Raw genomic sequence first — 72,089 nt, forward strand, 5'->3', positions numbered from 1 at the left:
TTGAACCAGCGACCCTTCTTACTGCTAGGCGAGAGTGCTAACTACTACACCGCTGTGCCGTCTAAGGATGTAGACAAATTTAGAGAGATCTCACACGGTACCAGTATCTCGCAGTCGGTCCGGCGATACCGTATGAGTGTAGATTCACTTGGTATCTTTCAACTAAGCCTCCAGGCTCTTTCTGACAAGCCATCCTTATGCGTAGCCTTCTCGCGAAGAGTCCTCCCCTGGTTGCTTCCTCAGTTGCTGGGCCTCTCCATAGATGAGACGGCACCAGACCACCTTTGAATCCTCCTTCCAGTTACTTTGCCTCGGGCTAGCCAGCCCCGAGACTCAGAATTGGATGGATCCACACCCCAGGCCATGAGGGCCATGGGGGCTGGTCAGGAGGACCAGGACCAAACAGACAGAAAGATCTTCTGGACCGGAACACGTGATGTCAGTACCTTAAGTACCCTCTCCCAGAGTGCACAGCAGGATGACACTCCCACTGGGTGGGTTCCGAGAAAGAATGGCATTCAATACACCTAGCTAAACTGCGTTCTCGCACTTGCCAAAAGTGACAGCGACACCTGTGGTCAAGCAGAACCCAGTGCAACCATAATTTGGTCTAATTAAGTCTAAAACCAAACTGCAGTTTTATTAATGTTAAATAGAGAACAAAACATAGCGCGTGCTCTTCAGGAGCCGGCGCTACACATGATAATGAGAAAGATATTTTCCATTTCTTTTGTTTTTTTGGGGTATTTTTTTTCTTTTGCTATCATAAAATGGTAAAAAAAGAAGTTTAAACTATATTGATTAAAGTTGTAATCACTCCTGTCAGTATAATAGCTTGCACCAACTGTCCCTTTTGCTGGACAGCTAAATCTGCATGTAAGGCTGATGAAAAATATAAATAATGGCCTTTGCAGGTATTAAAAAAAAAAAGGAACAGAACATATAGCAAAATGGCTACTCACAAACGAGTATTGATAAAAGGCATAATCAATACAATTGGATCCATCACACCGAACATCAACACGTCCAGATCTGATGTCAGATGAATCGACTAATACACCAACACAATTGCAATTGCCTGTCGACATTAGATCTGGACGTGTTGATGTTCGGTGTGATGGATCCAATTGTATTGATTATGCCTTTTAGCAATACTCGTTTGTGAGTAGCCATGTTGCTATATGTTCTGTTTTTAATAAAGCTCTAGTTATGGTAATGCACTAGGTCAGTGCGCCTTCCTTTTTTTTTTTAATACCTGCAAAGGCCATTATTTATATTTTTCATCAGCCTTACATGCAGATTTAGCTGTCCAGCAAAAGGGACAGTTGGTGCAAGCTATTATACTGACAGGAGTGATTACAACTTTAATCCATATAGTTTAAACTTCTTTTCCAAATGAAAAACTGCTGCTGTGACTGCTTTATTGTTAGCTGTAAATCATTTATATATAAAAAAAGTGTTAGCTGAAGTTAGGCTTTAATTTGTTAAAGCCTAACTTCAGCTACACAACTATACACAATTTCAGTTACACAACTATATTACAAAAGATTGAACAAAAACAAAAACTGCTGTATTGAAGTGTATGTAAACTCTAACAATATATTTCTCTCATTTGATCCCTTTTGATCTGTTAAAAACACATTTGAAGGCTTTTTAGTATATCTGTTTGATAACTGCAAAAGAAAAACAAAAAGCCCATGTCTGGCCCTCCATAGCAAGCACCTTGCTATGTGGGCAGATGGAAAAGAAGAGGCATGGGCAGCATGGGCTGGAGATCCCAGAGAAGATCTGGGGGTCCTAGCAGAAGACAGACTGAGCAATAGCAAACAATGTCAATTAATTATTAAACTATCAATTTGCATAAAAAAGGGAATTTACTCCAGATATAAAACTATAATCCTGCCACTTTATAAAACTCTGGTTCAGCCTTATCTAGAGTATTGCATCCAGTTCTGATCACCAGTCCTCAGGAAGAATGTGCTGGAACTGGAGAGAGTATAGAGAAGGGCTACTAAATTAATGGACTGAAAGACCCAGGGTAGGACTTAGGGTGGTGGGGGCCCCTGGGCTTGAGTCACTTTTGGGCCCTACCTTCTATACATTACTATATTTATCAGCATATAACACGGACCGGCATATAACACGCACCCCAAGTTTAGGAGGGAATTTTAAGGAAAAAAACTTTTAGGAGGGAAGTGAAAAAACTTACATTTAAATGTCCATCAATGCAGCCTTATCAGTGTCTATCTGCAGCCTTGTTAGTGTCATTTGCAGCCTTGTCAGTGTAGCCTTGTCATTTGCAGCCTTGCCCCAGTGTCATTTGCAGCCTTGTCATTGCAGTGTTGACGTATAAAAATGGCGCTGCTGAGATACAGACTCCTCTGTATCTCGGCGGCTCTTGGGTCCTCTCGGCGGTTCTCAGGTCCTCTCGCAGTCCCAAGTGGAGCCAGGAGTAGCCGAGTGTACTCGGCTCGGCTCACATTCAGGCCCAGTCACTGTGTTATGTCCATCATAGGGCGGGACTGGGCGTGACTGTGAGCAATACAGAGCAGGTAAGTATAACATGTTTGTTTTTTTAGTAAAAAAAAGAAAAAACAACCTTTAGGTTCACTTTAATTCTGTTTATAAACTGTAACATATACTGTGTGTCATGTTTGTTGTTGCCCTGCCCATACAGTGCCTTGAAAAAGTATTCGTACCCATTTACATTATCCACATTTTGTCATGTTACAACCAAAAATGTGGGATTTTATGTGATAGACCATCACAAAGTGGCACATAATTGTGAAGTGGAAGGAAAATGATAAATGTTTTTCAAAAGTTAATAAAAATAAATCTGAAAAGTGTGGGGTGCATTTGTATTCAGCCCCCCTGAGTCAATACTTTGTAGAACCACAATTACAGTTGCAAGTCTTTTTGGGTATGTCTCTATCAGCTTTGCACATCTAGAGAGTGAAATTTGTGCCAATTCTTCTTTGCTAAATAACTCTGTCAGATTGGAAGGAGAGCATCTGTGAACAGCAATTTTCTTTTTTTATCACAGATTCTCGATTGGATTCAGGTCTGAACTTTGACTGGGTCATTCTAACATAGTTACATAGTTACATAGTTACATAGTAGGTGAGGTTGAAAAAAGACACAAGTCCATCAAGTCCAACCTATTTGTGTGATTATATGTCAGTATTACATTATATATCCCTGTATGTTGCGGTCGTTCAGGTACTTATCTAATAGTTTCTTGAAACTATTGATGCCCCCCGCTGAGACCACCGCCTGTGGAAAGGAATTCTACATCCTTGCCGCTCTTCTACATGGTTTAAGGTTAAACCTCTTTTCTTCTAATTTTAATGAGTGGCCACGAGTCTTGTTAAACTCCCTTCTGTGAAAAAGTTTTATCTCTATTGTGGGGTCACCAGTATGGTAGTTGTATATTGAAATCATATCCCCTATCAAGCGTCTCTTCTGTAGAGAGAATAAGTTCAGTGCTCGCAACCTTTCCTCATAACGAATATCCTCCAGACCCTTTATTAGCTTTGTTGCCCTTCTTTGTATTCGCTCAATTTCCAGTACATCCTTCCTGAGGACTGGTGCCCAGAACTGGACAGCATACTTTAGGTGCGGCCAGACCAGAGTCTTGTAGAGTGGGAGATGTATCGTTTTATCTCCGGAATTAATCCCCTTTTTAATACATGCCAATATTCTGTTTGCTTTGTTAGCAGCAGCTTGGCATTGCATGCCATTGCTGAGCCTATCATCTACCAGGTCCATTTCCATCCTAGATTTCCCCAGAGGTTCTCCCCTCGTATATAGATTGCATTCATATTTTTGCCACCCAAATGCAATATTTTACATTTTTCTACATTAAACCTCATTTGCCATGTAGTTGCCCAACCCATTAATTTGTTCAGATCTTTTTGTAAGGTTTCCACATCCTGCGGAGAAGTTATTGCCCTGCTTAGCTTAGTATTGTCCACAAATACAGAGATTGAACTGTTAACCCAATCCTCTAGGTCGTTTATGAACAAATTAAAAAAGATTGGTTCCATCACAGAACACTGGGGGACCCCACTACCCACCCCTGACAATTCCAAGTACTCCCCATTTATCCCCACCCTCTGAACTCACCTTGTAGCCAATTTTCAATCCATGTAATCACCGTATGGTCTATGCCAACGGATCTTATTTTGTACAGTAAACATTTATGGGGAACTGTGTCAAATGCTTTTGCAAATTCCAGATACACACATGAATGAATGAATGAACACATGAGTATGCTTTAATCTAAACTATTCCATTGTAGCTCTGGCTAGGTATTTAGGGTCATTGTTCTGCTGGAAGGCGAACCTCTGCCCCAGTCTCAAGTCTTTTTCAGACTTTAACAGGTTTTCTTCTAATATTGCCCTGTATTTGGCTCCATCCATCTTCCCATCAACCCTGACTAGCTTCCCTGCTTTAAAAAAGCATCCCCACAACATGATGCTGCCACCACCATGTTTCACAGCAGGGATGGTGTTTTCATGGTGATGTGTAGTTCGTTTTCCGCCACACATAGCGTTTTGCTTTTAGACCAAAAAGTTTGATTTTGATCTCATCTGACCAAAGTACCTTCTTCCACATGTTTGCTGTGTCCCCCACATGGCTTCTCGCAAACTGCAAATGGGACTTCTTATGGCTTTCTTTCAGCAATGGTTTTCTTCTTGCCACTCTTCCATAAAGGCCAGATTTGTGGAGTGCATGACTAATAGTTAACCTGTGGACAGATTGTCCCACCTGAGCTGTGGATCTCTGCAGCTCCTCCAGAGTTACCATGGGCCTCTTAGCTGCTTCTCTGATTAATGCTCTCCTTGCCTGGCCTGTTAGTTTAGGTGGATGTCTTGGTAGGTTTGCAGTTGTGCCATACTCTTTCCATTTTCGGAAGATATTTATTTGTAAAAAAATGTGAAATTAATTTATCATTTTCCTTCCACTTCACAATTATGTGCCACTTTGTGTTGGTATATCACATAAAATCCCAATAAAACACATTTAACGTGACAAAATGTACAACATTTCAAGGGGTATACATACTTTTTCAAGGCACTGAAGATCTTATTTAATAGAAGTTTGGTTTTATTAGGCTAACACTAATAAGCAGGTATACTAGCACAGTGGTCATCAACCCTGTCCTCAGGGCCCACTAACAGGTCAGGTTTGCAAGATAACTGAAATACATCACAGGTGATATCATTTGCTGCTCAGTGATTGCAGTATTCTAGTCTGCAACCCCCCCAAGGTAATACATAAAACCTGGCCTGTTAGTGGGCCCTGAGGACAGGGTTGATGACCACTGCACTAGCAGTTTTTTCTTTCCTGAAAAAAAGCCATTTTTTAAAGTGACTTATAAGGTTAAGGTGCAGAATAGATAACATATATATATATATATGAGTTGTTGGAGCTGCACACCCGGATTCGTTTAATTGAATAGGAAATCCCTCAAATGTTTTTTTTAGCAGCAAAGTGTTATTCAAGGCAAGTGACAAAAGTTTTCATAAGAATTAGTAGTTCTTTATTTATATCATAGTATCAAAAAGGGGATATATGGCATGAAAACATGGGAGTCGTAAAAAGCATTTCTGGTCTTAACATAAAAAGCATATCTCGTCAACATGGGAAAACCACACATGAACTAAATTTTATATTTAAAACCATAAAACTTGTGTAGAGTTTCACATGATATGAGATACCTATCATGTGAAACGCTACACATGTTTTATGGTTTTAAATATAAAATTTAGTTCATGTGTGGTTTTCCCTTGTTGACGAGATATGCTTTTTATGTTAAGACCAGAATTGCTTTTTACGACTCCCATGTATTCATGCCATTTATCCCCTTTTTGATAGTATGATATAAATAAAGAACTACAAATTTTTATGAAAACTTTTGTCACTTGCCTTGAATGTCACTTTGCTGCTAAAAAAACCCCTTGAGGGATTTCCTATTCAATATAACGTTAAGGTGTTAGCCACAAACCAGGATGTTCATTTTATGTTTCCAGGAAGAGAAAGACGTGGACAAACTTTTTTTTTATATATATTCAGAGAACAACATTAGTTATGTCAATTACAAAGAAACAGATTATATACAGTACATTATAAGGCTTAGGAAAACACCAGACTGTAATCTTTTACCCCTAAATGTAAAAGCCTGATTCCAGCCTAAACATTTCTAGTTTTAGCATGGAGATGGGTCAAGCCTTTGTCAAGTTTGATTGCTGCCTATGATTTTATTCTAGAGAATTCGACTGAAATATAAAAAAATATTTTTTATAAAAAATAAAAAGTTTGGAGTTGAGCTTTAGACCCCTTTCACACCGAGGGCGTTTTGCAGGCGCTGTAGCGTAAGAAATAGCGCCTGCAATCCGCCCTCAAACTGCTGCAATATTGTCTCCAGTGTGAAAACCCTCAGGCTTTCACACTGGAGCGGTGCGCTGGCAGGACGTCATGATAAGTCCTGCCAGCAGCTTCTTTTGGAGCGATGAAGGAGTGGTGTGTTCACTGCTCCTTCCCCGCTGCTCCCCATTGAAATCAATGGGGCAGTGCTGCAATACCACCGGCAAAACGCCGCTATTGCAGTGTATTGCGGGCTGTTTTAACCCTTTCTCGGCCGCTAGCAGGGGGTAAAAGCACCCCGCTAGCGGCCGAAATGTGCCAAAAATCCAACGGTAACACGCCACTGAAAATAGCGGCGTTTTACAACCGAAACTATGGGCGGCACAGTGTGAAAGACCTCTAAAAGTGAAACTGTGACATGACTTGGGGGGGGGGGTTGTGATGTCTCTGCTTCCCTGGGTTTTAGTGGCAGCTCAGGAAGAATAGGAGCTGCAAGGGAACGTAAGTGATCATGAGGGGGTTGGGGGAATGATCTTTGCAGAGACATTTGGGGTTATTTACGAAAGGCAAATCCACTTTGCACTGCAAGTGCATTTGGAAGTGCAGTCGCTCTAAAGCTAAGGGGTAGATCTGAAATGAGTGGATGCTATGCTAATTTTATCATCCAATCATGTGCAAGCTAAAATGCTGTTTTTTATTCTCCTTGCATGTCCCCCTCAGATCTACAGCGACTGCACTTCCAAGTGCACTTTTAGTGCACTTTCAAGTGTACCTGCAGTGCAAAGTGGATTTTCCTTTAGTAAATAACTCCATTGCCGTGTTGCCCTATGTAGACAACATTACAGTGTCTGTTTTTATCCATTCAAACTGTTTGGATGGAATAACAAGGTAAGTCATGCTTTAGCAGCTTAAGTAATTGAAATTGAAATGTGCAGGTTTTATAATGCATTGCAAGAAGTTCCTTTTTACTACCACAAGATGGAGCTCTATGGACTCCGATTCATTCTCAGTTAGAGCACTGAACCCTGGGAAATATAGTTTCAGTCAGAAGGGATGACATTATTTTTACAAACATAGGAGACTACAAAACCCAGAGTGCCTCCATTTAAGAGGGATCTGATTGAGCAGAGTCAGAGTCTCTGCTGGTCACAGTTTGGTGTTGCACAGAATATTGGAGAATCTGGAGCAACGCATCCAGCCCTACTGATAACTGTTGCAGCCTTACAGAGCTTAACTACCCTGTTTCCCCTAAAATAAGACCTCGTGTGATTGTCGGTGATAGCTGCAATAAAAGCCCTATCCCCCCAAATAAGCCCTAGTTAAAGTCCTTGTAGGTCTTCTTTTCAGGGTAGGGCTTATTTTTGAGGAAACAGAGTAGGGCTTATTTGGGTGGTAGGGCTTATATTGCAGCCAACACCGACAATCACGCTAGGTCTTATTTTAGGGGAAACAGGGTAGCAACTGCCTCTGCATTGTAGAACCTGTCTCCCAACTGATTATTGCAGAGGTACACCTAGAGTCACTTACAACTTAGACCCTAACCCTTAGACCCTAAGGTACTAACCAAAAATTATCAGTTTCTTTATCTATTAACATGTATATCCAAGGTGTCAGTGGTGCTGACATCAAGGTACGAACAGAAGGTCCAATACAACCAGTGGCTCTTGTGGGGGTAGCGCTACATTAGCAATGGCAAAACAGCTAGGTACATTTTCTATTGCACAGTGAGGCCTGCTAGTCTCTCAAACGCACCCTTTGGACAAACCCTCCTGTGCACTTAGTTACCAGCAACAGCCAAGTGTTAGCACTCTGTTTAGTTCAGGCTGGCTTCATGCTTACAGTATGTGTTACAATAATATGCTGAGTTGCATCGCCGTTCATATTGACTGTTACCCCAATGTGCACATGCAGTATATGTCAATGCAGGTGTGTTTTTTCATGTGTAAAGTGCGCTACCAACCCATGCAACACAAATGGTCTGCTGGCCAATAGTCTTAATACATTAAAAAATGTGTGCAAAAGCCAAAGCATTATGGGATGCAGAATTGTGAAGAGGCCCTTACACCTGCAATTTGTTACTGAATTTGACAAAAAAATGTTACAGATTCAAAATGGGCAATTAACAATTTATAAGTTAGCACTTAAAAACCAAATATATCTTTGGAATAATAACCGACAGCTTTTTATCTGAGATACAGTGCCTTGAAAAAGTATTCATACCACTTGAAATTTTCCACATTTTGTCATGTTAAAACCAAAACCGTAAATGTATTTGGGATTTTATGTGATAGACCAACACAAAGTGGCACATAATTGTGAAGTGGAAGGAAAATGATAAATGATTTTCAAAATATTTTACAAGTCGCGTCCCGTTGTGTACTATGGAACCATTCTAATAGGAGCAACTCGCTCCGACTTAGAAAAAGGTTCCTGTACTAATTTTGGGGCAACTTCAGGCGACTTGCATTGACTGCTATACAGAAGTCGTTTTGCAAGTCGCGGCTGAAGTCACGTGCAGGTCGTCTGAGGCAGTCGCGCTGCAAGTCGTGCTGCCTCAGTGTGAACCGGCTCTAACTCAAATCTAGTGGAACCAATTGCCTTCAGAAGTCACCTAATTAGTAATAGAGTCCACCTGTGTGTAATTTAATCTCAGTATAAATACAGCTGCTCTGTAAAGTCCTCAGGAGTTTGTTAGAGAACCTTAGTGAAAAAACAGCATCATGAAGTCCAAGGAACACACTAGACAGGTTAGGGATAAAATTGTGGAGAAGTTTAAAGTAGGGTTAGGGTATAAAATAATATCCTGAGCTTTTAACATCTCACAAAGCACTGTTCAATCTATCATTTGAAAATAGAAAGAGTATGGCACAACTGCAAACCTACCAAGACAAGGCTGTCTACCTAAACTGACAGGTCGGGCAAGGAGAGCATTATTCAAAGAAGCAACCAAGAGGCCCATGGTAACTCTGGAGGAACTGCAGAGATCCACAGCTCAGGTGGGAGAACCTGTCCACAGGACAACTATTAGTCCTGCACTCCACAAATCTGGCCTTTATGGAAGAGTGGCAAGAAGAAAGCCATTGTTTGTAGTTTTTTGAGAGAAGCCATGTAGGGGACACAGTAAACATGTGGAATAAGGTGCTCTGGTCAGATGAGACCAAAATCAAACTTTTTGGCCTAAAAGCAAAACGCTATCTGTGGCAAAAAACTAACACCGCCCATCACCCTGAACACACCATCCGTACCGTGAAACATGGTGGTGGCAGTATCATGTTGTGGGGATGCTTTTCTTCAGCAGGGACAGGGAAGCTGGTCAGAGTTGATGGGAAGATGGATGGAGACAAATACAGGAAAATCTTAGAAGAAAATCCAATAAGAATAATAGTGCGCTTGAACCTAACTATAAATAATAATAGTTTCATAGTTAGTTTCATAGTTAGTAAGGTTGAATAAAGACACCAGTCCATCCAGTTCAACCTGAGTGAGTGTCTACAATTGTCCCTATCCCTGTACATTGCACCCTCACATCGGTCCTACCATCAACAAGCCCACAATCCAAGGTCCCCATTCATATACTAGGGCCAATTTTGGACAGAAGCCAATTAACCTACCTGCATGTCTTTGGATTAGTAATAAGTATCGCACAACAATATATTATCCAATAATCCAAAATTGTACTTCATAAACAAACAGGCATACCCCACTTTTAAGTACGCAATGGGTTTTATTTACTAAAGCTGGAAAACCTTATTTTGCCTTTTCCAGCTTTAGTAAATAAACACCATTGTGTACTGAAAAGTGGGGTATGCCTGTACTAGTGCTCCTTCCTCTGTGAAAAATATATCTAATCCAAATATACACACAATATTGATAACAATACGATAAGGAGTATGGATAGAAAGTCCCAACAAAGATGAACCACCACCTGGAGGAAAAAAGAACCCGAGTCAATTAACACTCTCCAGATCATGGATCCTCACTCTGATGAGCTTATGGATTACCCGTGGTTCAAATGGTCTGTTTTTCTCCCAAGTTGATGATTTCTAAAACATTGCTCTCAGAAATAAAAATACATCATTGTGCAAGATTTCTGTGTATACATAAACCCCCTATCGTTTTCAGCCAAAGAAGCTGCCATCTTTGCCTCTGTTTAATCTTCAACTGCTATGGTGCTGCACATGTGATTCGTTATGACACCCGCCATTGGATGGTTTGATAGTTTGGCTGAGAGCACAGCCAATGTGCAGTTAGCATTCCCGGCATGCCTTTTTTTTTTTAAACTGTTTAAATCCATGGGTTTACTTCCACTTTAAACGATCAGCGGTGCACACAGCTTTCCTCCTACTAAAGTGCCCCTGCCCACTGAAATCAATGGCAGCGCCTCCAAAGTGCATGCAAAGTGCATCGGAAGTGGTGTTTTGCGGGCACTTTTAACCCTTTATTCAGCCGCTAGCGGGGGTTAAAAGGGCCCCGCTAGCGCCCAAAAAGCTATGCAAAAACTCAGAAAACTGACAACGCTTTTCCTGCCGATGCCCGGGCAGTGTAAAAGGGCTCTTACAGCCAAAGCTACAATGGAATGGTTTAGATCAAAGCATATTCATGTGTTAGAATGGCCCAGTCAAAGTCCAGACCTAAATCCAATTGAGAATCCGTGGCAAGACCTGAAAATTGCTGTTCACAGACGCTCTCCATCCAATCTGACAGAGCTTGAGCTATTTAGCAAAGAAGAAAGTGCAAAAATATCACTCTCTAGATGTGCAGAGCTGGTAGAGACATCCCTAAAAAGACTTGCAGCTGTAATTGCACTGAAAGGGGGTTCTACAAAGTATTGACTCAGGGGGGCTGAATACAAATGCACACCACACTTTTCAGATATTTATTTGTAAACAATTTTGAAAACCATTTATTATTTTCCTTCCACTTCACAACTATGTGACACTTTGTGTTGGTCTATCACATAAAATCCCAATAAAATATTTAAAGGCGTTGTAAAGGTAAACATTTTTTCACCTTAATGCATTCTATGCATTAAGGTGAAAAACATCTGACAGTGCCGGCGCCACCAGCCCCCCCCCCGTTTTACTTACCTCGCCCCTCGAAAGTCCTGCGCTCGCCTGCTGTATCACGTGAGCACGCCACGAAAGTACTTCTCACCATGTGAGGGAGCTCGCATGATCGTGAAAAGTACTTGCAGGGGGAAGCCGAGACAGCCGCCGGGGGACCCTAGAAGAGCAGGTTCGGGGCCACTCTGTACAAAACGAGCTGCACAGTGGAGGTAAGTATAACATGTTTGTTATTTATTTTTATTTTTTTTAAATTCCCTTTACAACCACAAGTTTTTGGTTGTAACATGACAAAATATTAAAAATTTCAAGGGATGTGAATACTTTTTCAAGGCACTGTAGATGTGGAGGTCATAATGACACTGGGCATATGTAACTATGTTTTTTCTTGTGTTAAAGTCTATTTTCTTTTTTTTTTTTTTCTTGTGCAGGGATAAAAAAAGAAGATAATAAAAGTGTCCTAAAAAAGGAATCTTGCAGAATGTAGGTAAATTACTGGTTTATTCCTCCCTAGTGAACAGAAAAGTTGGGCTGCTAGTTTTTTAAAAAAGGTGGCATCCCTGGCATCCCTTTACATGTGCATACCGGCCATTTGCCCCGTTGGCCAGTAGGTGGTGCAATACATTTGCCAATTAGTTTATAGTTACATTGTATCATCAGAGCACTCAGTGTAATAAATCTTCACTACCCAAACTTCAAACCCACAACAAAAAAAAGTCTTTATGTCTTTTCCTACTGATATAAATGTGGAGATCATTATTCCAGGGAATAGCAAGATTCACAGTCACATCTCAAAGGTAACATTCCCAGGACTGCCTAATCTAAAAGCTAACATTCCTTTGTTTCAGAAAATGAACTATTGATTTGTTTTTTAACATTCTTTTTTTCATGATGCATACTGTTCACAGCATAACTCTAGTAAAGTTACCTGTTATAAAATGAGGGAAATCTCTGCAGTTATGGATTAAAGTTTTTGTTACACCTGGAGATTAAAGTATCATCAGTTCTTTTTAAAAAATTTTTTACAAGATCAGTTCTCATAGGACAAAGTATTTGTAGTGACTTGTCCCATTTTTGCGCGCGCTCCCTACTCAGAAGAGATGGATTATCTATTAAATATGTGATTCAGCGCAGGAGAACAACTCTGCCGCTGTACTCCTACATGAGGCAAGTGGTTAAGGATCGGTTCACACCACAATTTCTGCATTTCAGATGCGTTTCTAAAGAGTTGGACAAACAGTTTAGGCTGAGCAAAAGCTTGGCCAGAACATCGCCTGTTCACCCATTTGGAGAACACACAAACTTGCAGGGCGTTCGGTGGGTGTTCGCACCGTGCTGTACATTGCATTCTGAGCCCTGATTGGAAGTGAATAGCTGTTTGCTACGGCAAGCTGGCCATTGCGTCCTTAACAACTCATGAGTCATCAACTGTCAATGGGCTCCCTTGTTGACAGGTGAAAAAAGAAAAAAAAAATGCCGGCAATAAAAAAAGAGAAAGAAATAGTGTGGGGGGGAATCCAGACCCTTATCCGAGCATGCAGCACGGCAGGGGTGGCTTCAGAGTTGGACAACTTTGAAGCTGCCCCTGTGTGAACCGGCACATAAGTGCTACTATTAATGAGTTAAAAAAAAAATTTTGGCTTGCCATACGCTTTAACTTGTGAAACGAACAGTCAGTAGTTATGGCAGTAGATGAAAACGAGAAATGCAGATGATATACTCAATTAGCCCTAAATACGAGATCCACCCAATAGACAAAGTTTACACTAGTGTCAAAAGCAATCGTTTCATCTGTGTTTTTGAAGCCTCATGAACACCTGTCAACCATAGCTCCCAACTGTCCCTGATTTGGAGGGACTGTCCCTGATTTGGAGCAATGTCCCTCTGTCCCTCTCCCCCCCTCATTTGTCCCTCATTTTGTACTGATCTATATAGATGTATATAAAATGCACTTTTTATCTATCAAAACGTGTTTTCCAGCGCTAAACCTTTCATCTTATTTCTAAATTGTCGCATTTGTAAATTCCAAAAGCCAATATAAAGGAATAGTGGTAAAAAAAGCACTTGTGGGTTTAACCAATCTTATTTTTTTGTACAGTTCTCCTTTAAGGGGGCGTGGCAAGGGGTGTGTGCTATGCCTGCATACATTTGCTGATAGGTGTCCCTCATTTCCATCTCAAAAAGTTGGGAGGTATGCTGTCAACGCTGTCACTTATGTGCTTTGCAACAGCCAGTGTTGCTCACATGGTCCTGTATGTGTTGCATTGCACCAAAATATCTGACATGTAACGTTCAGCTAGCTTTACGGCTCCCAAAATGCCTCCATTCATGTAAATGTGCTGTAAACACGCCACAGACGCCCCTATGACATTTACAGCGCATTTAAGATGTGTTTAAAAAGTGTTACTACCTGAGATGATAGTACAAAAATCCATACAATATTAACCCAACACGGAGGAAGGAAAGAGTTAATTGTGACACAGAGGTGTCAAAAACACGCACAAATGCATCAACAACACATCAACAACACATCTTAAAGTGATGTTCCAGCCTTAAAAATTTTGTTTTTAAAAGTCAGCAGCTACAAACACTGTAGCTGCTGACTTTTAATAAGGACACTTACCTGTCCAGGGTGCCCGCGATGTTGGCCCCCCCCCCCCCCCCGAGGCTGATACATCCCTCGTACCGGGTCCTGGCACCACTGTCCTCACTAAGGGTAACAGGCAGTGGAGCCTTGCGGCTTCACTGCCCGTTTCCTACTGCGCATGCGCGAGTCGTGCAACGCTTTGTGAATGGCCCCATTGTTTTCTGGGACACACACATGAAGAGGAGGAAGCACTGTGAAATAGGAAGAGGCAGATTAGGAAGACTGCCTAGGAACAGGGGTTTCTGGTAAGTAAAAAAAAAAAAATGTCAAATGTTTTTATTTTTATTTTTTTAAGAATATTAATACTATTTTTATTTTTAGGGTGGCCCTCTGCTTTAACATTATCAGCATGTTTATGGTTATCCATGGTATCTAAAATTTCAAAGCACATCTAAATGAGTCCCTAAAGATTTTTATAAACATTTAAAAAAAAATTTTTTTTAATAATGGGGATTTACTAACCCTAAGTAGCCACACAAGTCATGAGTAAACCAAATCTTATCAATACATACCCTGTTTCCCCGAAAATAAGACCTAGTGTGATTGTCTGTGATGGCTACAATATAAGCCCTACCCAGTTTCCCCTGAAAATATACCCTACCCTGAAAATAAGACTTACAAGGACTTTAACTAGGGCTTATTTGGGGGGGGGGGGTAGGGCTTACATTGCAGCCATCACCGACAATCACGCTAGGTCTTATTTTTGGGGAAACAGTATAATAAAACACATACACACACATATCAACAGTCAAAGAGATATCTTGGAGAGTACAAAGAATTACCACAATGGGAATTCTGTTGTTAATGATCAGTGGGCATACTACACAATCCAGTGACCCACGGAGCAAGTAATGAAATCATCTAAAGGAATGCAGGGGATGCCTTAGTTCATAAAACATTTGTAAAAACTTTCTGTGCCCTGTGTGATTGGTTGCTGCCAAGTCCATCCCACTGCAGGTAGTCTTTATCATTGCTAGAGCTAGCCACAACTGTGCTCATCTGGTGACAGCTGTGCGCCCTGCAGAAGTTGTGTAGTGGGTCTCCTCTGGAGAGCGGCGTGGGGATGAGCCCCGGCGGGTACCTGAGGGGGGCAGCGGCACTTGAGGGTCCCCCGGAGATTGCACGAACGCCAAACTATCAAAAATCTGTCTACGTAGCGCTGACCTTTCTGGCATTGCTGCAAGTTAGTTGTACTTTGGGGCTTTTTCTCTATGTTAAGGTGAGCAACATTGTCATATCTCCATTTACAAAGCTAACACACCAGGATAATGATCCTTATTTCCAAAAAAAGTGACAGTCAGATGGCATTGGAAAATGACAGTCACATGGCTGGAATAAAGATCTTCATAATGATGTCACATCTTTGAAAATGGGATTATTGTCATTGATAGCACTGCAAACTATTATTAATGATTTTAATTGAATGTTGGGTTTTACCTGTCGATGCCATTACATGGAGAAAGTATATCTGCCAGGTTTGTTTTCTGTAACATGTTTTATTGTAGCTTTTTTTATGGTGTGACTATAACACCTCCAAAAATCAAAGGATTACTATGGTGACACACAAAGTATGCCTTTTTTTTAGTGGGGGGGTTAGGTGGGGGTTTACATGGTAATTTTTTGCCCTTTTCCAAAAGGGAAGTGAATGTGACACTTTTTATTTATAGCATATATTAGACAAACATATATTGTGTATAGGATATATTATACAAACACGTACTACACACATATTATGCTATTGTTCCTTCGGTGTGACTAAGTACAATTCCGATTTAGCTGACTTAAAAGACTAAAGCAGTTGAATAAGAAAGTCATAGTGCAGATGTTCATAAAATCCTTTCTGAATTTCTTTGTAATATTTTGCATTTACAAACTTTGCTTTGAGTTATTGCACTTTTTAAATGACTGTTTGACTTATTAAATAATGTTTCAGTGATTCAACTTGGGTAATTGATAATAGATTGCTTTAGTGCAATATGTACTGTTGTGGGGAGAAAAAGAAACAAGGTGCTAAAAGTACAGCAATATTATTAAATGAGGAGTATTTTCTTTTTTTTTCTTTTTTCTTTTAAGTGCTAATAGCAACACATCAGAATTCAGTCTGTTGCAGTCAGGCCAATACAAAAAGCGTTTTGATTAGTTGGAATTGGTTACTACACTGTGCGCTATTTAAAAATGAGGCAGCCTCTATAACAAGGGGAAGGCACAATTATAATGAATGAAGATGGTTTGCTGTGTGCGTGTGTGTGTGTAATATATATATATATATATATATATATATATATATTACAATAACCTGACCTTAGCATTTTCTTACCAGTACTTTTACTTTTTTTTCCAAACATAATAATACCTGAATAAGTGCTGTACAGAGAGTGTCTTTGGCTGATTGAGATATATATATATATATATATATATATATATATATATATATATATATATATATATATATATATATATATCTCAATGTGTGTGTGTATGTATATATCATTTTTTTTTTGCTAAAGAAATTTCCTATGGCCCATCATTTTATTATAATGGCATCTGAGGTTAGGGGTCCTGAGCCGCAAATATCCCCCCACCCCACCCCCAAAATGCTGCATTGTCTGGCAATGAATGAAACTCTTGCTGATTGTCTTTTGCTTACAATAGTGTGTTGGTGATACTGTTTACATTTTACAAGAGATCTGACTCATACAGTTATTCTGCCTCACAGAAAGTCATCAGAAGCAAACTTGTTGTGGAAAATGATAAAAGATTGAATGTAAGTGCTTTGGAGTGATAAAGGCTGCATGAGATAGAATTATTTCCTTCTCTTTTCTGGGAATTTTATTCTTTTTTTGGAATGTTTGAAAAAGTATCATGCTTTCTTCTATAAAAATGTCAAGCCAGCGTGGTGTTTTTACTAGAATATTGTGACCTATTATATGAGTTTATGCAGGAAATATGCAGTAGATAAGAGGCTCTTTCTGTAGTAACTGGAATAAAGCAATACGATTTTACTATGGATCGTGATATCGTGATTTTACTATGGATCGTGATATTTCCTAAGTAGGAGCAGAGACGGTTCATTGGAGTCAGCACCTTAATAGCCCATGGATGGCAAGTGGATGAGGTTTGGAGTAGTTCTACACATCATGGGTATATTTTGACTGTATTGGTTTATTCTGATTTATAAGAACTTTTGCAAAGAAAGTAGAGTTGTTGCCTATATAAGCCAGTCAGAGTTTTTGATGTTATCAGTCAGATTAGAGATGAAACGGTAAGCAGTAGACCTATTCTTCCTTTAATACAGTTTTCATCCCAAATACCTGTGTGTTTAAAGTGGGCCTGTGTTTTTCTATAATGTTACCATACTGTAGGGACCCTTAGGAGGATTTATTTAACTTCCACCTGTACTTCTGTGGCCCCAAACTGCCCTCCACCAGGCCTGGATAAATATCCCCTACTTTTGAATAAGTTGGAACATCTGAATGGAGTTTTTTGATCCCAAGTGGTTAATCACCAGGCCTGAGTGCTGTCTCAGGCTTGGGCCACACTGGCTGACTTGGGATCCAACTTGTGAAACCCCAAGTCACATGACATGTGAAATCCCATGTTCGTCAATGAGAGCTGTCTTAATTAGCACTGCTAAAGTTGCTCCGACTCTAGAAAAGGTTCCTGTACTACTTTAAGGTGACTTCTATCCGACTCTTAAAGTGGTAGTAAACCCATTGATTTAAACAGTTAAAAAAAAAAAGGCATACCGGGAATGCTAACTGCACATTGGCTGTGCTCTCAGCCAAACTATCAAGCCATCCAATGGCTGGTGTCATAACGAATCACATGTGCAGCACCATAGCAGTTAAAGATTAAACAGAGGCAAAGATGGCAGCTTCCTTGGCTGAAAACGATAGGGGAGTTCACTTCCACTTTAAGCTATACTTCTATTAAAGTAGCACACAAGTCATCAGGAAGTCACCTGGCAAAGTTGCACCATATGCCATGGGACTTTTAGGTTGCGGTAGTGTGAACTGAGCTTTTTTAGGGGCAAGGGAAGTAAATAGAAATCTACACAGGACTTCAGGACAGCCTGGTAGGAAAAAAAAGGAAACCATTAAAAGGTAAGTAAATCCTCCTTTATCCTCTGTGGGAGAATTGCATTAATTTCCTGACCCATAGACACATTAGGAATCAAGAGGAAATCCCTGAAGAGTGAAGGAAATCCACTCTAAATTGTCTTTGTAACAAGTGTTCACATATAAAGATTTTCCTCTGTTCCTGTGCCAGTGACAACTCGAAATTTGTATTTTCTCTCATTTCCATTTCAGAGGACAGTGGTCACTAGGTCAAGTAGATAGGTTTAGGTGTTTTCCATGCTGTTATTATACTGTAGGAACCCTTAGGAGGATTGATTTTATTTCCACTTGTACTTCTATGGCCCCAAACTACCACCCAGGCCTGGAGAAATATCTGGGTGAAACATCTAGATGGTGTCTTCTGATCCTAAATGATTAATCACCAGGCCTGAGTGCTGTCTTATACGGAAAAATGGAAATAAAAAGAAACCTATAGTCCTAGGACTTCAGGGCGGCCTGGTACTAAAAAAGGAAGCCATTAAAATGGTAGTAAAGCCTCCATTGTTTACTTTTTCATACAGCTAAGCCTAAAATAAGGCTTTCCTGTAGGTACAGTAAATAATGCCTAAATGTTCACTGTTTAGGAAATATTTACTATAGTAGCAGCCTGGGGCAATACGCTTGTGCACTGTGCTCTCAATGGATGGCGTGCCATCCATTGAGAGAGCCGTGCCACGGCCATGACGTGACGTCATTGCAGCTCAGTCAGTCAAACAGCCGAAGCCGGGAACCCAGAAGGAAGATCCGGTGAAGATGGAAGCCATGTCAGTGGTGACAGCAGACTGCTTGAGGGCTTCATTCTAAGGTAAGTCTTTTATAATGTGCTAGTATGTGATGTATATTAGCACATTATGCTGTTATCCTGCAGGGGACCATTTTTTTTTGTGGTTTACTAATGCTTTAAAAGTAAATCCTCCTATATCCTCTGTGGGAGATTTTCGCTTATTAGACACATCAGTAAGCAAAAGGATATGAGTGAAGAGTGAAGGAAAACCTCTAAAAATTGTAATTTCAACAAGTGTCCGCATAGAAAGATTTTTCTCTATTCCTGTGCGAGTGACAACTCAGAATGTTTTATTTTCCCTTGTTTTTAATTCGGATTACTGATCACTAGGACAAGTAGACAGATTGAATCTCCCCAGCAGTAAATAAATTTACTTTATAGGATTTATAACCCTTCCCTACTCTATACAAAGTGAAATAAAGTTCTGTCTTTTAACTATAACAATTAGTCTCCAAGGACTCATTTACAGGGGCACAAAGCTCCCTAAAGTGTGATGAGCTGTTTGTTTATTGTTGTTTAGCATGTAGCTTCATGCCTGCAGCTTGTATAAGTGAATAGAGATGAACCCGTCTAAGGAAGAGGTCAGGCGTGTTCACATGTTCCACGTGCAGAGCCTGGCAGGAAGTCGGCGCATCGCTGCGCTAATCACAGGCAGTGAGACATTGCCTTGATGCGCGGCTGCAGAGATCAGGCAATGTCTCACTGCCTCTGATTAGCGCAGCGCTGCGCCTACTTCCTGGCGGGCTCATACATTTACATAATAAACATAATGAACTTTATTTAGCCCCCTTTCACACCGGTGAGACTTGTCCTGGGATTTGACAGATCCAAATCGCATGACAAGCCGCACCCCATTGCCGGCAATGGAACCCTTCATTTTGCTGCAACACCTGTAGCAACGATTATGAAAAAGGTTCCTTCACTACTTTTTGTCGATTTCATCGTGATTTGCATTGACTTCTGTTAAATGAAGTCGCAAGCCGAAATGAAATCAGCAGAAGTAGTATGATTTCAAAGCCGCACCAGTGTGAACAGGGGCTTAATGACAGGCGTGAAAACTAGAGGAAATACAGGTGCTTGTGTTGACCTTAGCAGATTGTCAGGTGTCTGTTTCACTTTCTGGCACAGTAGAGCAGTAGATTGGCTGGTGACCCTTTCACGCTGGTTTTGACATTTTCAGTTCACCCAGAGTTTTGAGGTTTCTGTTTTTTTTTACATGTATAGTAGGAAAGGTTTAGTCTGACTGTTTTTGTTATTTTCAGTCTGGGGAATTTTATTGTTGCACTTGGAGCCTGGAGGCTGTCTAGCCCGGGGAATTACAATCTATTAATGCTAATATTATGTATACAGATTGTAATTATATAAAAATAGTGAAAATATAAGAATTGCATTCCTATTATTAGATTTGTTCTATAGTGTATTTTGTCTGAATGGCCTAAAATTGGGCTTAAAGGGGGTTTCCAAGCTTTTTATGTTTATTAAAAGTCAGCAGCTACAAAAAGTGTAGTTGCTGACTATTAATAAACAGACATTTACCTGTTCCACGGTCCAGCAATGCGACCGAAACGGGGTGTCGTTCCTCTCCCCCTCCTCTCCGCCCGTGCTGCCATTGGCACTCTGGGCACCCGGCCATGACAGCTTTCGGCTTCACGGCTGGGCACACATGGCACATGCGCGAGTCGCGCTGTGCTCCCCGAGTGTACAGGCGATCTCCTGGGACCTGTCACGTGTCCCAGGAGATCACCTAGAGGGAGGGACCACCTAAGACGAAAGGAGGAGTCGCCTAGGCGGTCCCTGGATGGAAGCAGGAAGTGGGACATGAAGTCCCCCTCCTAATGAAGCCCCCACTCCCCCCCTCCAAAAAATGACATGCCAAATGTGGCATGTAAGGGGTCGAAGAGTGCTTAAAGTGGAAGTTCCATTTTTGAGTGGAACTCCGCTTTAAAGTGACCCTTTAAGTAGCCGATGCAAAATCGTCTGTGAACAGGCTTTTAAATATAGCACTACCCTCACAAGGGTCGCTGTTTTATCCAAGATGCCTCTCTCTGTACAGTGCTAAAGCAGCCAAGCACACAGCAGCATTTACTCCTTTTTCCTTTGTATTTCTTTCTGAGTAACCTAGGTAGGGTCAGGAGCTGTGGGATACTCCAGATTGTTGAACCGTAATAACAGGACACCTTTCTCTCTAAAGCTGCTTCTTAGAATAGTCCTCTCAATCAATTCTCAGGGAAATGGACAGCACTGAGGCACCACAGACAATTCCCCAGGCCAGGCAAGCCTTTTCAGCAATGCTCCTAAGAGGTTAACAGCAACACAGACACCCAAGGTTTATGTTCTCAGGGCTGTATTTACAAGTCCTTAAGCAATTGCATGTCTTCCTCCTTCATTAAGTAGGCAGATATTTGAAAAGTGGACCTTCAGGCTCATCCCTGGATGAGATTCCACCTTCTTCCCTTGCCTCAGAGATTTCTTGGAATGGAACAGCCCCTCAGCTTTGTCTCTGCTGGGACCTTGCAAAGCTTCTTGACAGGTGTCAGTTTTATAATGGCGGTGTTCTTTTACTTAGATCAACGTGAGGAAACAGATCTTTGGAATAGTAATTTGATTAATTGTAATACAGGCATACCCCACTTTTAAGTACACAATGGGGTTTATTTACTAAAGCTGGAAAGTGCAAACTCAGGCTCACTTCTGCATAGAAACCAATAAGTTTCCAGGTTTTATTACCAAAGCTTAGTTGAACAAGCTGGGATTAGAAGCTCATTGGTTTCTATGCAGAAGGGAGACTGATTTTGCACTTTCCAGCTTTAGTAAATAAACCCCATTGTGTACTTAACAGTGGGGTATTCCTGTAGATATTTTTTATTACGATGTTATCAGGGGACATCTTTTGTGAAATAGTTAAACTGTAATTTTTTATAGGGTTTATAGAGTTCATCAATTTATTCAGCTGATAATGTCTTTGCTCCGAAAAAGTGTGAAGGAATAATTAAGAAAAGTATTTTTAAAGGCTAATAGCTTGGTTTTTTTTTTTTGCTTATTCCATAGCAATCTGAGGAATGTCAGTAGTCCGTGGATCATTTATTTAGCAAGTCTTCCTTAAAGCCAAATACCTGGTGATCCTGGCATGGATGTCCCCTTTCAGGCACTTCCTGTTATGGAATGACAAAGCTATATTTCCTTCCTCTAAATTGTTCTTCTGAATTGTTATCCTGTTGTATGCACTTCTAGTGGAAACTAGGGGGCTGTGCCAATGCTTATGGTGCTGGCATGTTTCACCATGGTCATTATGAGGAAGCTCATCTTGAGAAATGATGTACAGCTGCTGTTTATGTGTTTGCATGTAGACAGAAACATACATAGAACATACACAGCACTTAAAGTGGTTGTAAACCCCATTCATGAAATCTGATCTACATATATCTGTAGTGTTTACTTATCTCTCTCAAAAGCTCTAAGTCATGTGTCGTTCTGCTGCTCCATTCCTCTGTTATCAGCATGATAACTTCTGACAAGCTCTTCGACACATGAGTTAAAAGCAGCTGGAAATTCATGTCGGGGAGGGAGCTCAGAGAACTTGTCTATTCAGACTGCATCTCAACAAGTTTCTTCATTCCTCTGCCTATGTGCAGGGGGGTATGTGTCTTTCCTCCAATCAGCTCTCACACAGCATATGCCCAGACTCCCCTCGCATTGCTGAATGAGGGAGAAAGATTTGTAACAAAATGTGTACCTTCTAAAGAATGTAGAAAGGGAAAGACTGCAGATATACATGTAAAACTTATGTAGGGAGATTTGTTCCATCTTTGTGCATCATCTGACACTATTCACTTCACTGGGTATAGGAGAGGGTTTACATCCACTTTAAATTGATTGTAAATCTCACACATGACATAGGAACAAAGCATATCCCTCTGTTGTGTGTACTTGTCTCAATCCAGAGCACTAAGTGTAATTTCTGTCTGCTGCTCCCTTCCTCTGCTATCAGCATTAATCACTTCTGATAAGTTTTCTTGACACCAAGAGAAAAAAGGTCACAGGGGAGGGATCTACTGCTGATTGACAGTCTCAGCTCTGTTTCTGTGTGCTGGGTGAAGGGGGGGGGTGTCATTCCCCCATCCCCTCTCTCTGATTGGCTAACTGACTTTGATTGACAGCAGCGGGAGCCAATGGCACCGCTGCTGTGTCTCAGCCAATCAGGAGGAGAGTCCCGGATGGCCAGGAAATTTCTGTCTGTGGCCCCACTAGGGAGATTCTTTGTAACTTCCTGTGCCAATGATGATCATACAAGAAATTAGGTATGCAATTGCCACAGGGTGTGTCCAAGTTTGACAGAAAGTGGAGTTAAATCTCACAAATGGGGAAAAATATGTCAATAAAAACCTTAAGAAAGGGTTCCCCCCCATCCAAAATGAAACACATTTTAGCTGGAGCTGGGCTTTAGATAAAATATTAAAACGATTTTGCAGGCACTTTTCATGGTACCTTCATTAAGAAAAATATAGAGGTTGCTATTGCTGTTTTTGGCTGCAGTACTTCAGTCATTGTTTAGGGATAAGCATAGCGATCAGATAATCAGAGCTACATCTTCTACATAATTGCCAAATTATGATTTCTGAATTTGTCATCAGAGACATAAAGCCAATTTACTTTAATGCATATGAAGTGGATTCCCACAGCTCTCAATAAAGCTTTGTTGGAGGTAGGTCAAATGCTGCCAACTTAACAACTCTTGAACATGATTGTTTGTTGGCTACAAAATATGCAGTTTAGCAGCACTGTTTCAAGTGTTTTCAAGATCATATTGTAATCCTCTCCTGTGTAGCGAAAACCTTTCATTTTTTGTAGAGTTGGGGAGGATTAGAACCTCTCTCATTGTGTTTATTCCTGTCTGTGTCCTCATTTAATAGTGTCTCCTCGCTATATGTCCTGGTAATCATCCATACTGGGACAGAAAGTGATGGGATATTTACAATAACCACCAGAACAAAGGTGAGGGGAAATTGTCCAATGGGGACACCTGTTCTGGTGACAACTGTCTGAGCAGACTTTCTCTCACTTCCTGTTGTCTCTCTAGGACAGGGAAAAACCCAACAGAGATTTTCAATTTCTCAAAAACTATTATCATTTCCTTGGAGTTCCACCCAAAAATGGAACATCCACTTTTCCAGTTCCTCCCCCTCCCCCTCACATTTGGCACCTTTTGGGGGGAGGGGGGAGCAAATACCTGTCTAAGACAGGTATTTTGCTCCCACTTCCGGGCATAGATAACTGAGCCACCCACGGGTATCTACATCATTTCCCGTCCCCTCCAGCTGTATTCTGGGAGACACACGGGTCCCAGAAAACAGTAGGGACCAGTGGGATAGCGCAGTGCAAGTCGTGCATGCGCAGTAGGGAATCAGCAAGTGAAGCCACAAGCCTTCACTTGCTGATTCCCTTACAGAGGATGGCGGCGGCAGTACCCGACAGCCAAGGGATAGATCGGCTTCGGGTGTCAACATCATGGGTGCCCTGGACATGTAAGTGTTCTTATTTTAAAAGTCAGCAGCTGCAGTATTTGTAACTGCTGACTTAAAAAATAAAAAAAACGGCAGAACTCCGCTTTAACTAATAGCCATATTTTTATATATAAAGCTATATCTTTATTTTTAGGTTTTGAATAGATTAATGAAGGGTCAACACATCTTTAGGCTTCTACTCCTGTCTTTGTCCTCTAAATATAATTTAAGAAATATTGAGAAAGCAACCAAAAGAGGACACCGGCAGCAATAACAACACAACATAGGTCCGAAATCTATACATTTCTGTGTTTTGGTTGGTTTTACTGTGAATATATTATGCATTATATTTGAAATTCAGGATCACCACCAAGGCTCATCACACATAGTTCTTCTCATGTTTACTTTTATGTAACCCTAGAAACCAAGTCTTATTTTTTCAAGCATGTTGGTAGAAGAATTACTGTAAAACCAGTTTACACAATACCACTGTAGACTAATTTGTGAAGGGGCACTCAGTGGCTTATTTATTTTTGCATCATAATAAGAATCAATGGCCTGATTAATCTAACTGTAAAAGCACCTAAAGTGGAAGTCCAGTTTTAAAAAAACTGAAAAGCAGCTGTAAAACTCACCTTTAGGCAGGAGGTATCCCCTACAGAACTTCCTTTCCCTGGATATTGCCATTCTCCCAGGTTGATTGATGGCAAGCATCATTCAAACCATTTCACGTGAGCCCAGGCTAGGGATTTTATCATCACACACCCACACTTTTATTTTGAAAAGTGCAGTGGATGGGGGTCTGTGGTTGGAAAAATCTAAAGTGTAACTATAACCAGGCTATGGTATGTACATTCAAATGATGAGGCTGAATTACTTCACAGTGCTTGCAGCTAAAGATGTCAGAAGAAGGCGCGTTTTATATAATCATTAACCTAAAATGGAAAATACTTGCTGTATAACTTTCTTGGTTCTACAGACATATTGACAAATTTCCTCTATCCGGATGTATACAAGCTCTGGATTTAGATTGTATGGTAACAATATAAGAAATGTGATGTTCACATACACAAACATATTTGGTAAATCAATAAGTGGAATTCATCCTTAACTTTAAAACAAACCCTACTCACCTCTTTAGCTACATGTAATGTGAACTAATTCCTTGTTAAAGATCCTCAAACATCACAACAAAGACTCAAGTCTGGTTCACACCAGCTGCAGTCCATTTATTCTGCATCAAAAATGCATGAACAGTGTTTAATAAGTATTCCAATAGCCTTAGTTCACACTAGTGCAGTGCGTTCCAGTGCAGTCAAAAGTAGAACATTCTGCATTTTTTTCTGTATGGAAGGCATCTGGAACGTGGCAAAATGCATGAAAAATGCACAGGGATGCACCAAAAAGCATTAAACATGCACATGTCCTTAATTAGGATGAAAACAGTCCGGAACGCATTAAAACTGCGCATGCAGAAATGCATGCAGAATGCAGAAATTGTGGTGTGAAACATCCCTCAGTTTCAGTTGGTTTCTTAGCTTAGAAACAACTGATGTGTGTTTACATTAGAGGGATGGCAAGCTACCAAGTTTCTGGTGCAATAGAATGTTGCATATGGCTACAAGTGTGAAAAGGGTTTGTTTTAAAATGGTTTCCTGCTTGTTTAGAATATGTAAACACTTTAGGCATCATTCACACGCCCATAAAAAAGATGCAGTGGCAAACATTTTTTATTTAAAGAGGAGCTCCAGGCCCCCCCCCCCCCAAAAAAAAATTTAAGTCAGCAGCTACAAATACTTAAGCTGCTAACTTTTTTAATATAAGGACACTTGCGTGTCCAGGGATCCAGCAATGTCCTCACCCGAGCCGATTCTTCAATCTGCTTTGTGAATGGTCCTGCAGTCTTCTGGGAAGTCTGCAGGGAAGAAGGAGCGGCCAAACTTTTGGCTTAGATCAATGCCACGCATTTGACCAGAAGTGGGAGCAGGTACCTGTCAAAATATGCACTGCGTTCAGATCCGTAAGCAAAAATCCCGAAATCTTCATGGTGCATGTATACCATTGATTAAAAGGAAAGGACAATTTTTACACATTCAAATATGGATCTATTTATTGATCATTCATGTTGGAACTTTTGTTCCTTGCCTAATGATCAGTAACATTTTTACAGCTGTATTGCCAACATGAGTCATCAGGGAGGTTTTCGGAAGAAATGATTGTGCATTATCATGCAGGATTGCACAATGAATATTGCTGGAAAGGGGAGGGGAGTAAGGTATGTATTTAACTGGGCATCCTGCACTCAGGACAGGGGGTGGGGGATTTGTTACATAGTTAGTAACGTTGAATAAAGACACCAGTCCATCCAGTTCAACCTGAGTGTCTACAATTGTCCCTATCCCTGTACATTGCACACTCACATCGGTCCCTACCCTCAAGGAGCCCACAATCCAAGGTCCCCATTCATATACTAGGGCCAATTTTGGACAGAAGCCAATTAGCCTACCCGCATGTCTTTGGAGTGTGGGAGGAAACCGGAGTACCCGGAGGAAACCCACACAGGCACAGGGAGAACATGCAAACTCCAAGCAGGTAGTGTACTGGTTGGGATTTGAACCAGTTACCCTTCTTACTGCTAGGTGAGAGTGCTACCCACTACACCACTGTGCAGCCCACAATGATCCTTCCTTGAATTAAATCCTTACTTTTACTAAACTCATCCTTTAAAGGTTTCTGAATAATCATTGTTGATAGATGAGGATTCTGATTAAGTCCCTGTTTAAAGCCTATAGTCAGGTCCAGATTTTCATCAATGCAGTTTGTAAGTTCACTTTGGTACCCAAATCAACACTGTTCTGCTAGAATCACCTCTTTTTATTATTATACAGGATTTACATAGGGCCAACAGTTTGAGCAGCGCTTTACAATGTAGGAAGAAACTACACCATCAGTACAATTCAAAACAAGAGGGTTAGAGAAGCCCTGCTCCTGCAAACTTACAATCTAAGAGGGAGGGGCTGTTGAAACAAAAGATAGGGACTGTGAGGCATGAACTGATGAGGGAAGTAGAAGATTCGGTTAGCTGGAGGCAGGATAGGCCACCCTGAAGAGATGAGTTTTCAGCGATCGCCTAAAAGTGGACAGAGTAGAGATAGTCAGACAGATTGGGGTAGTGCATTCCAGAGAATGGGAGAGGCTCTGGAGAAGTCCTGGAGACAAGCATGAGAGGAGGAGACAAGGGAGCTTGAGAGCAGAAGGTTTTGGGAGGAACGGAGAGGATGGTTTGAGTGATATTTGGAGATAAGATTGGTGATGTAGCTCGGGGGAGCATTGTGAATGGCTTTGTAAGTTGTTGTTAGTGTTTTGAATTGTATTATTTGGGCAATGGGAGGCTAGTGGAGGGATTGGCAGAGAGGAGTGGCGGACACTGAACGGTTGGTAAGGTGGTTGAGTATGGCAGCGGCATTCATGATAGACTGAAGATGAGATAGGTAGGCCAATGAGGAGGGAGTTACAACAGTCAAGGCGAGAGATAAGAAGGGAGTGAATAAGTTGCTTAGTGGTCTTGACGGTTAGAAAGGGGTGTATTTTGGAGATGTTTTGGAGATGTTTCTTATGCTTAGAACATGTTGTGTTTTCTGTGTCCTAACTTGGATTAGGATATTGTGACAATGTAAATCTGCTTATATGAAATAGTAGTATTTTTACTGGTGATGGGAAAAAATATGCAGCTAATAACTATACAATGATTTTGAATACGTTTCAGCTTCTGCAGTATAATTAAAAACTCATACTTTGCAGCAAAATACAAAGAATTTTAGATTTTGTTTTCAGATCTTTTGAAAAGAATGTATTGGAAAGCCACAAAGAAATGAAAGAAGAGTGAAAGTTTACAAGGTTTTGCAAGCTACTACTATACTTGCTTATTCTCTTAACCACAAAAATCCGTCACAGGATGTGTGGAGCAGAAAGACTCAATGTTAATCTCAGGTTTTCAAGCTTTATTATTCTTGCATTGCAAATACTATCATCTTGAGGAAATATTTCATTGTATTACATATGCTTTACAAATACGGTTACCCTTATTCAGTATGTAAGGAGTGTGCACTTTACTCTGTGAAGTCATGATCATGAAAGGCAGAATTTTGCTGATTCCTAACTACATTGTTTTTTTTTTTTGGTCCTACGGTCGATCCACTTACTGTTGTCCAATAGTAGTAATGTCAATGTGCCTCTACCTAAGAATTAATAAGGCCACTTACTGGATTCCCAGACTCCAATACCATGGAATACTAAGCAAGCTCTGTATTCCCCAGCTAAATCCTGGTGAACAAATGCAAGCTTTTATGCACTCAACACCTCCTCCGGCAATGGTTTCCAGCAACAACAGAATTGGCAACATTCTGAAAGAAAGCACATAAACTCCATAGTTAAACAAACTTTGTGACTCCTTTATTTTAAAAGCAGGGTAAAACTATTCACAAAACAGTATAGGTATGAAGGTTTTAAACAAACAACCACTCCTTTTACTCCGGCAGATGTGATGGTTCCTATGCCAGTGTAAGGCGCCCCTTAGGATGAAACGTGCATAGAGAGAATACCTAGCGGTGAGGCCATCATATCCACCAGACAAATCATTGGTAGTGGGATCCCTTCAACAACTAGTATGGTCAATGACAATTAGATTCCCTCTCCCAAAACATTAATGGTCAGTGGCAATTAGACCCCCCAAAGTATTAGTGATCAGTGGCAAATAGACCCCCAAAGCATAAGTGGTCAGTGGCAATTAGATTCTCCTCCCTCTCAAGTACTGAAGGTCAGTGGACCACTACCCCCAAAGCGATTAATAATCAGTGTATTCTTCCCTTGCCCAAGCATTAGTTGCTAGTGAAAACCCCTCCCCAAATTATCAGTAGCCAATGCTTACAGTACTTACCTGTGCTAGAGATTTGTGTCCCACCCTGTTGCCTGTTAATGCCACAGCTACTGCAGCTTCTGTCAGTCCGGACATTTCTACTCTCAGCAATGCTGCTATAAAGATCTAAAAACAGGTGCTGAAACAAGTGTTCCAGTATTCCAATCTGGAACATAGGCTGGGTCTACAGGACCCCATTATGCTTAAACCTGGGGCAGTGAAATTCTCCTCTGTTCCTTAAGCAGTCAATGAGTTAGTTCAAGAAAAATCCTACCTTACAAAAGAGTATTAATAAAGTAATACTTAGTAACCAGCCAATGTAGTATATGCAGCAGTTAGGAGAATGTAACATACAACATAGTGTATAGATTGAAGCAACCAGGATTGTGTAACAAAGAACTGAGCATAAAGTGCAGGTATCAGAAGTAAGTAACATAGCTCCTTTACACTACAAGTTAGCAACAGTAAAGAAAATAGCACACAAATCATTGGTAGTGAGATCCCCTCAACAACTAGTATGGTCATTGACAATTGGATTCCCTCTCCCAAAACATTAATGGTCAGTGGCAATTAGACCCCCCAAAGCATTAGTGGTCAGTGGAATATAGACCCCCAAAGCATAAGTTGTCAGTGTGGCAATTAGATTCTCCTCCCTCTCAAGTATTGAAGGTCAGTGTATCACCACTTTCAAAGCCATTAATAATCAGTGTATTCTTCCCTTGCCCAAGCATTAGTTGCTAGTGAATACCCCTCACCAAAGTATCAGTAGCAAATGCTTACAGTACTTACCTGTGCTAGAGATCCTTGTCCCACCCTGTTTCCTGTATGTTAATGCCACAGCTACTGCAGCTACTGTCAGGCTGGACATTTCTACTCTCAGCAGTGCTGTTATAAAGATCTAGATCTAGGTTCTGAAACAAGTATTCCAGCATTCCAATCTGAAACATGGGTCTTAGGGACCCCATTATGTTTAAACCCGGGGCAGTGAAATTCTCTCCTGTCCCTTAAGCAGTAAATGAGTTACCGTATATACTCGAGTATAGGCCGACCCGAATATAAGCCGAGGCCCCCAATTTACCCCCAAAAAACTGGAAAAAATTATTGACTCGTGTATAAGCCGAGGGTGAGACATGCCTGTCCATCCCTGTGTGTCCGTCCATCCCTGTGGGTCCATCCATCCCTGTGTGTGTGTCCATCCATCCGTGTGTGTGTGTGTGTGTGTGTGTGTCCATGCATCCGTGTGTGTGTGTGTGTGTGTGTCCATGCATCCGTGTGTGTGTGTGTCCATGCATCCGTGTGTGTGTGTGTGTGTGTGTGTGTGTGTGTGTGTGTCCGTGCAGCCTACCTGTGTCCAGCCTGCCTGTGTCCGTCCAGCCTGTGTCCGTCCAGCCTGCGTCCCGTCCAGCCTGCGTCCCGTCCAGCCTGCGTCCCGTCCCGGCCCGGCCCGTCCCGTCCCGAGCCGAGCCTCCGTCCTTCAGCTCTTCGTCGGCGGCCATTCTAGGATTCAAAAGCCGCGCCTCCGTCGGTGATAGGCGGAACACTCAATTTCCCACTGACTGCTGGGAAATTGAGTGTTCCGCCTATCGGATGTCCGTGATAGGCGGAACACTCAATTTCCCAGCAGCCTGTGTTCCGCCTATCACGGACATCGTCTCATCCTCGTCCGTAGTACGAGGATGAGACGATGTCCGTGATAGGCGGAACACAGGCTGCTGGGAAATTCAGTGTTCCGCCTATCACAGGCGAAGGCGGAGGCGGAGGCGCGGCGTTTGAATGTTAGAATGGCCGCTGTCTGTCTGCTCGATACGCTGATCGAGCAGGCAGACAGCGATGACTCGAGTATAAGCCGAGGGGGGCACTTTCAGTCTCAAAAAAGAGGCTGAAAATCTCGGCTTATACTCGAGTATATACGGTAGTTCAAGAAAAATCCTAAGCTAAAAGGCCCCATTTACTTACCTAAATCTGTGTTCACATGGCATGCTGGATCCCAAATCTTCTATCTTCTTCAATGCAGAATAGGAGGGTCCTCTTCAGGTGTTCACATCACTGCCTGGGTGACCTGGACACATCCTGTTGGCTGTCCAGTGGCAGGAATCTCTCAGGGTCCAGAAGACTTCACAGTGTTATGACATCATAAAGTAGCATCTGGTCAGAGTGGGCACAGACTGCAGCACTGGTTCAATGGTCATCATCTCTGGGACAGGTATTGGTGAAGGACATGGGCAGCATAGTTAAATGAGTATATTATTTTAAAAGGCCACTGAATGGGTGGGATGCATAAGGTGGGGGTTAAGTTTTGCCTGATGTGACAATACTCTGTTCTAGTGACTCATTCATGCCCTGCCACATGTGCCTCTGAAGGAGACTCTATGGGAGACATTTACTAAAACTGTAGCATGCAAAATCTGGTGCAGCTGTACATGGTAGCTAATCAGCATTCAACTTCGGCTTGTTCAATCAAGCGTTAACAATAAAACTTGGAAGCTGATTGGTTTTTATGCACAGGATTTTGCAAGCTCCAATTCAAGTGACTCTCCCCCTACATGTGGCAATTTAGCTATTTTCGTAGTCATTGTCTACTGTTGTCACCATGAGAAAAATGGATTTAAGAAATACTATATAGCCACCAATGGAGTGCATGCATGTAGACAGGAAGTAGCTCAAAGAGCTTGCATGACACCAGCAGCTCTGAAATGCAGCAATGAATTAAAATAGTGGTGTTTTATTTTGAAAAAGTTGTTTGTTTATTATACAAAGTCAATTAGCAAACTAAATGTAATTCTGGTAAAGATTTATCTACTATTACATCTTTTTTTTATTTTAAACTTGCCTTTTCTCTTTGGAAACCTGTGCAACGTGTGCAGCTCTTCAGTCCTCATTTCCTACTTCTGTTATGTGCATGTACAGTGCCTTGAAAAAGTATTCATACCTCTTGACATTTTCCATATTTTGTCATGTTGTAAACAAAAACGTAAATGTATTTTATTGGGATTTTATGTGATAGACCAACACAAAGTGGCACATAATTGTGAGGTGAAAGGAAAATGATAAATGGTTTTCAAAATTTTGTACAAAAAAAAATCAGAAAAGTGTGGCATGCATTTGTATTCAGCCCCCCTGAGTTAATACATTGTAGAACCCCCTTTCACTGCAATTACAGCTGCAAGTATTTTTGGGGATGTCTCTACCAGCTCTGCACATCTAGAGAGTGATATTTTTGCCCATTCCCCTTTGCAAAATAGCTGAAGCTCTGTCAGATTGGATGTGACAGATTCTCAATTGGATTTAGGTTTAGATCAAAGCATATTCTAACACATGAATATGCTTTGATCTACACCATTCCATTGTAGCTCGGGCTGTATATTTAGGGTCACTGTCCTGCTGGAAGGTGAACCTCCGCTCTATTCTCAAGTCTTTTGCAGACTTTAACAGGTTTTCTTCTAAGATTGCCCTGTATTTGGCTTCATCCATCTTCCCATCAACTCTGACCAGCTTCCCTGCTGTAGAAAAGCATCCCCACAACATGATGCTGCCAACACCATGTTTCACAGTAGGGATGGTGTGTTCAGGGTGATGTGCAGTGTTAGTTTTCTGCCACACACAGGGTTTTTGCTTTTAGGCCTAAAAGTTAAATTTTGATCTCATCTGACCAGAGCACCTTCTTCCACACGTTTGCTGTGTCACCCACATGACTTCTCGCAAACTGCAAACAGGATTTCTTATGGCTTTTTTTCAACAATTACTTTTTTCTTGCCATAAAGGCCAGATTTGTGGAGTGCACCACTAATAGTTTTCCTGTGGACAGATTCTCCCACCTGAGCTGTTCATCTCTGCAGAGTTACCACGGGCCTCTTGGTTGCTTCTCTGATTAATGTTCTCTTTGCCTGGCCTGTCAGTTTAGGTGGACGGCCATGTCTTGGTAGGTTTGCTGTTGTGCCATACTCTTTCCATTTTCGGATGATACCAGTGCTCTGGGATATTTTTTATAATTTAACCCTGCTTTAAACTTCTTCACAACTATATCTCTGACCTGTTCCTTGGCCTTTATGATGTTGTTTGTTCATTAATGTTCTCTAACAAACCTATGAGGGCTTCACAGAACAGCTGTATTTATACTGCAATTAAATTATACACAGGAGGACTCCATTTACTAATTAGGAGTCTTCTGAAGGCAATTGGTTTGACTAGATTTTAGTTAGGGGTATCAGAGTAAAGGGAGCTGAATACAAATGCATGCCACACTTTTTAGTTATTTATTTGTAAACAAAATTTGAAAACCATTTATCGTATACCTTCCACTTTTCAATTATGTGCTACTTTGTGTTGGTCTATCTCCTAACATCCCAATAAAATGCATTTAAAGCGGAGCTCTACCCTAAAGTGGAACTTCCGCTCATTGGAACCCTCCCCCCTCCGGCGCGACAGTTGGCACCTTTCAGGGGGGAGGGGGGGCAGATACCTGTACAGTACAGGTATTTGCACCCACTTCCGGCATATATATCCGCAGAATCTGCGGATATTTACGCCACTTCCTGCGGGTCCCCCGCTGTCTGCTGGGAAACACACGGATCCCAGAGACAGCGGGACCATCCATATTGCGCAGCGCGACTCACGCATGCACAGTAGGGAACCGGGAAGTGAAGCCGCAAGGCTCCACTTCCTGATTCCCATACCCAAGATGGCGGCGGCAGCACCCGAGAGCCGATCGAGAGATCGGCTTCGGGTGCCGACATCGCGGGCGCGCTGGGCGGGTAAGTGTCCTTATTTTAAAAGTCAGCAGCTTCAGTATTTGTAGCTGCTGACTTTAAAAAAAAAAAACGGCAGAACTCCCGCTTTAAGTTTTTGGTTGTAACTTTACAAAATGTGAAACATTTCAAGTTATATGAATACCTTTTCATGGCACTGAATGTTTCACAATTTAAAAAATACGCATTGGGTTCAAACACATTTTTGAAGGGAGAGTATGGCTTGTATATCTATTAACGTCATGTTTTTAACATGTTGGGATAAGCTGGAACTTGAGTTGTGCTGATTATTGCAAGTCTTCAGTATTAGGCCCCTTTCACAGGATCAGACTGATCGGGTCTGCCTGTCTGTTTTTCAGGCGGACCCGATTGGGTCACCCATTGTCTTCTATAAAAAAGGCAGATGTCAGCGGACATGTGTCCACTGACATCCGAACCAACAAAATCCCATGAAAACAGACAGATGCTGATACGTTCGCCATCCATCCAGGGGGCCAGATCGGATGGGATCAGATGAAAATAGACAGGCTGCTTTCTTCTGATCTCCCCATAGAGAAGAGAGACAGGTCCATCTCTGCACAGTGAGCGGAGATGGACCTGTCGTCCACAGGGGCGGACTGACAACTCATGGGGCCCCCGGGCAATAGGAGATTATGGGGCCACACAGTAGACACAAACACACACAGTATACACAGACATGTTTCTATTGGCTGTGAAGGTACTGGAGAAGTGGGGCAGCTATAATCTCAGGATTTTTAGACCAAAAGGATGTCAGTAAGGGACATTTCAGAGACAGATGTAAAAAAAACCCACAAGTTTACATACTGTTCCTGGTTTTACTGAGGCTGATGGGGCCCCCTAGTGGCATGGGGCCCCCGGGCAGTGGCCGAGTGGCCCAATGGTCAGTCCGCCCCTCGTCGTCCACCTGTTCAGTGGGGATCAGTGGAGCGTCACTATGCTCCCTATTTAGAAAATAATAGACAAATTATTTTGGCATGTTGCCATTGATTTTGGTAGAAGCAAATTTAAGCCATAAACCAATATGACACTTTGGCTTGGGGGTGCAAGTAAATGTATTACTTTCTTGTGCCATTGTTTTAACGGCCATTACTACTTCAGGATTGTTTCCCTCCCCCAAAGAACACAAGTTGGCAAAATTTTTTTCCAATTCTGGATAAAATCAGACAATCAAAAAGAAAATAATTTAATAAGGAAGAAAAAAAATCAACAATGAAGTATAAAGAGCAGTGATAATGTCCAAGATGTTAGTATGCCATATTATAATGGGATTTTGGCCTACTAGTCATTTATTCAGATCACTAAAAGACAATAAATGCAGGGGGTTGCTGCCATTTGTACATTGTTGTTTGCCTTGGTGAACAAATCTTAAGCCTCTTGCACACCGGAGTTATAAAAGTCATGTTTTTTACTGATCTGAACAGAGATGCATTGTTGTCTATGAAACAGCTGCGTAATACATCAGTGATCAGTAATACAGCATTGAGTATAGAAACGCAAAATGAAAATATCAATTTTTTTTGTGTTTCAGTGCAGTTATTTAGACTCGTACATTGCAACATTGGCAATTAAAGGATGAAGAAGATTTTTCTGCATGTACAACACATACGCATGTTTATGCGCCTTTATGCGCATTTACACGCGATCTTTACAAAACTTTTTACCCTGGATCTTTCTGTCAAAATGACCCTAAGTATAAACATCAGTAAATTACTATGTCCATGTGAAACTGCGTTATTCAAATGCAACAATCATTTAACAGCAGAGAGAGTGTTATTACACAGGCAGTGGTTGTATTTATAAGTACAACTGAAAGAAAACTGTGATCGCATCTTGCCGGATATTATGGTTCGTGGAAACTCTAAATAGGCAAAACCAGGTTCCCATAGTGGGTTGTGCATTGTGCATCTTTTGGCTGGTTTCCTATGAGTTTATGAGGAGGAAGTGGTAGTGTAACTTTTCCTTTTAAAGAATAACATGATTCTACCTTTGCTTAAAAGTATAAATAGTATTTATTCATATACTTACTTTAGATCTTTCTGTTATTGTGTTTCTGATGTGTTTAAAGTGATACTCTTGCTGGATTTTATATATCAACTAATCAATTTGTAAATGAATGTAAAACTGGCTAAAAAATGAATTCGGAGAGTACTGGTTTAACCACTTCAGCCCCGGACCATTTTGCTGGTCAAAGACCAGACCACTTTTTGCAATTCGGCACTGCGTTGTTTAACTGACAATTGCGCAGTCATGCGACGTGGCTCCTAAACAAGATTGATGTCCTTTTTTTCCCACAAATAGAGCTTTCTTTTGGTGGTATTTGATCACCCCTGCGGTTTTTATTTTTTGCGCTATAAACAAAAATAGAGCGACAATTTTGAAAAAAAAACGCATTATTTTTTACTTTTTGTTATAATAAATATCCCCCAAAAATCTCTAAAAAAAATTTTTTCCCTCAGTTTAGGTTGATACGTATTCTTCTACATATTTTTGGTAAAAAAATCACAATAAGTGATTATTGATTGGTTTGCGCCAAAGTTATAGCGTTTACAAAATAGGGGATAGTTTTATGGCATTTTTATTAATATTTTTTTTTACTAGTAATGGCCGCGATCAGCGTTTTTTATTGTGACTGCGACATTATGGTGGACACGTCGGACATTTTTGACACATTTTTGGGACCATTGTCATTTATACAGCAATCACTGCTATATAAATGCAGTGATTCCTGTGTAAATGACACTGGCAGTGAAGGGGTTAACCAGTGGGTGGCAGTGTAGGGGTTAAGTGTTCCTAGGGGTGTGCAACTAACTGTTGGGGGCTGGGCTTTACTTTAGAGAACACTGATCTCTGCTCCAATCACATGGACTGGACTCGCGATGGCAGGGCGGCAAATTTAAAGGGACGTACAGGTACGCCCATTTGCCTACCCGTGCCATTCTGCCGACGTACATCGTCGTGCGCTGGTCGGGAACTGGTTAAGGATTCTTACTCTAAATGGTCTAAGGTTATCAGTGGTGTACCCCAGGGTTCAGTGTTGGGACCCTTACTTTTTAATATCTTTATAAATGATATAGGGTCTAGGATTAAAAGTACAATTACAGTGTTTGCAGATGACACCATGCTATGGAGTGGAATAACGTCCTTACAGGATGTATCCAACTTACAAGCCGACTTCAATGCACTCATGTTTCATTAAGCAGCTGTGTGGCAAATGATGTTTAATGTTGATAGATATAAAGTTATGCACTTGGGGGCTAAGAATATGCATGCACCATACATACTAGGGGGAGTACCACTTGGAGGAATCCATAGTGGAGAAGGATCTGGGGGTTTTGATAGATCATAAGCTTATCATCAGCATACAATGCCAAGCGAAAGTGATTCCTTTCTTGTATTAAGAGAGGAATGCACTCCAGAGAGAGAGAGAGAGAGAGAGAGAGAGAGAGAGAGAGAGAGATATAATTTTACCCCTGTACAAATCATTAGTAAGACCTCATCTGGAATATACAGTTCAGTTTTGGGCACCGGTTCTCAAAAAGGATATCGGGGGGAGAAAGTGCAGAGAAGGGTAACCAAACTGATAAGAGGCATGGAGGAACTCAGCTATGAGGAAAGAATAGAACTGAATTTATTCTCTCTTGAGAAGAGGAGATTAAGGGGGATCTGATCAACATGAACAAATATATAAGTGGTCCATATAGTGAACTTGGTGTTGAGTTATTCACTTTACGGTCATCACAGAGGACAAGGGGGCAAGATTCCATCTCGAAATAAAGAAAGTTTCTTCACAGTAAGAGCTGTAAAAATAAGGAATAGACTCCCTCCAGAGGTGGTTTTGGCCAGCTCAGTAGATTGCTTTAAAAAAGACCTGGATTCTTTCCTTAACCACTTGTGGCAGGTCGTCTCTATTGCATGAAACTATGTACCTGTACGTCATTTCATGCAATAGACAGTGGGGGATCCGCCGACCATTCCCCAGAGAGGCAGAATGGAGATCTACCTCTGTCTGCTAAGCAGAACACATATCTCTGTGCTCCCCCAGTCAGTCCACCTACCACACAGTTAGGACACACTTACCCCTTTGATTGCCCCTGGTGTTAACCCCTTCTCTACCAGTGTCATTAATACAGTAACAGTGCATATTTTTAGCACTGATCACTGTAATAATGTCACTGGTTATAAAAAAAAGTGTCAAAAGGGTCAGGTGTCTGATTTGTCCGTCGAAATGCAGTCCCACTAAAAATCGCCCATTACTATTAAAAAATAAATAAGTATAAATTCTATAAAAATATTCCATAGTTTGTAGACGCTATAACTTTTGTGCAAACTAATAAATATTTTTTTTTTTTTTAATTTGGCGCTCTTTTTTAGTTTTTAGCACAGAAAATAAAAAATGCAGAGGTGACCAAATACCACCAAAAAGAAAGTTCTATTTGTGGGAAAAAAATACACAATTTTATTTGGGTACAGCGTTGCTTGATTGTGCAATTGTCAGTTAAAGTAACGCAGTGCTGTATCACAAAAAATGGCTTGGTCATTAAGGGGGTAAAACCTTCCGGGCTGAAGTGGTTAATGTACAAAATATAACTGAGTACTAACATTTATAGGTAAAGTTGATCCAGGGAAAATCCGATTGCCTCTGGGGGGATCAGGAAGGAATTTTTTTCCACTGCTGTGGCAAATTGGATCATGCTTTGCTGGGGTTTTTCACCTTCCTCTGGATCAACTGTGGGGGAAGGATTGTTTATATGGGATTGTATGATATATGTATATATATATATATATATATATATATATATATATATATATATATATATATATTTTTTTTTTTTTTTTGGTTGAACTAGATGGACTTGTATCTTTTTTCAACCTTACTAAGTATGTAATTATGCAACTTAATCTGTTACCTGTAAAGAAGTGATTGAGTGTTTACTTCTGTCTGCATCTCTGATCGCTGCTTCGATCAGTAAAACTTATTCCTCAAAATTTACTGGGGAAATAGACACTTCCAGAAGTGTCAATGTACTAGGTCAACCACAGATTTCACTTTTTCCATATGTTCAGTAAAACTGCTTTCCCAAAATTCACTGGGAAAATAGACACTGCCAGGAGTGTCAATGTACTATGTCAACCGTAGCTTACATTGGTTCCTCATTCTCAGTAAAAATGCTTTTTTAAACTTATTTGGGAAAATAAACACTACCAGGAGTGTCAATGACTTAGGTCACCCAAAGCTTTCAGCTTTCACTGGCTCCTTCTGCTGACCTCCAAATTTTTACAGCAGACAGTAGTAATGCTGAGGTCAGCAGAACAAACCAGTCAAAGTTCTGGTGGACTAAGAGATCATTACTCTCGGAAGTATCAACAGATTTTGAGGGACCATTTCTACTGATCTGAGAGGAATAAGGTATACTGAATTTCACTCTGCCCTGTAAACACGATCGGACTTTCCACCAACAAAACCGTGGATTTTTGTTTGAAGGTTGTTGGCACAAACTTGTCTTGCATACACACGGTCACACAAATGTTGGCCAACAATTATGAATGTGGGAACGTGGTGGCTTACAAGATGTACGATGAGCCAAGAAAAAGGAAGTTCAATACCCAGTGCGGCTCCTTCTGCTTGATTCCGAGCATGCGTGAACGTTTGTGTGATGACTTGGGTACAAGTAACACAAGTTTTGTTGGCGGAAAATTCGAGAACCTGCTAGCAAACATTTGTTGGTGGAATGTCCGACAGCAAATGTTCGATGGAGTATACACATGGTCAGACTTTCCGACAACAAGCTCACATCTAACATTTCCTGTCGGAAAATCCATACGCGGCATAAGTCTTCATGGTGGGTTAAAAGTTCCTCTGGATTTTGTTGGAACAAAAATGAAAGGTCTGGTGTCACACATCACCTCCATCCCCAATGAGATACATATATACAAAGGAGTCACCCTGGGACTTTAAATGAAGTGAGTGTGGTTAGCCAATAAAGATATCATGAATATATACATATTTAATGTGATTGTAGCCGTATTAGTGCAATTGTGACAGAGAAAATTGAGTACTGTCCGTGATACTTTTTTTATTTGCACTAACATACAATTTTTCAGGATATACCCGAAAGCTTGTCCTGAAAAATTGTATGTTAGTGCAAATAAAAAAAGTATCACGGACAGTACTCAATTTTCTCTATGAATATATACAAAAATAAGTATCAATTTATTGCAACTAATCACGCATATGGAGAAAAACAGCAATGATGAACTGGCTGATAAATTGTACATACAGTGTGAAAGGGAAACATTCCCCATACAAGATAGATACATTGCATATAAAAGCAGTATACAAACATCACAATATGTGTACGCATCAGTAGTACCCAAAACTTGTTGTGAGACCATGCTTGCTCTTCAGGGGTAGATGTTTAAATGTATCTGTAATACAAATAATTAACCAAGTAAATGCATACTATACAAAGTTAAATAAGAAGGTGAGTGGTCGCAGGGGTCTAGATGTAAGGCCCCATACTCACCCATGGTTTGGGCCAGGCCATCAATTGCTAGTTTGGCAGGTGATGGAATTGCCAGTTTGCCAGTGGTTTAGACATTAATGGCTGTTACCCTTTACTACTTTACATTATGGCAAAGTGTAATTTCTTCAGTGTTGTCACATGAAAAGATATAATAACATATTTACAAAAATGTGAGAGGTGTACTCACTTTTGTGAGATACTGTAAGTGCCTGTAATAAATAAAAATAATAATACTGTGCATTAACAGAACTGTACACATACAAGCTGGCATATACTGTATATCCATGCATGTGAAAGGTAATATACTATGTATTTCCAAGCTTGTCAGTTTCTGATATATATGTCATGCTGAGTATTTCTTATCTTCTAATAGTCTTTTTTTTCTTTTTTTTTTTCATAGATGGAACCAAGATGTATGTGTGAGAAAGAGTGTGGTAAGGAAAGGTTAAAATCATGTGGAGAACTGAAAGATGCGTTACGTGCAGCAGTTCAAAAGGTATTTTCATGTAAAAATTTAATATATTTTTTTTTATTTAAGTGCCATTGCAATCAAAGACATATCGCCTAATTTCAGTAAAAGTCAAAAAGCTTAGAAGCTTTGTCCCCTTTAAGGAGATATCATTTTTTTGGTCACTGGAACAGGAAGTGGTGGGAAATATTCCTAACAGGAACACAAACAGCAATAAAAAGCTACCAGATATTGTAACTGTTCTTTACCCCAAAAGTTTTAGACTTGGGTTCTACTTTATTCTTAATTTAAACTTAAAACATAATAATAACAAGTTGTCATCTTAGTACAAGTCTTAATGCACTGAGATCAGAGAGAAAGAAAGAAATACTGTGCTCCTAACAGCAAAATAAGAACTACAAAAGTAGCAGCTATCAAAGTGTGATACACACCAAAAATACAGAGAAGAAGAAAAAAATATAGCTGCGCTAACAATGATTATCTCCCATAGGGGGAAACTTCAGTTGATGTATAAATCTCACTAATGATTAAACGTTTAAAAGAGGTGGTAAATATAAATAAAAATTATTATCAAATAATAAATTAACAAATTGATGAAAATTAATAGTAAACATTCCATAAATTAATATTCAAATCAGGGAATTAATAAATAACAATAATTTACATAATTATAAATACAGATGAATTATATAAAAGTGTAAAAATAAAATCGTGATGAAATAACCCAAAACCCAATGTGAATAAACACAAATATAGTCCAATTAATATTTGAAGAAAATCGTGCAATCTTCCATCACCGAAAAGTGCAAACACCACAAAGAATGCACGCTTACCAGATGGCAAGCGTTTATAGCTCACACAAAATACACAGCAGGGTCTCCGTGGTGGGTCTCAAATTTGTAGGACTGCCATTCAAGATCAAAAGACTCAAATTTAAGTTGTAATTTTCTGACTCCAGGTCTGCACTGCAGTTCTTGGGCAATGATTCGGGGATTACACTTTCATGAATCCAGAGGGAGTCAGTTGTGTCTAGGGTTGCCACCTCATCACTTTAAACCTGAAGACATAATTTTGAACACATGCATTTTTTATTTATATTTACCACCTCTTATAAACGTTTAATCATTAGTGAGAATTATACATCAACTGAGGTTTCCCCCTATGGAAGATAATCATTGTTAGCGCAGCTATATTTTTTTCTTCTGCTCCACTGAGATCAGAGGCCACAATACAAAATCTATGAGGATGGTCATATTTACAGTATCTCACAAAAGTGAGTACACCCCTCACATTTTTGTAAATATTTTATTATATCTTTTCATGTGACAACATGAAATGGCACGTTGTAAAGTAGTGAGTGTACAGCTTGTATAACAGTGTACATTTTCTGTCCCCTCAAAATAACTCAACACACAGCCATTAATGTCTAAACCACTGGCAACAAAAGTGAGGACACCAATAAGTGAAAATGTCCAAATTGGGCCCAATTAGCCATTTTCCATCCCACGGTGTCATGTGACTTGTTAGTGTTACATGGTCTCAGGTGTGAATGGGGAGCAGGTGTGTAAAATTTGGTGTTATCGCTCTCACTCTCTCATACTGGTCACTGGAGGTTCCACATGGCATCTCATGCCAAATAATTGTTGCTCTACATAAAGTGTGAAGTGTGAATATTGCCAAGAGCTGCAGCATGGTGGCCAAGACCACACATCGGTTTAATAGGACAGGTTCCACTCAGAACAGGCATCGCCATGGTCGACCAAAGAAGTTAAGTGCGCGGGCTCAGCATCATATCCAGAGGTTGTCTTTGGGAAAAAAGATGTATGATTGCTGCCAGCATTGCTGCAGAGGTTGAAGGGGTGGGGGTCATCCTGTCAGTGCTCAGACCATATGCTGCACACTACATAAAATTGGTCTGCATGGCTGTCGTCCCAGAAGGAAGCCTCTTCTAAAGATGATGCACAAGAAAGACCGCAAACAGTTTCCTGAAGACAAGCAGACTAAGGACGTGGATTACTGGCACTATGTCCTGTGGTCTGATGAGACCTAGATAAACTTATTTGGTTCAGATGGTGTCAAGCTGTGTGTGCGGCAACCAGGTGAGGAGTACAAAGACAAGTGTGTCTTTCCTACAGTCAAGCATGGTGGTGGGAGTGTCATGGTCTGGAGCTGCATGAGTGCTACTGGCACTGGAGAGCTACAGTTCATTGAGGGAACCATGAATGCCAACATGTACTGTGACATACTGAAGCAGAGCATGATCCCCTCCCTTCGGAGACTCGGCCGCAGGGCAGTATTCCAACATGATAATGACCCCAAACACACCTCCAAGACGGCCGCTGCCTTGCAAAAGAAGCTGAGGGTAAAGGTGATGGACTGGCTAAGCATGTCTCTAGACCTAAACCCTATTGAGCATCTTTGGGGCATCCTCAAACGGAAGGTGGAGAAGCGCAAGGTCTCTAACATCCACCAGCTCTGTGATGTCGCCATGAGGAGTGGAAGAGGACTCCAATGGCAACCTATGAAGCTCTGGTGAACTCCATGTTCAAGAGGATTAAGGCAGTGCTGGAAAATAATGGTGGCCACATAAAATATTGTCATTTTGGGCCCAATTTGGACATTTTCACTTAGGGGGGGTACTCATTTTGTTGCCAGAGGTTTAGACATTAATGGCTGTGTTGAGTTATTTTGAGGGGACAGCAAATTTACACTGTTATACAAGCTGTATTATTTCTTCAGTGTTGCCACATGAAAAGGTATAATAAAATATTTACAAAAATGTGAGGGATTTACTCACTTTTGTGAGATACTGTGTGTGTGTGTATATATATATATATATATATATATATATATATATATATATATATATATATATATATATATAGTCTTCTTCACTATATGGACACTTAGTTTAACCTTAAACAACAATGATTTACAATGATTTATAACTGACTAACCCAGTTAACTGCCCAATCCATATTTGGTGAACATGAGGAGCGGACACGTCCTTTAAACTGTGATATGTCCCAGCCTTTGTCAGTCTCTCTAGTGTTTTTTTTTCTTTTGATTGTCAGATGCAAATTGACCAGTGGGTCAGTCAACTGAACTGTATTTCAAGTGTACATTTTTGTTGTTTTTAACCTTTAGGAGATACAAGCACTAAATGCACAGAAACAGTCTCATGTAGGGAATGGTAAGTTGGATTCTATTAAAATGATAATTTTTTTAGCACATTTGACACTTTACTTATACAGTTTTTTTTCCTTCTAAGCTTTTACAGAGGTCTCAAGTCACCCCAGGAGCCACAATCATCAGAGTTGGCCAGTTGCTCATCTTACATTTGTCAACAGTACACAAAGTAAGTGTTATTAAACTTTAGCTCTTGTAAGATATGCTATAGTAATGTGTAATGATCCCAGCTGTGACTTATTTGATCTTTCAATATGTGTGAAAAAGGAGAAAGGTAATTTTCCCACAAGAACCGTTGCATTGTTTTCTTTTTTATTCTTTTTTTTTTTTTTTTTTTTTAAATTCATCTATGGCTGTACCCATTCGAGAGGAGTCGATCTAGTGATTGACTCCTCTTGAACTGGACTTCTGGAAAATTAGTGTTTGATCAGCTTCAGTACTGATCAGTGTATTCAGAGAGCGGAGAAGTCCCGCTGTCAGAATACAATAGCGCAGCGGGAGGATTTCCCCATCCACCTCAAATTTGTGGTTGGGGCAATCTGTTCAGTTTTTTTCAATCATCCTGCTGGCTCAATAATGTACAGTATGGCCAGCTTCAGACTCCAGACTGGTGAAGAGCTAAGGAAAGCTCTTCCTTAGTTCTGATGTACCACATTAGCATTATGTGGGGGTTCCTACAAAGCCAAGAGTTTTTTGAACTAATTGGCACCTGTCATAAACAAAAGCAACACAGAAAAGTTTTATCAGTGTATGGGGGTACTTGCTTTCATACTTTTTTTAACTGCATAGTTTATTTCACATAAAGCATATTAAATAACATTTTCTTTTGTTTTGGGTAGTATTTATTTCACAAGACGTCCATGACCAGGGCAATTAGCAGTATTTTGAGTGACCTCAATTTTACTTTCAGTGGTTCTTTCAGACAAATCCAATATCTTTCTCATCTGACCACCCAGACACAGGGTCTCTGAATATACACAGTAATGCTTTTGACCATAACTTGGCTAAACGGATTCTGTGATTTTAACCAAACCATAGAATGCTTTGCCAAAAGACTGTTGAGATATTTTTATATTCCTCTTTAAATATATATTTTTTGCTGGATTCCATTCTCCTGTCCTAAAAAAAATACAGACCACTCAATGGCCTGTCTAATTACCCAACAAAAACATCCTCTAACCTGATTTTATTAATTATTTAACATTTTAGAAAAGTCTTTTATGAAAAGAAAAAGTTCATTTTGTAAATATCTGCAGTTATACTGGATAATTACATTGTTAATGTATGTATGAGCTGCTGCAAACATGATCATCAAGATCATATATAAATCTCCCTGATAATTGCTAAGCTTCTATGGACTTGACAAAGCTGTAGAGGGCAGATCACCTATATGCACCTATATGCAGAGGCAAGTACAGGTATAACTGCAGGTGTCTAAAATTGTAACCTTTAAGAAAGAAAACGACTGAAAATATGAACAAAATATTCTGAGTGGCTGTTGCTAGCAATAATAAAGCAGACCATTTAGGCTCCTTCAAATAGCTAGAAAAAAATAAATAAATGCGGCGCTGGTCTCAAAAACGAATTAGTTTGGGTAGTATGAGTGAAATACATACATAAACCAAAATATAATATTATCTAGTGAATATGTGCAATAGTACGTAAACTATAGTAATTCGTATATAGATAACCATACATGTATTATAGCAGTACAGGGGGTCCCTGGGTTACAAACAAGATAGGGACTGTAGGTTTGTTCTTAAGTTGAATCTGTTTGTAAGTCGGAAAAGGTACATTATTTTAAGTGTAGCTCCAGCCAAAAAATCTATTTTTAAGCTTTTTGGATAACATAGGGAAGGGTTATCACCCCTGTAACATTTGTTTAGCTGTCGGTGCCCCTGTACAGAAGATTTCACCTCACTTTCTGTCCCAATGATAATTGGATTTTGAAAATTTTGGGCTGTTAGGGAAACAAGGACTGGTGATAAAGCATATGTGGAGACTCCTTTTTCCTATATTAACTCTTACAGGAGAGAATTTCCTTCCTAGAGGTAGATTTCCTCTTACTTCTTGTTATCTCCCTCCGTTTGTAAGTAGGAGTCGTTTGTAAGTCAGATGTTTGTAAGTAGGGGACCCCCTGTACAATTTATCAATATGCAAAAAATCTATACAATTCATCAATGTGCAAAAATAAAGTGCAAATGGAAAAATATGTACAAAGAATATAAAGTGCTAAAATGCAAAAAAAATGTTCACTAATGAATAACAAAGTCCATTTGTGATCCGGAGAACAACAGATCCCAGAATAACCACTTTGTCAATCCTTTTTTGAAAGTAATTGTGCAACTAGTTAATTAATGACACCCAGTGCGAATCCTTCACCATCCACACCAAACTGAAAAATGGCTGACCAAATTATAAATCTGCAAATCGATGCACAGTGGTTGATACACACGCGCCTAGTGCTTAATCTGATCTCCTGCATAAGAATCCACTCAGGCTCATCTTGACAACATATGGAGAAAGGAAGGAGGACCTCCATAGCGTAACACTGTTTTAAAACTGAACTTTTATTAAAAGCATAAACAGATCACACTGGGTGTTATTAATTAGCAAGGTGCACAATTACTTTCAAAGAAGGTTGACAAAGTGGTTATTCTGGGACCTGTTGTTCTCCGGATCATAAATTGACTTTGTTATTCATTAGTAGATATTATTTCTTTACACTTTTGCACATATTTTTAGCACATTATATTCTTTGCACATATTTTGGCATGTGCACTTTATTTTTGCACATTGATGATGAATTGTATTGCTATATTGATATAGTACATGTATGGTTATCTATATATGAATTATTCTTGTTTGCATACTATTGCACATAGTCAGTAGATATTATTATATTTTGGTTTATGTATGTATTTCACTAATACTACCCAAACTAATTCATTTTTGAGACCAGCGCCGCATTTATTTATTTTTTCTAGCTATTTGAAGGAGCCTAACCGGTCTGCTTTATTATTGCTAGCAACAGCCATTGAGTCCGCGGGACCCGCAATCGCGTTCACGACCAGCGGGCGCCCCTTAAAGGGCAACATACGGGTACATGATTCTGCCTGTACATGCCCTTCTGCTGACGTATATCATCGTGAGGCCGTCGGGAAGTGGATGATCAATGTTCTAAGGATAATATTCTTGTTCTTTTTCATCCAAGTAAAGAGAATAATGCACTATAGTGCTTTTCTTAGAACACAGTTTCAAGATAAAAATCAGCTACTTCTGGTGTTACATATGCAATTTGGTGCACAGGTACCCATATATAGGAACCTATTCTAGACATTTACGTTTTACTCTTAAGCCTCGTACACACAATGCGATTGTTGGCCAACTGAGCATCTGATTTTTGTCAAAAGGGCGTGTGCCAGGATCTTGTCTTGTATACTAATGGTACACAACTGTTGTGTAACAAACACAAACATAGTGGCGTACTACGAGGAATTTGAGCTCTTGAGCGCCACCCTTTGGGCCCCTTCTGCTAATTTTGAGTTTGGTGAGCATTGATTCCGAGCTTTCAACTTTTGTGTGAGGGACTTGTGTATTGACCATCAGAAAATCTGACAGCCAACCGTTGTCCACCGAAAATTTTCTAGCATGTCATCCAACATTTGTTGGCAGAAAGTTGGATAACAATTGTCAAAAGGAGCGTACTAACGGTCAGATTGTAGGACAACAGTCTGTCAACAGACAATCCCCTGCCAACAATCTGATCGTGTGTACGAGGCTTTAGACTCTGAAGGTTTCTATTCCAATGTAATGCTTTGTGTTAATGAGTACATAAATATCACAGTGATTTTACAGTATTGCTACTACATATTAATTCTTTTTTCTTTCAGCAGACAGCCAAAGAGTAGAGCAGCTTTATTCCTGGAACTATAAAGAAGGTTGGGGCCACCTACAAAATATGAGCTACCACAATGGGACATTAACAGTCTTACAAGACGGATACTATTTTGTCTATGCTAATATTTGCTTTAGACGACATAAAGCAGCACTGAAGATTTCCCAGGATACCTTGCAACTGATGCTTTATGTCAAAAAATTGACTAAGAGTGGAGACCAAAAGACTTTACTGAAGGGAGGAAAAAGTGAAGTTTGGCCAAAAGAGTCATTATATAACTTTTATTGTGTCTACAAAGGAGGTGTCTTCAAACTGGTTGCTGGGGAGGGGATACTTATTACAGCCTCTAATACAGCCTTAATTGACCTTTCTCAAGAAGCAACTTATTTTGGGGCCTTCAAAATTCTTGACATATACCTCTAATACCTACTTATTATTCTTTTTAGCAAGTATGAAATATAGCAGTGCACCTTTTCCCAAACTGTTGGTTTGCACTGTCCTGAAATACTGGACATAAGTCCTGGAAAGATAATTCTTTTAGTAGAGGTACATGTTATATTTATAGGACAGTAAATCTTATGTGCCTTATTTATTCATCAAAACATTTTGAACAATCTTCCAATAGGTATTTTTCTGTAAATATATTGAGGGCCTATGTTCTGAGGAAGTTTTTGTAAATACTCATTATTCTGAGTTCAGACATATAGTAATCATGCTGGCATGAGATTCTACTTTGTTGATTCATGTTTTTGTTAAAGCTCCAAATGTACGAAGCATGTAACCATTTCTTTGTTATTGTTAAATTGTAAATGTTCAGGAGTCATAGGAGCCCTTTCACACAGACTTTACAATCAGGTCCACCTGTCAGTTTTTCAGGCAGACCTGATCAAAATCTCCATGCAGCTCGATTGGAAGGTGGATGTAAACTGACTTGTGTCCAGTTGCAACTGCTTATCTCCAAGTCTGTCCAAGTCCAGAAAAAACAGTAGAAAAGGACTGCATTCATTTCCATTTCTGTGGACCTAAATGTGACAGATCAGAGGTAGCCTGATGTAAACAGACAGCAGAGTACGTTTACACCCAGCCTCCCGTAAAGCAATCATGAGTCCACCCATGTCCACCAGACACAAACTGAAGGGGCGCAGATGTAAAAAACTGACATTCTGTGCTGTTTGGCTCCAGTTCAGCAGGGAATCTACTCACAGATCCCCTGCTGATCAGAGCAGACTGGCTCTGTGTGAAAGAGTCCTTAGAGTACTTTATACAAGAGTATATATAATATTTTAGATTTAAAGTTTTTTAGTTAGCATTTTATATTTTAACATTATGGTCACAAGAAAAGCTGAGTTCTCCATTCAGAGGGTAGCTTCACTCTGAAAGTGAAGACATGAAAAAACAAAGAAGAGCTAAATGCGGGAAATATAACCAAACATAAATAATGATGTTTTGGTACCGTCAGGAACTCAAGTGGTATGGCCTTAGCTTTTTTAATGGAAATAGGACAGAATGATGTAAGGTAGGCTACCCATGTTTTCCTAATGTATTGTTTGTTCATCTTTGTCATTGATTTGGATATCATTTTAGAAACAACCACATTTTAATGATGTGTTGGTTCTCTTGTTGCAAATTCACCAAATCTTTTTCTGAGTACAATTGCATTTTGGTTTGATCTACTTTATGGCTAGACCAGCTTAAATTTTAAGGTAAAGGTGGGTTACAGTTTTCTTTTATATTCTTGAAGGAGCAGATATTGCCTAAATTTGTCTGAGTAAAATCATTGAAGCCTTTTTTTTATAAGGAAATTTGAATTCTTTACACAATTTCCTTGTTTGACACTTTTGTCAGCCTGTACCCCAGCCACGTGCCACTTTTTAAACGAAAATCTAACTGGCATACTATAAAAATAATGAACTTGAATGTTTGAACAAAAGTTCTTTATTTTCCTGTAAAAAGTGGTGTTTTCATGTCCATGTATGGCCAAATATAAATATGACATGTTTTAATAAAACGTGGCACAAACAACTAGAAAACAGCAAATGACAAACTGTAAAATTGTTAAACTGACAAATTCTCCCAGTGAACAAAACCATCTAACATGCTTTCATTAATAGGACAAAAAAGGTAAAAGAAGACATTTTCAACTAAAAGTGACATAAACAGCTTTCAACCTCTTATAAAAAAGCCCCCAGTATATTGCCAAGAGGCAATGAGGCTAATATTCGTTCCCAGAACAAGTGTGCGGCAGTGGGCAACCTAGATGCAAGTTTAAGCTGGATGTAGGTGGGAGAAGGTACTAATTACGAAATGAGTACAGTCAATTAATACAAGTGTTCAACTCATTGTTACATTACTCTGACAGATGAGGACCAACAAAATAAGAAATGATCTTATCGTGTAATCGTGTTACAATCGTGTAAGACGATTGATCCTAGCAAAGTGGTACTCCATTGGGTGGTCTTGTGCTTGCAAGTTATGGAAGTCAAGCTTTGTGCCAGTTGTTCTATCCAGGGTTGCCAGATTTATGTAAAATAAAGGACCGTTAGTAAAAACACAGTTGCTCATGGCCTTAATGTCTGATAACAGGAGTAAGAAACCTGTGATATATTTTTTTTACTGCACTGAAATTACATGGTGGCCTCAATCCACACTTTGTACAGTGTGCTTGTGGTGACATGCGGGTTGGGGCGTGTATATGACCCATGTCCGTCCATGCATTTCCTACCATGCTAGAGAGGAGAGAGTAGGGGCCTTCACTTTGTTCTGGAGTTCCCCTAGCTCTTCCCTACCCTGTCCAGTCAGACAGCCGGCTGCAACAGAGAGAGCACTGCTGGCTAGGAGCTGAGCAAGAGGCAAACTTTGACAACCTACCTACTTTGCTTACTTGATACTTATTGTGTCTGCCATACTGATACTTCTATCCAAAGGCAAGTTGACTTACATCAGCACAAATAATTAAATTGGAAATATACACTGCAAATGTGGTTTGAATATCTTTCCCCAAAAAAGACATCTCTTTATCACAATCACTCTTTACCAGCTGAGAATAGTACATTTAGCTGCATTCTCAGGATTTGCATTTTCCCCCAGCAGTCTGTCAGTATTAAGCATGCAGTATTTAATATTTAGCACAACATGCTTTGTTCTCTTTGTCGTACGAGCTGACATTTTCAGTGAACAATTTTATCCATTCAGCTTTGCTAGATAAACTTTGTTAAGTATGTGGGTGAGTTTTGACAGGAAGAGCTTTGCTCCCACTTAATCCCTTATAGCAAATGTGTTTGTAGTAGATATGACATTTTAAACAATGCAGCTGGGTGCCAAGTATATTGAATCAATTAAGAAAATACTATTTTTTTATGTTGTATTTCAAAGTAATTTCTTTCATTGGCAATATGACTTTTTCAATCCATGTTTTCAGTAATTGTTTCTTGAAATGTATTACTATTTCTATTTTGTATCACGTACACTTCCATTGTTTTGTTTTAATTTGATTTAAAAAAATGTGTTTTATGTCTAATGCAGGGGCATGCGATGCAATTAGGGGGCCTGTGTGCAAGATCAAAAGTGGGCCCTAGAGGCTCAGAAAGGAAGGACAATCTGATGGACAGTCGGGGGTGATCATTGCTGCAGTGGGGGCAGGTAAAAGCACCGATCTCCCTGTATGGCTTTCAATAAAGCAGCTGTAGTCATCGGGAGGGAGAGGAGGAGAAGTGGATTTCAGCTGCTTAATTGAAAGCCATATAGGGAGATTGGTGCTAGTAACTGCCCCCACCTCCTCACCGATCACCCTCAACTGTCAAATTTCATAAAGTACCAACCAGGGACTGATCATCCTAGGTTGTACTGTGGGTCAGAGCACAGTGCTCCCCCCCCTTTGGGGCCAATGTGCAGTGAACACCTTGCGCCCATGGATGATACCCCACTGGTCTAATGCAAGAAGCCTAACTTGAAGAACTATTCCAAGGTACTCCGGCCAAGCCCCATCTATCTGTCTGTCTATCTATCTGGACCTCAGCATTCATTGACATAAGGAATCAGGGCCCTTACAAACTATGACTTGTTTAAGTAGGCTTCTGGTGATCTTAGCTATGAGTGGGAGGCCCACAAGTTGTATTAGCCCTCAGTGGTTTTAGATTTAACACATTGAGCACAGTAAAGTAAATAATACTCAGTAAACTACTTGGTAACATTCTTACCTCTGCACCAGCAGTTTACAACTTTCAATGCTTTTCAGTGCTGCTTCTCTAAACTTCTGGTCTTCATAGGAAGAGTTAACAGTGGGCAGTGCAGTATTCATCCAGTTTATTAGCTTTAAGAAGAGAGGGAGAGGGGGAGGAGGAGGGTTGTGCCTTGCTTCTAAGCTATGGGGACGTGTGTTTCTATTGATGACACAGCTCTAATCCCTGCATGAAAAGGTGGTTCTATAGTAGTGATGGTGAACCTTGGACCCCAGATGTTTTGGAACTACATTTTCCATTATGCTCAACTACTCTGCAGAGTGCATGAGCATCATGGGAAATGTAGTTCCAAAACATCTGGGGTGCCAAGGTTTACCACAACTGCTCTATAGGATGCAGTCACTGAATATCATATTATGACATGCTAAACCAACAAACGATTTAAATAAATATGTGCAATCAACTCCACCATGTTGTATGTGTGTAGATGCATTGGAACAAAACCATTTGTAAAATCCTAATCATTTTGACTACTTATTTAATATGATAATACAAAGAGTGAGGATGCACAGTAAGATTTAAAAACATTTTACAGTGAATATATTATTGAAATAGGATTTAATTGGGTTACTTGCATCACTTAATTAAAATGTATTTAAACCTCAAATATATTTTTTCACTATATTTGGCGTTATGCCTCACTTTATATAGTTTTTCCAAGAAAATGACTTCTTACCTGGACATCCTGCCAGTAACACCACTTCCTGTTGCATGCCGACAATTCTAATCACTTACAAGCGTACATCACATTCAGGATTCAATAAGTGAAATTTATTTTCCTATAGGAATAATCGATTTGTAGTCAACAACCTGTTTGATAATTATGTCAAAAATTAGCAAGTGGATTTCGGTTGATAGTTAAAATACTTTTGTAATTTATGAGAATACCATGCAAACTGATCAATCAAAAAGACAATCTCATATGCGAACAAAGTATCTCAGTGCTGTACTGCCAATTCGTACAAAAGATCAATCATTTTCCACCCTGGCCAATTGACTCCATTTGATCTAATCCACTCTAAATCAAGTCTATATTGGGCATAAGATAAATTATGGCAATTAAATTTTTTTGTGCATTTGTTTATTTTTGATTGAATTTTAACATCAATCATGTAGCAAAATCAAAGCTTGTGTGGCCACCATAAACCACTTCCTTGCAATAAGCAGGAAGTTGTCCACCTGCCATGCATACTAGTTCCATTGGGTCTGCAGGAGGGCATGTGACCTGATAGACAGCTAGACAGCCCAATAGCAAAGGATTACAAAGTGTAGGCTGACAACACTGCTGCTAATTGTGAAGTGTTGGCTCAGTTATGCCAGCTTGCAACGAGAGGTATTACATACGGTACACTCTAAATAGATCCAGATGAAGCAATGTTCTGTCAAGAAACCCTAGAATCTAATAATAAAAACAGCAATCCAACTTCCAGTTCTGTTTCTATTGATTTTAGACATTCTATTATGTTCATAGCCAAGAGTTATGTAGTTTGCTTTATGAAGGATAATAGACCCATAAACATGTAAAGAAACCAATTATTTGCTAATACAGTTACCAGAAAAAGTCTTTATCATAGGATAAACTAGGTTTACAGAATTTACTATCATAATGTAAGAATATATGTTCAAGTGTATTAATAATCTCAATTAAAAATGGTGTCTTTTGTATTTCTACAATGCAAACACATATACAGTATACAGTTTATACATTGGTGCATCATACAATTGTGAATCATCTAGGTGATACATAACAAACATTATAATAATTTAAAGATATGAAGTTTAGTGCTGACAACAAAAGCAATTTATGTCAATATTTAGCTACATTTATTTTGCTATTAGTCTTGTTCTGAATATATTTTGTCATATACATATTACATTTTTATGTTTATGTGGTTTTATGTTTCACTTTTGGCTGTAAATATATTTAACTTGTGCTCTTTGTACATATAATTTTTGTATTTGCAGCTAAAGAACTGTTCATTAAATTTAATATATTTTGTTAACACGTGTTAACGATTCCTTGTTTTGTGAGAGTTCATAACTTAAACATGTACTGCATACATGAGCACAACATTCCAATACAGTATATGTTTTAATTCGATGTACATATGGCTAAATTAAGAATTACCCTATATATAAAATCTGGTAAACTTTCTGGGCACCATGATTCCTTCTGCCAGTTGCTACATCACTACAGGTCACAGTAGTTGTAAGTACTGATTTAACCACTTGCCGCCTGCCCTATAGGCAATTGACGGTGGCAAAGTGGTTTCATAATCCTGATCGGACGTCATGACGTGATCAGGATTATGAGCCGCTGCGCGCCCCCGGGGGCGCGCATCGCGGCGATCGTTGTTGCGGGGTGTCAGTCTGACACCCGGCAACTACGATCTCGGTAAAGAGTCTCCGACGGAGACTCTTTACCACGTGATCAGCCGTGTCCAATCACGGCTGATCACAGTGTAAATGGGAAGAGCCGGTGATCGGCTTTTCCTCACTCACGTCTGTCAGACGCGAGTAGAGGAGAGCCGATCGGCTGCTACTCTGACAGGGGGGGTCTGTGCTGATCGATTATCAGCACAGCCCCCCCCCCCCGAGGATGCCCACACTGGACCACCAGGGACGCCACCAGACCACCAGGGAAAAGGTAATCGTCACTAGACCACCAGGGATGCCAGTCAGCACAATGGATGCCAATCAGTGCCCATAATGGATGCCAATCAGTGCCCACAATGGGCATCACTGATTGGCATGCATTATTGTTTGGCCCTGATTGGCATCCATTAGTACAGTATAACACCAATGCCGCCTATGAGTGCCCACCTGTGCCGCCTATTAGTGCCCACCTGTGCCGCCTATCAGTGCCCACCCATGCCCATCTGTGCCGCCTAGCCATGCCCATCTGTGCTGCCTATCCATGCCCATCTGTGCTGCCCATCCATGCCAATCCGTGCCAGCTATCAGTGCCAATTTGTGCCACCTATCAGTGTCCATCCGTGTCGCCCATCCGTGCCGCCTATCAGTGCCACATATCAGCGTCCATCAATGCCACCTCATCAGTGCCACTGCCTTGGTGCCACATCATTGGTGCCCATCAGTGCCGCCTTATCAGTGCCCATCAGTGTAGCCCCATCAGTGCCCATCAGTGAAGGAGAAAACGTACTTATTTACAAAGTTTTGAAACTGAAACCAAAAAAAAAATTTTTTTTCAAAATTTTCGGTATTTTTTATTTGTAGCGCAAAAAATAAAAACCGTAGGAGGTGATCAAATACCACCAAAAGAAATCTCTATTTGTGGGAAAAAAATGATAAAAATTTCATTTGGGTACAGTGTAGCATGACCGCGCAATTGTCATTCAAAGTGCGACAGCGCTGAAAGTTCAAAATTGGTCTGGGCAGGAAGGTGTTTAAGTGCCCGGTATTGAAGTGGTTAATTGTGTGCATGTAACTTTAGATTATTTATTAGTAATATGTTAATGTATAACTGTTGGAATACAATGTTCATTTGTATTGTATGCAACAACTACATCAATATCAGTATTCCATAAATATACAGTCTTCAAGCAATAGATGGCAGTGTTTATAAGTTTGTAGCTCCATCTAGGGTTAAACTCTATATCTTTTCTCTGTAATAAAGTTCCTGTTTCCTGTCTGCAGTTAAGCAGCAAAGCCCATGTGGACTGTGCACTATCTGTTCTGTAGGGCTATATATAGAATTTCTAACAGGTTAAGGTCCCAGGCATAACCCAGACACCCAGAGAAAAGCTGAAAACCAAGTCATACCTAGCTACAGTAGATAAGTGCAAGATACAGCAACAGAAAGAAGCCACAGTAAAGAAAATGGCCAGTAACACAGCTGCAACAAAGCTTTCATTTGCAAATCTGGCAAACCAGAACTACCAGTCTTGGAAATTCAAGATAAAAAATGCTGCTATAAAGAGAAGGTATGTGGAAATGTATAGATTAAGTTAGGCCAGAACACTCTTCCAATGAGTGGATAACGAAAGTCCAAACATCTCAGAGCACAGTCTCTCTTAGCATAGAAGATGATTAAATCATACATATACTGTATGTAAGTGTGAAACTGCTAGAGAAATGTGGAAGGATTACAATAGGTGTATGAAAGAGCTAAGCTCAGCAAAAAACTGTATTTGATTAGAAAGCTATACCAAACCAAGCTGATGAAAGGCCAAGATATGCAGGATTACATAAGGCACATCTAAAAATGGTTGAACACCTGAGAGGTACCTGAGAAGAAACAAAAGATTATTATGTTGCAGCACTATTACTAAGTGGCTTACCAGAAAGGTATGAAACACTTGTCACAACACTCAATGCACATCCAGATGATGAACTGACATGGGAATATGTTAAGGGCAAGCTTATGGATGAATAGAAGCATAAAACAGAAAGCATTAATAGTGATGGTGCTTCTATCACAGAGTTTTCTTTAAAGACAAAAAATAGGAATAAAAACAGTAAAAACATGCAACAACAACAACAACAACAAAAAAACACCTAAATGTTTTGTGAGCAACAAACAAGGTCATTTAAAAGCAGATTGCAAAATCTTAAAAAAGGAACCCAAGGGGCCACCAGCTAAGTGAAGTATCAATGGGTTTATTACGATTAAAAAGCCAAATGCAAACTCACAGAAATACAAAATCAAATACCTTATCTGAAGCCATGCCACATTGGATGAAAACCGTCCACCAGAAGGGCCGCTTGTGACAGCAAACAGCATGTAGTCAGTGAGGAAGCCAAGTTCAATGTTCCAGGAGGTGAGGAGAGCCACTGAGGGACACAAGGCAGGATGTGATGTCAAAGCTGGTTGCAGGCTGGTTGCTATGGTGATGCATTTCGGAACTCCTATTGGTTTCTTTCCCAAACCAATTGATGATTGCAGAATCTGGAAAGCTAGAATGCAAAAACAAACTAAATTACAAAGGGCCAAGAGTGTGAAGGAATAAAATGATTTTGCTTCAGATAATTAATATGTTTTTCAATCCACAAATTGTACCACATCTTTACAGGCATGGTCTGTTGATTAAGGAGCTATGAGTCACTTGACAAATGTCATACATTTCTTTATTCACCTTGACCAGAATAAAACTGAAAAAATCACCACAGCTAATGGGCAAATAATGGAATCAGAAGGAAAAGGAGACAGTTTTCCTCACTGTTGTATTTCCCAGAGTGTCACCAGAAAGTTACCTGTGAAAAACGTCCTCTATGTCCCTTCTCTTGAAACAAATCTTTTGTTAGTGAACAAGCTAACAAAACAAGGCAATGTAATGACCTTCCAAGATGACAGTTGTGCCATCATAAAAGGGGATATCTTATGTGCAATCATGAACTGTATCAGCTGAACTGTCATGAGGTGGTTAATGCTGCCAAGGTGGAAAAACATTCAAACTGCATTCACACATGGCACAGATGACATGGGCATAGAAGTCCTGACATAATATAGAAATAAACTGAAAATGACTATGCAAGTGCAATAAAAATGAATCCATGTAATCAAAACAATGAAACGCACCAGCTGTATAAAAGAAAAAAATATGAAAAAGAAACAGCAGATCTAAGGAACCTCTGGACTTAATTCGTTCAGATCTTTGCAGTCCAATGAAAAAATTTACTCCAGGAAAGAATAGACATGTTGTCTCACTTTTATAGATGATTACTCCAGTTATACTGTACTATATCTGTTACACAACAAAAGTGAAGTACCAGAGAAACTTGAACAGTATTTGGCTCAAATAAGCAACACATTTGGCTAAATGCAGGGTGTATTGTGCACAGACAATGGAACTGAATATACAGGTGATAACACACAAGTGATTCTCAGAAAGCATTGCATATTATTTCAAATTACTATACCAAACAACCCAGAGCAAAACCGGTTGCAGAAAGAATGAACCATGCTCTATGTGAGAGTGGAAGAGCCATGCTGTTTGATGCAGATATGCCAACCACATACTGGGGAGAGGAAATTATGACTGCATGCTATCCCAAAATCGACTTCCAGGAAAATCAACTGAAAAAATTTCATATGAACTATGCAATGGAAAAGCCTTGAATTTGAACCATCTGACATTTTTTGGAAGCAAAGCCTATGTGCACATCTCAAAAGAAAAATGTATAAAATGTAATTCTTGCGCAAAGGAGGGTGTACTTGTGGGGTACAGTAATCTCAAAAGAGACACAGAACAAACAAGGTAACCATCAGTAGAAGTGTGATTGTTGATAAAACTTCAGTGTGTTCAAAATGTTATGAACTAACACAAACACGTCAAACTGAGGGGAATTCTTATGCCCTGTACACACGGTCGGACATTCCGACGACAAAATCCGTCAGATTTTTTTAGACGGATTTTGGCCCAAACTTGTCTTGCATACACACGGTCGCACAAAGTTGTTGGAAAATCCAATCGTTCAGAATGAGGTGACGTAAACCATGTAGCCAATAGCTTTCATCTCTTAATTTTTTCTGAGCATGCGTGGCACTTTGTGCATCGAAATTGTCTACACACGATCAGAATTTAAATGATCGGATTTTGTTGTCGGAAAATTTTAGATCTAGATCTCAAACTTTATGTGTTGGAAATTCTGACGGAAAAAGTCAGATGGAGCCCACACACGATCGGAATTTCTGACAACACAGTCCGGTCGCACATTTTGCGTCGAAAAGTCTGACCGTGTGTTCAGGGCATAATTCTATCAGTGTCACATGAAGATAAGCAACAAGTGACACAGGAATATAAATTAATGCTGGCAACCCAAATGCTGTGAAAGAATAAACCAGGCTTCAAGAGGCTTCAATCAGGGAATCCAGCAGATGCAATTGGATGATATGCAAAGGCTTCTAACCCATGAGAAACAAAAATGGATCAGAGCATTTGACAAGAACACTTACAAAAACAGACTTATAGAACAGAGATATGAAATTGGACTTATATAAGTAGTCCTTGTTGAGTGGGGGTGTTGGAATACAATGTTTATTTGTATTTTATGCAACAACTACATCAATATCAGTTTTCAATAGAGATATGTAGTTTCAACCAGTAGATAGTGTTTAAAGCTTGTAGCTGCATCTATAGTTAAACTCTATTGCCGCGTACACACGGTCAGAATTTACGAACAAATGTTCGATGTGAACTTGTTGTCAGAAATTCCGACCGTGTGTAGGCTCCATCGGTTCTCAAATTTTCCGACAACAAAATCCGTTGTCGTAAATTCCATTCGTGTGTACACAATTCCGACGCACAAAATTCAACGCATGATCAAAATCAAGCAGAAGAGTCACACTGGCTATCTCGACTCATCATACGTGTTGTACATCACTGCATTCTTGACGTTTGGAATTTCCGACATTTGTACGACCATGTGTATGCAAGACAAGTTTGAGCCAACATCTATCGGAAATCAATCCAGGATTTTGTTGTCGGAATGTCCGATCGTCTGTACGCGGCATATGTCTTTTCTCTGTAATAAAGTTCTTGTTTCCTGTCTGCAGTTAAGCAGCAAAGCTCATGTGGACTGTGCACTGTCTGTTCTGTAGGGCTATATAAGAAATTCTAGCAGGTTATGGGGGCACAGGCATAACCCAGACACCCAGGGAAAAGCTGAAAACCCAGTCATAGTCAGCTACAGCAAATACGTGCAAGATACAGCAACAGAAATAAGCCATGAGAAAGTCTGTAGGGCTACATTATATACAGATTGTCTAACCATAACAATTCTGGTAAACATAGCACTAAACAAAAGTTATAACAATAGTGAGTAATGGAAGGCGCATTTCTGCTCCACTGGGTAAACATTCAATTTGCATGCAAAATTAGCAGACTGGTAAAATGTTCACTATTTTGGAGAGTGGCAGTGGAGCCATACCCACATTTCAGAAAGCTAGGTGCAAGGTGGGATGTAATGAAGTTCCCACTTTTAATACTTCTGTGGATTATGGAGCAGTAATCCCTGGCCCTGTTATCTAAGTGTCCTAAAAATGGATTAACATATTCCGTTACTAAAACACTAATGCCACGTACACACGATTGGACATTCCGACAACAAATGTTCGATGGGAGCTTCGGGAAATTTTCCTGAATTTCGGACAATAAAAATTTGAGAGCTGGTTCTCAAATTTTCCAACAACAAAATCCGTTGTCATAAATTCCGAGCTTGTGTAGACAATTCCGACGCACAAAATTTCACACATGGTCTGAATCAAGTACGAGATGGAAGCGCTCGGTCTGGTAAAACTGTCATCCGTAATGGAGATAGCACATTCGTCATGCTGCACATTTTTTAATCTTTTAATGCAGCGCATTCTCTTCTTCTTTATAATTCTAGAATAATGAAGTTGTTTTGCTGCTGATATTCATACAGAGTTCTGACAAACTGGTTTCTTTATTATTTCTTGTGATCTCATGAGTATTTTTTTTTTTCGCCAGATCGCCAGAATAATGTTTATAATTTTTGTTTATAGTGAGCTCTTTTTATTTTTTAAATCAAGATTTCCTGTTTTTTTCTAGTGATCTCCATAATATTTTTTTTTGTTTTGTGTGTCAAGTTACCACAACACCATTATTATCTTGTATTTTTTAACCTCAAAGAGGTTGGTTGATGTTGGTGTCTCTTGTTAATTTGACATTGTATTTTTGAAATGGACCTGCCTAATCACAAACAAACTGGCTTTTTTTAATTATAACACATAGCCAATGATTTAAGAAAAAAAAATTGACATTTATTTGGGGTCATAACAAAATAAAGAGGAAGGCAACGCTGGATTAACTGGTGAAATTAGCGAAGCCTTTGTACCCCAGGGCACACATCAACTATTTGACATGCAAAATTGGGATCCTAAGGAGTCCATTTAACAGGGAGCACAATCCAGTCCAGGACTCAGAGAGATCAGGAACAGCAGCAGGTGACATATACTGTATGTCCCCAGGCTGTGGGCTTCCAACAGCCTGCATCTTTTGCCAGAGCAGACTGAACCCAGGCCATCACTCTTTTGTCTTCCTTCCATGCTTGCTTCCACACTTGCTTCCAGGCTGTGGCTCTGGTGTTGGAGTTGTGGCAGGAGGTGGAAGAGGAGGAGGAAGATGGCCCAACTAATACAGATGGGTTTTGCTTGTGAGTTCGCCCCTTAACCCCTTATTTAGGGCCATATATATCACTTCCTCACAAAAGAGGCGTTGGCCCTCCTCCATTTTCTGCATTTTGTTGGCAGTCATGCAGACATAGGCCTCAAGAAGGTTTGAGGGTCGCAGAAGCCTGCTGAATAAACCCAAGTGCTGACTCCTCTATGCTCCTCCCCTTCCTGGGCCTTTTTTGTTGAAGACGAAGGGGAGGGACCTGGGATTCGGTCAGGCTACTGGGCCTGGCCACCTCCTGGCTGCCACTTACCCCCGCCACCCCCTGGCTGCCAGTTTCCCCTGCCACCTCCTGGCTGCCACTTTCCACAGCCTCCTATTATAAGTGCTCCTCAGACCACCAAATATGCACTTCAAATAGTTGGGATCTGCGGCTTTACAAATTCCAGCAATTTATCCATCTTCCTCTTTAGTCGATTTGTATAAAAGGGGTGTTTTGTCTGCCACAGACAGGGCAGCTCTCTGCACAAATCAATGAATTGGGGGAGGAAATCATGATTGTTGAATCGATCCATTTTATCCGCAAGACACAACACAAGACAAACCCCATTGTCAGGCTAAACTCGCATAATCTTGTCCCAATAGGCCTCAATCGATAAGCAGTATAGGCCACTGATGCCCCAAGGTAAAATTGTACCTTTGTTAGAACTTTTGTTGGCAGTCATGCAGACATAGGCCTCAAGAAGGTTTGAGGGTCGTAGAAGCCTGCTGAATAAACCCAAGTGCTGACTCCTCTATGCTCCTCCCCTTCCTGGGCCTTTTTTGTTGAAGACGAAGGGGAGGGACCTGGGATTCGGTCAGGCTACTGGGCCTGGCCACCTCCTGGCTGCCACTTACCCCCGCCACCTCCTGGCTGCCAGTTTCCCCTGCCACCTCCTGGCTGCCACTTTCCACAGCCTCCTCCTGGCTGAGGCTTTCCTGTGTATGAAAAAGGGACATAGTTTTAGTTTATTGTTCATCAATCACACACAATTTTGAGAAATACGTTGAACAATGCTACACCTGACTCAAGCTAGGCTCCTCCACATCTTCTTCCTGGATGGAAGGCCCAGGTTGGATGTCGGAAGCCTCAGTTGGGGTGGAAGGAAGAGTGGAAGGAAGGGTTGAGAGTGATGGCCTGATTTCAGTCTGGTCTGACAGAAATCACAGTCTGTCATAGTACCAGAGCCTAGGGACATATATGTAATCTGCTGCTTCTCCTGATCTCATGGAATCCTGGACCTTCTTGCGCTCCCTATTATAAGTGCTCCTCAGGCCACCAAATATGCACTTCAAATAGTTGGGATCTGCGGCTTTACAAATTCCAGCAATTTATCCATCTTCCTCTTTAGTCGATTTGTATAAAAGGGGTGTTTTGTCTGCCACAGACAGGGCAGCTCTCTGCACAAATCAATGAATTGGGGGAGGAAATCATGATTGTTGAATCGACCCATTTTATCCGCAAGACACAACACAAGACAAACCCCATTGTCAGGCTAAACTCGCATAATCTTGTCCCAATAGGCCTTAATCGATAAGCAGTATAGGCCACTGATGCCCCAAGGTAAAATTGTACCTTTGTTAGAACTATCAGCGCTTCCGCTACGCCTTCCTCTGCTCACAGATCATACGTATGACGCACGCGTGTTCCGCTTTATATACACTGTGCATGCGTTAAATTCTGCCTGCCCCTGACCTTCTTTCTAGTCTATTTCCCGTCCCTTCTCTTTCGGTGCAGTGGGAGAACACATGGCGGAGAAAGGACAAGTCCATGAAGACAGCAGCAGTAACGACAAAAGCCCAGAGCCACAAACGTCCCGATCCCGGAGGAGATTTAAGGCCTCTTAGCCCTTGTACACACGGTTGGATATTCCGATGGACAATGTCTGATAGGACCGTGTTGTCGGATAATCCGACAGTGTGTGGGCTCCATCGGACTGTTTCCATCTGAATATCCGATGGACCAAGTTTTACAGCTGGGCACGTCGGTTCCGATCATGTGTAGCCTAGTCCGACGGACAAGGTGCCACGTATGCTCACAATAAAATTCTGAGAAGGAAGCGCTCGCTCAGGTAAAACTACCGCTCGTAATCGATATAGCACATTCGTCATGCTGCAATGTTAAAAATTCTTTCATGCAGCTCATTCTCTTTTTCTTTACAATGCTACAAGAATTAAGTTGTTTTGATGCTCATATTCACACACACTTCTCCCAAACGTATTTCTTTATTCTTTTTACTAATTTCAGCAATATAATATTTTGATTTGTCCCATCTACCCATTTTTTTTATTTTTTTTTATTTATTTTTTATTTTGTGGTTGTTTTTTTTAATCAGCATCTTCTTTTTTGACAGTTTGCTAATCTTTGCATTTTTTTTGGTGTGTTTTGTGTGTCAACTTACCACAACACCATTATTATCTTTTTAATTTATTGTTTTCTTTTTTAATCTACAGGAGGTTGTTTGGTGTTGGTGCCCCTTGTTATTCATTTGACTTTGTATTTTTGAAATGTACCTGCCTACTCAAAAATAAACTGTCCTTTTTGAAGTAAAACATATACGCAAGTATTTCTTCAACCAAAAAAAACCTTTATTTAGGTGTCAAACAAATAAACAGGAAGGCAACACTGGAGAAAATGGTCAATTTGGCGAAGCCTTTGGCCCCAGGGCAGACATGAACTAATTAGAAAATGCAAAATTGGTGGCCTGAGGAGTACATATCTCAGGGAGAGCAGTCTGGTCCAGAGGTCCGAGAGATCAGGAAGAGCAGATGCCATCTATGTCCCCAGGCTGTGGTTCTACAAGAGGCTGCATCTTCTGTCAGACCAGACTGAACCCAGGCCATCACTCTCTGGCCTTCCAGGCTGTGGCTCGGCTCCTGTAGTTGTGGCAGGTGGAGGAGGAGGAGGGCGATGGTCGACCTCCTGGCTGCCACTTGCCACAGCCTCCTCCCGGCTGAGGTCTTCCTGTGTATGAAAATGGGACATTAGTTTTAGTTTTTTGGTCATCAATCACACAATTTTGTGCTCATGATTGTTGCAAATTGAATGTTACCAAATAGAACAGACTATAATTCTGAGCCCAGCATTTTTCATTCTTGTCCCAATCATTTTTGGTCACTACTGTCTATTGATATGTAAACCACTTTGTTAAATCACAACTTACTAATCAATAATAACATCAATTAAATGTACGACAAGAAATATGTTCAACAATGCTATACCTGTCTCAAGCTGGGCCCCTCCACATGTTGCTGCCTGGAAGGCCCAGGTTGTACATCAGAAGCCTCAGCTGGGGGTGAAGGAAGCCTTGAATTTAGACTGGATAGTGGTGGCGTGGGTTCCCCCTGGTCTGCCAGAAAATGCAGCCTCTCGTAGTACACCATCCTGGGGATATAAATGGGATCTGGATCTCCTGATCTCAGGGAATTCTGGTGCTTCATTCACTCCCTGAGATATGTACTCCTCAGGGCACCAATTTTAAACATCACATAGGTCATGTCTGCCATGGGGAACATGATCCTAACTAAAGCAAGACGTTTCTCAAGCGCTGCCTTCCTCTTTCTTCGGTCATTATGAAAGTGGTTGTTCTTCTGCCACAGGCAGGGCACCTCCCTGAGCAGATCAATGAATAGCCCCATAAAATTTGTGTTCTTGAAGGGATCCATCTTGTCTGCAAGACACAATACAAACCCTAATAATAATAATGCCATGCTAAACTCTCCTAATCTTGTCCCAACATAGGCCTATATAGAAGCAGTAGAGGCTAGTGATGTACCAAGTTAAAAATTGTACCTTCGTTTGCACGATCGTCCTCACTCTGCTCACAGATCGTACGTACGACACACGCGTGTTGCGTTTTATATACAGTGTGTATGCGTGAAACTCCGCCCGCCCCTAACGTTCTTTCTAGACTATTCCCCGCCCCTTCTCTTTCGGCGCAGTGGGGAGAGCACATGGCAGAGAGAACGCAGGTGTGCAATCAGAGTTCCACTAACGAGGAGGAGGGCGAGGAAAGCCCGGAGCCTGAAATGTCCCGATCCTGGAGTAGAAGATTTAAGGCCTTAAATATGTCTTTTGGAGAGATGTTGGAGATGGTGGACATATTGAAGAGGAACAACTATGATGGGAAATATGGACCTTACCCAAACCCAAATATCAGAAAGGCCATGACTAAAGTTGTAAAGAGTCTTCAGAAGAATTTTGGGGTACGAAGATCCAAGGATCAACTGAGAAAACGCTGGTCAGACCTGAAACTGAGGGAGCACGATTAGTACAGAAGGATCAAGCGAGTTCTTCAAAAAAGTAAGTAGTTGTCGTGTGTTCATATTATTATTATTATTGCTTGCATACTGCTCCATGTGCTTTGATTTAATGTTGTACAGTTTAAAATGGCCACTTTCAAGTTCATGGGTTCATTCTTTCGTAATAAACATCATTCGTTATCCCACTCCCAAAACAATGTTTTCCCAAATTACACTTCACTACATTTCTTCACACTGCAGGTAAGTATTCCAGCTTTAGAAAGTTTCCAAAATAATGTTCTCACCTTTGAACTCGGCCAAAAAACACAATTGTACGACACTTCCAAGCAATGTTTCATATTCCTAGTTCTGCCCTCTGTGTGCTAAGTATTCCTCTTTTACATTCTCATAGGGGAGAGAAGACTCAGGACGTCTGAGGACACCAGGGACCCCACACTTCCCAAAGAAGGCGAAATTCCAACACCAGAAGCAGAGGATGAGGAGGAGGAAAGAGAGATTGTTGAAGTTGGACAAATTGTCACCACAACAGGTGAGTGTCGGAGACCACAGCTTACGGTAAGCTAATCAATGTATGTTGGCATATTTATAATACATGGTGTGTTTATTTTTATTTTTTAGGTGATGTGGAAGAAGAATCACATTTACCAGTGAAAGTGCCCAGATCCTGATTGGGGAGATAATGGGGTGAAATCGCGATTTAGAAAATATACAGAAAAACATCAATGATGTTCAACAGAAAATGAAGAACATCATTGATGTTTTGGGGAGAGTCTGAAACACCCCAAACTAGCTACGTTTTTTTTTTTGTTTTTAACAAAAAACTTTTGTATTTTACAAAAAGCCAAATTTGGAAGATGCACACAGTGTGTCAACATGTATCTCCCATCATGGGGGATCAATGTACATGTTTTTTCGAAAGTGGCTGAGATGAAGGGGTTGCACCCCCAAAACATGTACATTGATACCACATGATGGGAGATAGCACATGTTGACATTAGGCATGGGATCAGGAGGAAAATGGCCACTTTTGTATTCTCAATGTGTGTGCATCTTCCAAATTTGGCTTTTCCAGGGGTGACACCCCATGTGATGAAGGCAATATCAGCCCAGTTTGTACATACTCATGTCTGATATTGTCTTCACTTTTCAAATTTGTACTTTGTAAGTTCCTGTGTTCTGTATGTTATGCTTTGATACATGCCTGTTTACACAAAAACCCCAAGTTACAAAAATGTTACCGACAATAATGTTTTCTATACACCAAATATGTTGGTTTGTTGTAAAACCCTTTTCTAAACGCACATGTGAATGTGCTCTGATTAAAAAGTGAAATTATCAACAATGTGTGGCTTCCTTTTTCAATGTGCAAAAGCAGTATTTGTAGTAAAGTTGTTGTTTTCTGTAGCAATGGGTGTTATTTACTAAAGGCAAATCCACTTTGCACTCCAAGTGCAGTTTCAGGTGCATTTGTACAGTGTACTTGTAGTGCATAGTGGATGTACCTTTAGTAAATAACACCCACAGTGATGTTTACATTTCCCCAATCACGCCATTTTCCTGGCCCCACATATTTCTGCCATGGTGCTGAAAATGAGCAATATTTTTGTCAGTAATGCACTACATACATTAGCAACAAAAACAAAAAGGTGCGTGTGTAGCAGACCCACAACATAATAAAATGATCTAAAGAAGAGACTGTCACCTCATCTCGCTCAGAACTTGGGTTTGCACTGTTGTAGAAAAAGGCCCAACAAAAAAAGCAAAAATACCTATGAGACACCTAAAACCAAGCCAAGCAGTAAATGAAAACAAAGATTATTGTAGTTTCAAAGAAAAATGTATTTAAAAAATGCCTCTCAGACATTGTCTGGCATATTAATGGCCCCCCTATCCACAAAGTACTCCATGTATTGGGTCCTGACCTCGTGGGCGCTTTGGGGGGGCAAGCCAGGACGAGCAGCTTCAAGGGATGTGAGATTCTCATTTTCAGGCAAGTCTGCATCTGGACCAACTGAGACCACATAGTTAGCTGAATGTTTTTTCAAAAAATTGTGCAGAACACAGCAGGCAAGCACAATGTGATTTAGTTTATATTCTGCCATGTGGATTGGCATCAAAAATAGGCCGAACCGGCTGGCCAGTATTCCAAAAGTGTTCTCCACGACTCTTCTGGCTCTGGCCAGCTGGAAATTAAAGATCCTCTGATCCGGGGTGAGGGTCCTCATCAGGAAAGGCCACATCAGGTGGTTTTCCAGGGCAAATGCCTCATCTGCGACGAAAATGAACGGGAGTTCTTCTACATTCTCCTCTGGGGGTGGCAAGCCCAGACTGCCACTCTGGAGACGCCAGTAGAATTCCGTCCGAGCGAACACTCCACAATCCGACATCCGGCCATTTTGCCCCACGTCCACATAAAGGAAGTCATAGGTAGCTGACACCATCGCCAACATCACGATACTATTAAACCCCTTGTAATTATAATAGTAGGACCCCGAGTTGGGGGTTGGGACGATGCAGACGTGTTTCCCATCAATTGCACCTCTACAATTGGGAAAGTCCCAACGGCTGGCAAAGTGGGAGGCCACAGTCAGCCATTCCTATGGCGTTGAAGGAAACTGTGGAGTGAAACAAGACAAAAAATTAGTCATTTTGCACATCAACATTGCAAGCAGATTAGACACAAACATTTTTGGCCAAGATCAGTATAACATTTTGGGAAATTAGTATTTAAAGCCTAAAGTATAAGGTCCCCTTATTATTAGAGTCATCACCCTCCCATCCCCCCCCCCCCCCCCATCTGATGGGCCCTTGCAAAAAAATGAGGGGGGGGGTGTTTTGGACAGGTAACCCTCGCCACTTCATTGAGAGCTGAATGCATAAATAATGTATAATACTTTGGGCAACCCCTCCTTATTACACTATTGGCAGCCCACCGGACAGGTAAGAAGTGTCATAATACCAAAAAAAAATTAAAAATGGAAGCACATTTTGACGTTCTGCTATTACCTATCAAGATAATAATAGGAGAAAAAAACAAGAAAATGTAGCATTTGAAAGTATTGAGGCAGGCCCTTGCACTACATGCTTTGGTGAATTCGTCCAGAAATCTGACCAGAAAAAAGGTAGGTAGAGTGTGTATTGGGTTTGGCAAAGTCAGCAGATAGAGGATTGCTATCAGCTGACCTAGCAGTTGGGGGGAGGTGGGTTCCTAATGAGTTTGGCCCAACCAAAAAAAATTAAAAATGGCACTCTGCATGAATTTAAGCACACACATAACATTTGTACACATGTTAGGGGGTGTTTAGGGGAAAACAATACTATGGAGCTGACAAAGGACATTGCTAAGTGACTAGACTATAGGTTTATGGGCCCAGAAGGGCATGGTGGGGAAGTTAGTGAAGGCAAATATGCATGAAGGACAAAAAAGGAACTTGAAAAGCTTCCAGCAGGCATGAGGACAAAGGGGCACAGCATATCAATTAGAGCATATTGCAATCATGGTAATTAGGGAATGAGGAAAGAAATACAAGACATTAGCAATCATTAAACACATAGAATGTGATGTTAAAGGATAAAACTTACCTTCATATAGTCCTTCTGCAGGACCTGAATGATGGCAGAACAGGTTTCTGCAATAATGATCTCCAGAGCCTGGGGGTAGATGCCTGTGGAGAACTTTAGGTCCTGAAGGCTTCTCCCTGTCGCCAAGTACCGCAACGTGGCGATGAGCCTCTGCTCCGGAGTGATGGCTTGCCGCATGCAGGTATCCTGCCTGGTGATATAAGGGGACAGCAAAGCCAGCAGACGGTGAAAAATGGGGTCCGTCATCCGGAGATGATTCCTGAAATCATCAGGATTATTCTCCTGGATCTCACGAAGCAAAGGCATGTGCGAGAACTGGCCACACTGGCGCAACATATTCTTGGCCCACAAACTCCTCCTCGCCCTGTTCATGGACCGGGCTTGTGTCAAAGCTAAAAGCCCAACACCAAGCCCCTGCACAGCACAAACTGTACGACGAGTACGTACACAAAACATAGTTTAAAACGGTCGGCTGGTCAGAACAGACAACAGAAAGCACCGATAAACAGCAATGCCTGAAAGAACAACCTGAAAAGCAGAAACAAGCAGACAATAAGAAATGTAAATCAAAGCGTACTATACCAAGATATAGTCCACAATGAGCAACAAATGCTTACTGACTACACGCACTGATAATCAGATACGCACCGACAAGCACAAACTGAAGAGCAGTAACGAACTGATGCACAAATCTGAAAAGCGTGAATTGTCTCTCACCAAGCTTCTACTAACACGCGATAAACACGAGATCAGCAGAAGGAGCCCAAAGGGTGCCAGAAGTGGTGCGAACTTCCCTTTTCTCGTGCCGTCGTACGTGGCTTACGTCACTGCGTTCTTGGAAACCGGAACTTCCGACAACTTAGTCCGACTGTGTGTATGCAACACCACTTCCGGACTAAATCTGTCGGAATTTATCTGACCGCGTGTACGGGGGCTAATATGTCCTTGGGTGAGATGGTGGAGATGGTGGACATCTTGAAGAGGGCCAACTATGATGGGAAGCATGGACCACACTCAAATGTGAGAAAGGCCAAGATCATGGCTAAAGTTGTGAAAAGTCTGCAGAAGAATTTTGGGGTACCACACTAAAAGGATCAACTGAGGAAATGATGGTCAGACCTTAAATTGAGGGAGCAGGATCAGTACAGAAGGATCAAAGAGTTCTACAAAAAAAGTAAGTAGTTGTGTGTTCCTATTAATATTATTACTTACATGCTGCTCCATGTGTTTTTCTTTACTGTTGGACAGTTTAAGATGGAGGTTAAAATGGCAAATTTCAGGTTCTTGGGCACAGTAATGGTTCGTAGTAAACATCGTTTGTTTGCCCACTAATACAATGTTTTTGGCAGATGCAGGTTAATTACATTTGGTCATGCACATTTGTATTCAAAGAAGTTTAGTACATTGTTGTTTAGATGGATTTGTAACTAGAATTAAATGCAAACTTGATTCAGTGTAAGGAGAGGACACTCAGCAACTGTTTACACATCTGGATGCAGGAGCACTAGTGTGGGACATCAGAACAAACTTTTTAGGGTGTCACACACCGGTGCTCCAGTGGATACTAGGGATGTTCCCATGTGGGAAACTTTACTAAAACAGTTAAGTATTGCAGCTTTAAGAAAGGGAAAAAATCATGTCTTCAGCTTTGAACTCTGTCAAAACAGACAATTGTAGGACACTTCAAGCAATGTTTCATATTCCTATTTTTGCCCTCGAATATCTGTGTGCTAAGTATACCTTTTTTTTATTCACATAGGAGAGAAAAGACTCGGGACGTCAGAGGTCACCAGGGACTCCCAACCTCCTAAAGAAGGGGAAATCCCAAAACCACAACTTGCGGATATGGAGGAAGGAGAGGTTTTTGAAGTGGGCAATATAGTGACCACAACAGGTGAGTGTCTGAGACCACAGCTTCAGGTAATAGATGTATGCCTGCATATTTATAATACACTGTGTTTTTTTATTTTAGGTGAAGTGGCTTTTGTGGAATAAGAAATACACTTCACAAGTGTAAGTGCACATCTCCTCATCGGGAGATCATGGTATGGAATCAGGATTTACAGAAGATCAAGGAAGGCATTAATGATGTGAAAAAAAAGACTCAAAAACATCATTCATGTTATCAATGTTAACATCATTGGAACCATCGCAGGCTGCGGAAGATTTTAGAAAGCTTATTTTAAGGCTGGTTCACACCAGATGCAGTCCGTTGCGTTTTTTAATCTGCAGTAAAAGCTCCTATACAGTGTTTTCCACGCAATTCAATTGCCTTAGTTCATACCCAAAATATTTTTTTTTAAATACATATACCTTAATATAGTCCTTCTGCAGGACCTGAATGATGGCAGAACAGGTCTCTGGAATAATGATTCCCAGAGCCTGGGGGGGGGGAGATGCCTTGATGTCCTGCAGACTTCTCACCGCCACCAAGTACCGCAAGGTGGCGACTAGAATTTGTTCCAGAGTGATGGCTTGCCGCATGAAGGTGTCCTGCTTCTTAATATAAGGGGACAGCAAAGCCAACAGACGGTGAAAAATGGGTCCGTCATCCGGAGATAATTCCTGAAATCATCAGGATTATTCGCCCGGATCTCCCGCAACAAAGGCATATGAGAGAATTGGTACG

General features: G+C 40.6%; 1 protein-coding gene across 2 annotated transcripts; it reads left to right on the forward strand.

Moving 5' to 3' along the window:
• Positions 1 to 15,053: 15,053 nt before the first annotated feature.
• On the forward strand, positions 15,054 to 52,889 carry TNFSF11 (TNF superfamily member 11). 2 transcript variants are annotated; one of them, XM_077483191.1, is made up of 5 exons: positions 15,054 to 15,298; positions 41,088 to 41,183; positions 44,304 to 44,349; positions 44,428 to 44,514; positions 48,239 to 52,889. In XM_077483191.1, exons 1-5 carry the CDS (start codon positions 15,143 to 15,145, stop codon positions 48,664 to 48,666), a joined length of 813 nt encoding a protein of 270 aa, XP_077339317.1. In that variant the 5' UTR covers positions 15,054 to 15,142; the 3' UTR covers positions 48,667 to 52,889. The 2 variants fall into 2 exon arrangements, with proteins under 2 accessions (XP_077339317.1, XP_077339319.1); XM_077483193.1 differs by having other exon boundaries at positions 48,242 to 52,889.
• The last annotated feature ends 19,200 nt before the right edge of the window (positions 52,890 to 72,089 follow it).

The sequence above is a fragment of the Lithobates pipiens genome, unplaced genomic scaffold (assembly GCF_037356315.1).
Source record: "Lithobates pipiens isolate NorthernLeopardFrog02 unplaced genomic scaffold, aLitPip1_a1.2 Scaffold_16, whole genome shotgun sequence".
NCBI lineage: Eukaryota > Metazoa > Chordata > Amphibia > Anura > Ranidae > Lithobates > Lithobates pipiens.

Bases quoted from the DNA above. Each gene is read 5' to 3' on its own strand.
- TNFSF11 (XM_077483191.1), top strand. From the start codon at position 15,143: ATGAGCCCCGGCGGGTACCTGAGGGGGGCAGCGGCACTTGAGGGTCCC. The intron at 15,299-41,087 runs GTGAGCAACATT...TTTTTTTCATAG, and splicing joins GGCTTTTTCTCTATGTTAAG to ATGGAACCAAGATGTATGTG. The intron at 44,515-48,238 runs GTAAGTGTTATT...TTTTTCTTTCAG, and splicing joins ATTTGTCAACAGTACACAAA to CAGACAGCCAAAGAGTAGAG.